Below are 72,089 nucleotides of genomic sequence, written 5' to 3' on the forward strand. Positions count from 1 at the left end.
GTCTCATTAAATGTCGTATATTACGGTAATATACACATTTTCATTAATCCATCCATGATATTTTTTTCAAAATTATATAATAAACACGATGCATAACATATAAATAAGATAAATACACCCCACAGTAGAATAAATAAACAAATGTGAGATGTGAGCAGACGACTTGCACAAGTGGTGATAATAACAATACTGAGTCTCATTAAATGTTGTATATTACGGTAATATACACATTTTCATTAATCCAGCCATGATATTTTTTTCAAAATTATATAATAAACACGATGCATAACATATAAATAAGATAAATACACCCCACAGTAGAATAAATAAACATAAATGTGAGCTGTGGAAGCAGACGACTTCCACAAGTGACGCCATAATAACAATAGTCACGGAGTCTCATTAAATGTCGTATATTACGGTAATATACACATTTTCATTAATCCAGCCATGATATTTTTTTCAAAATTATATAATAAACACGATGCATAACATATAAATAAGATAAATACACCCCACAGTAGAATAAATAAACATAAATGTGAGCTGTGGTAGCAGACGACTTCCACAAGTGGTGATAATAACAATAGTCACGGAGTCTCATTAAATGTCGTATATTACGGTAATATACACATTTTCATTAATCCAGCCATGATATTTTTTTCAAAATTATATAATAAACACGATACATAACATAAAAAGATGATAAATACACCCCACAATAGAATAAATAAACATAAATATAAGATGTGGGAGCCTGGTTTGTTTACATAACTCTGCTTCTGTTACCTCATGTACTCATTCTTTCTCTCTCTCATTTATTCGTTTTATCTCATTTACTTACTCCTGACCCTACATTAAGACTACAAATATTTTAAGGTAAGTAATGAGTGAACTGTATATACATTTTATCGCTCTGGGATGCTTAAATATCATAGAACAGTATGTGTGGGTGGGGTGGCCTGGTAAGATAGCCTGGCTATTACAATACATACCACACTTGATTTCTTACAATAAATACTACTTGTCTCACCCTAGATTAAGACTATAAATATTTTAAGGTAAGTAATGAGTGCACTATGTGTGTATTGTACCTTTTTATTGTTTTTTGATGCCTGGTTCTATTGCTAACTTAATATATGTTAGTGTAAACTTGTTATCTAGTGTTTGTATGCATTTATAAATGGAAAAAAAGGGTGTTCCACTTTACGGCGATTTCCGCTTTACGGCGGTAGCCTGGAACCTAACCCGCCGTATAAGTGGGGCCTTCCTGTATATGAGCAGGCCCAGCTACTTTGGTTGACTGACAACATGAATGTAAATTCAAGAGTGGTACATGAAGCATTATATGGTTCATCTATGCAAGAAGTGAAGTCTAAAGCAGAAGATTCCCGGAGGGATACAGTGAAGAAAGTAAAGAGACAGGTATGGCCCACGGGAGACCCAGACAAAGTGGTATCTTATTGCATTTGCAACTTCAACTGGATCCATTAATTCTACACTACCAATGTTGAGGACTGGAGCTGCTGCAGGTGAGTACTTGCCTGCCAATTTTTGCACTTTTTAGATACCGTACTCATGGTGACATCTGAAGTTAAAATATAAACATGCCAACAAGCATACTTGGTTGCTTTCATCATAGTGGGCATGTGCTCTTGATTATTTGAAATCTAAATAGCAGGCATTAGTACGATTATATAAATACTGACCCCCACATGGCATTTTGATTCTGATGGCTCTAGCACAGTCTGGCAACCACTAGAGTATGCATTTATAAAAATGCTTGCCTGAGGTTCATGGAATAGTGACTAGCAAATTGAAAGAGATGTAACCAATGTAATAGTCACCTTATAGGCTCCTTTATATAGTGCAATTTTTAGTAAATTCATTCAAAAAAATACATCCAAAATTGAAATGTCCATGGAAACGTCTTCACAGTACATGCTATTTAATTTTTGATGGGCTTTTTCAATCACATGGAAAATTGCACTATATGAAGGAGCTTATAAGATAGCTGACTGTAACTCATCATGGAAGGAGGAATTTAGTGGGAGAAGGAAGATGAGTGTAATGTGTAAAAATATTAATCCAATTTGCACATTTAAATTACCTTCTTTACAGTAGGCTTGAGAATGTGATATTCAATAGTCATATCAAGCAGGGGAAAAGTCTTCAAGCCCCTTACGTTGTTATCAATCCTACAGGCATTTTTATATTCTGCAATCATGTTGAGAGGCTTCTGGCAGCTTCCCAGATGTAGATCCAGTCATGCCTACCACACGATATACTGTAAACTCCGGCATCCTTCAATTCCATGTTACTTGTGGGAGTTTTTCTGAGATCCATGTCGGATTTTTGTGGGCTGGAGGAAACAGTGTTAGCATAGTCATGGTGGGCATGATGTACCTGTATTTTGTCCAGGGTAGGAGCCCGGTTGTGTATTATGTCATCCTTCTGCTTACACTGGAATTTATATGGGGAGAGTACTTCACGAGAAGATTACAAAGAGAATATATTTCTCAGCTTGAAATAGCCTCACTATCTAATGTTTCACTGTAAGTGGAAAGCCTAATTAACCCTTTGACTGTTTTGGCCGTATATACTTGTCTTACGAGCCAGTGTTTCAAACGTATATGCTATACTCAATAATCCCCTCAAGGAAGGTTCCTTGATGTTGGTGAGGGGCTCTTGATTTAGGGAATTGGATCTGTGCTCCAGTTCCCCGAATTAAGCCTGAATGCCTTCCACATCCCCCCCCCCCCGCAGGCGCTGTATAATCCTCCAGGTTTAGCGCTTCCCCCTTGATTATAATAATAATAATAATAATATACTCAATAATTCTAGCAGCTTCAAATCAAGCAGGAGAAAGCTGGTAGGCCCACATGTGAGAGAATGGGTCTGTGTGGTCAGTGTGCACTGTATAAAAAAAAATCCTGCAGCACACAGTGCATGATGTTTTTGGATTAAAACGCTGACTTCGAGGTGTATTTTCGTATAATATTTATGGTTGTATTCTCGTTTTCTTGGTCTCATTTGATAGAATGGAAAACATGTTACAGAAATAGAGATGATTTTGAGTAGTTTCACAATGAAAACAACCTTGAAATTGAGCTCAAAGTAGCGGAAATGTTCGATTTTTACCGATGTTCAAGAGTAAACAGATCACACCACATGTCCAATACACGTCAACTGGGGAGTCTAATATTCTTTCACTAGTGCACTGATATTATTTATACCATTTTTACAATAGTGCAGTAGTCTGCATAACAGTAAATCTTCTATTTTTTGTGTGAATAAAAAAATCAAAATAGAAAGCAAGAGTAATATAAGAGGGGCCTGGAGACGTGACTAATGAACAGAGGATACGGAATTGGCTGAAAATAGGGCTCAAAGTCAGCGAAATCGCTGATGCATATATATCGTCGAGATCGCTAACTTCGCGGGAGTGTAATTCCGTAAGTTTTCGATAAAATTTCGTACTTTTAGTGTCATTACCATTGGGAAAAGATTCTCTATCATTTCATAAGAATTTTTTTTTTTCAAAAAATTCTGCGACATAGAATGAGTTTCAGAAATGGGCTTGCGACAGTCAAAGGGTTAATACATAACAGGGCTGCTATCTCAGTAAATCATATCCACTGAGGCCACCACCAACAAAGTTTCCTCCATCCTAAAAAAAAAAAATCCAACACAGATATCACCACCAAGACCATCAGGAACTTCACAAGGACTCCCACAACTAACATATAACCAAAGGATGCTGGAATTTACAGTATACAGTGTGGAAGATGTGACTGGGTCTACATTGGGAAATCTACCAGAAATCTACCAATATGACTGCAGGAACATGAAAATGCCTGTAGAGTTGACAACTTAAACTCCTGCATCTGGCACTGTGACATCCATTTCCTCCTCATGGCATGAAATACAGCAACACTTATTTTACACACTCAACACCTAACTTCCCAGGTGTATTATGTAAGTTGTGATTTTCCATTATGTTTTGTGTACTTAACCCTTTGAGGGTCGACAGGCCCTCTCCGAAACTCGTTCTCAGGGTCGGCCAAATTTAAAAAAAAAAAAAATTATTTTCTCTTATGAAAAGATAGAGAATCTTTTCCCGATCACAAAGACACCAAAAGTTTGAAATTTGATAGAAAACTTACGGAATTATGCTCTCGCAAAGTTAGCGGTCTCGGCGATGTTTACGCATCGGCGATTTTGCCCACTTTGAGCCCCATTTTCGGCCAATTTCACTGTACTAGTCGACAAAAAACATGAATATTTCGATAGAACTCCATTTTTTCTATCGAATGGGTGCAAGAAACCACTCATTTATGAAATTCTACTATCCAGTACAGTGGTCATTATTATTATTATTATAATCAAAAAGAAGCGCTAAGCCACAAGGGCTATACAGAGTACAGTGGTCAGAATTTAGCAATTTTGCCAATTTCACACAAATTTCAAAAGATGCCAATTTCCGAATAGGGTCCAGAATAAACAAGAAAGACATTCCTGGCACTAAAATGACATTTCCTCTAGTCATTAGTCATGTCTCAAGGCCCCTCTTATATTCTTTTGCTTTCCACTTTGAATTTTTATTTTCACAAAAAATATAAGATTTACTGTTATGCAGACTACTGCATTAGTGTAAAAAATGGTATAAAAATTATTGGTGCACTTGTGAAAGAATATTAGACTCACCAGTTGACGTGTATTGCACGCTTGGCACGATTTGTTTACTTTTGAAGTTTGGTAAAAATCGAACATTTCTCCTACTTTGAGCTCAATTTCAAGGCACCTTTCTTTGTAAAACCAGTCAAAATCATCTCAATTTCTGTAATATGTTTTCCATTCTATAAAATGAGACCAAGAAAACTAGAATACAACAATAAATACCATACGAAAATACACTGCAAAGTCGCTGATTTATTCCAAAAAAATGGTCAAAGTTTTTTTTTTCTCATTATGCACTGTGTGCTGCAGGATTTTTTTTAGACTGTGCACACTGACCACATAGACCCATTCTTTCATATGAAGGCCTACCAGCTTTCTCCCACTAGATTTGAGGCCGCTAGAATTTATGAGTACTAGTACGTCAAAAACCCCTACGCGTAAGACGTACTAGTACGACGAAAACCCTCAAAGGGTTAATAATGCCAATTTGTAGGGCATTCAGTGTCTGACCATACTGTTAGCACTTTGTCATTTTTCTGTCAAGTATTCTTGCACCATTAACTTGAAACCTTTATAATACATATACATTATTGTAACCACGAAGGAGTGGTATTAATCAATAACAACACTGCGACTGGCAGAGGATTCAAACCCGTCGTTTTGGCCCACCTCATGGTGAGCGAAAATCACACATGACGCTCTAACCCACGGGACCACACAAACCTACAAGAATGACACACCCAGCAGAGCTAGGTGTTTTACCATCATCCGAGGACATACGGTGGTGTGGGTACCTTTGAGCTAATTTCATTCTACTTCGCATTTGGTGTACTAGGCTCACGAGCAGCATATATATATTATTGTAACCACGAACAAGTGGTATCAATCAATAACAACACTGGGTGCATCATTCTTGTAGGATTGCGTGGTCCCGTGGGTTAGAACGTCATGTGTGATTTTCGCTCACCATGAGGTGGGCCAAAATGACACTGGTTCGAATCCTTGGCTAGTCGCAGTGTTGTTATTGATTAATACCACTCGTTCGTGGTTACAATAATTTTTTTTTTTTTTTTTTTTTTTTTTTTAAACAAGTCGGCCGTCTCCCACCGAGGCAGGGTGACCCAAAAAAGAAAGAAAATCCCCAAAAAGAAAATACTTTCATCATCATTCAACACTTTCACCACACTCGCACATTATCACTGTTTTTGCAGAGGTGCTCAGAATACAACAGTCTAGAAGCATAAACATATAAAGATACACAACATATCCCTCCAAACTGCCAATATCCCAAACCCCTCCTTTAAAGTGCAGGCATTGTACTTCCCATTTCCAGGACTCAAGTCCGACTATATGAAAATAACCGGTTTCCCTGAATCCCTTCACTAAATATTACCCTGCTCACACTCCAACAGATCGTCAGGTCCCAAGTACCATTCGTCTCCATTCACTCCTATCTAACACGCTCACGCACGCTTGCTGGAAGTCCAAGCCCCTTACCCACAAAACCTCCTTTACCCCCTCTCTCCAACCCTTTCGAGGACGACCCCTACCCCGCCTTCCTTCCCCTATAGATTTATATGCTTTCCATGTCATTCTACTGTGATCCATTCTCTCTAAATGACCAAACCACCTCAACAACCCCTCTTCTGCCCTCTGACTAATACTTTTATTAACTCCACACCTTCTCCTAATTTCCACACTCCGAATTTTCTGCATAATATTTACACCACACATTGCCCTTAAACAGGACATCTCCGCTGCCTCCAACCGTCTCCTCGCTGCTGCATTTACCACCCAAGCTTCACACCCATATAAGAGTGTTGGTACTACTATACTTTCATACATTCCCTTCTTTGCCTCCATAGATAACGTTTTTTGACTCCACATATACCTCAACGCACCACTCACCTTTTTTCCCTCATCAATTCTATGATTAACCTCATCCTTCATAAATCCATCCGCCGACACGTCAACTCCCAAGTATCTGAAAACATTCACTTCTTCCATACTCCTCCTCCCCAATTTGATATCCAATTTTTCTTTATCTAAATCATTTGACACCCTCATCACCTTACTCTTTTCTATGTTCACTTTCAACTTTCTACCTTTACACACATTCCCAAACTCATCCACTAACCTTTGCAATTTTTCTTTAGAATCTCCCATAAGCACAGTATCATCAGCAAAAAGTAACTGTGTCAATTCCCATTTTGAATTTGATTCCCCATAATTTAATCCCACCCCTCTCCCAAACACCCTAGCATTTACTTCCTTTACAACCCCATCTATAAATATATTAAACAACCATGGTGACATTACACATCCCTGTCTAAGACCTACTTTTACCGGGAAGTAGTCTCCCTCTCTTCTACACACCCTAACCTGAGCCTCACTATCCTCATAAAAACTCTTTACAGCATTTAATAACTTACCACCTATTCCATATACTTGCAACATCTGCCACATTGCTCCTCTATCCACTCTATCATATGCCTTTTCTAAATCCATAAATGCAATAAAAACTTCCCTATCTTTATCTAAATACTGTTCACATATATGCTTCAATGTAAACACCTGATCTACACATCCCCTACCCACTCTAAAACCTCCTTGCTCATCCGCAATCCTACATTCTGTCTTACCTCTAATTCTTTCAATTATAACCCTACCGTACACTTTTCCTGGTATACTCAGTAAGCTTATTCCTCTATAATTTTTACAGTCTCTTTTGTCCCCTTTCCCTTTATATAAAGGGACTATACATGCTCTCTGCCAATCCCTAGGTACCTTCCCCTCTTTCATACATTTATTAAACAAAAGTACCAACCACTCCAACACTATATCCCCCCCTGCTTTTAACATTTCTGTCATGATCCCATCAGTTCCAGCTGCTTTACCCCCTTTCATTTTACGTAATGCCTCACGTACCTCCCCCACACTTACATTCTGCTCTTCTTCACTCCTAAAAGATGGTATACCTCCCTGACCAGTGCATGAAATTACTGCCTCTGTTTCTTCCTTAACATTTAAAAGTTCCTCAAAATATTCTCGCCATCTACCCAATGATGATCTGATAAGAAATGTCACCATATCAAAAACAATATACTCAGATCACAACATAATTGAGGTTCAGACATGTATGCGTGGAGCCTCAGACCGACAAAATGAGACTAGTCACGAGGGAGCATTCACCAAATTCAACTTCAATAACAAAAACATAAAGTGGGACCAAGTAAACCAAGTCCTAACCGATATAAGCTGGGAAGATATACTAAGCAACACAGACCCAAACTTATGCCTAGAACAGATTAACTCGGTGGCACTCGATGTATGCACAAGGCTTATTCCTCTAAGAAAAAGGAGGAGTAGATGTAAAATAGAAAGAGACAGGCGCTCCCTTTACAGGCGACGGAAAAGAATAACAGAGCGGCTAAAAGAGGTCAATATATCAGAAATGCGCAGGGAGACACTGGTCAGAGAAATAGCAAGCATCGAACTTAAGCTAAAAGAATCCTTTAGGAGTCAGGAATCGCGGGAAGAACTAAAAGCCATAAATGAAATCGAAAGAAACCCAAAGTATTTCTTCTCCTATGCCAAATCAAAATCGAGAACAACGTCCAGTATTGGGCCCCTACTTAAACAAGATGGGTCCTACACAGATGACAGCAAGGAAATGAGTGAGCTACTCAAGTCCCAATATGACTCAGTTTTTAGCAAGCCGCTAACCAGACTGAGAGTCGAAGATCAAAATGAATTTTTTATGAGAGAGCCACAAAATTTGATTAACACAAGCCTATCCGATGTTATCCTGACGCCAAATGACTTCGAACAGGCGATAAATGACATGCCCATGCACTCTGCCCCAGGGCCAGACTCATGGAACTCTGTGTTCATCAAGAACTGCAAGAAGCCCCTATCACGAGCCTTTTCCATCCTATGGAGAGGGAGCATGGACACGGGGGTCGTCCCTCAGTTACTAAAAACAACAGACATAGCCCCACTCCACAAAGGGGGCAGTAAAGCAACAGCAAAGAACTACAGACCAATAGCACTAACATCCCATATCATAAAAATCTTTGAAAGGGTCCTAAGAAGCAAGATCACCACCCATCTAGAAACCCATCAGTTACACAACCCAGGGCAACATGGGTTTAGAACAGGTCGCTCCTGTCTGTCTCAACTACTGGATCACTACGACAAGGTCCTAAATGCACTAGAAGACAAAAAGAACGCAGATGTAATATATACAGACTTTGCAAAAGCCTTCGACAAGTGTGACCATGGCGTAATAGCGCACAAAATGCGCGCTAAAGGAATAACAGGAAAAGTTGGTCGATGGATCTATAATTTCCTCACTAACAGAACACAGAGAGTAGTCGTCAACAGAGTAAAGTCCGAGGCAGCTACGGTGAAAAGCTCTGTTCCACAAGGCACAGTACTAGCTCCCATCTTGTTCCTCATCCTCATATCCGACATAGACAAGGATGTCAGCCACAGCACCGTGTCTTCCTTTGCAGATGACACCCGAATCTGCATGACAGTGTCTTCCATTGCAGACACTGCAAGGCTCCAGGCGGACATCAACCAAATCTTTCAGTGGGCTGCAGAAAACAATATGAAGTTCAACGATGAGAAATTTCAATTACTCAGATATGGTAAACATGAGGAAATTAAATCTTCATCAGAGTACAAAACAAATTCTGGCCACAAAATAGAGCGAAACACCAACGTCAAAGACCTGGGAGTGATTATGTCGGAGGATCTCACCTTCAAGGACCATAACATTGTATCAATCGCATCTGCTAGAAAAATGACAGGATGGATAATGAGAACCTTCAAAACTAGGGAGGCCAAGCCCATGATGACACTCTTCAGGTCACTTGTTCTATCTAGGCTGGAATATTGCTGCACTCTAACAGCACCTTTCAAGGCAGGTGAAATTGCCGACCTAGAAAATGTACAGAGAACTTTCACGGCGCGCATAACGGAGATAAAACACCTCAATTACTGGGAGCGCTTGAGGTTTCTAAACCTGTATTCCCTGGAACGCAGGAGGGAGAGATACATGATTATATACACCTGGAAAATCCTAGAGGGACTAGTACCGACATTGCACACGAAAATCACTCACTACGAAAGCAAAAGACTTGGCAGACGATGCACCATCCCCCCAATGAAAAGCAGGGGTGTCACTAGCACGTTAAGAGACCATACAATAAGTGTCAGGGGACCGAGACTGTTCAACTGCCTCCCAGCACACATAAGGGGGATTACCAACAGACCCCTGGCAGTCTTCAAGCTGGCACTGGACAAGCACCTAAAGGCAGTTCCTGATCAGCCGGGCTGTGGCTCGTACGTTGGTTTGCGTGCAGCCAGCAGCAACAGCCTGGTTGATCAGGCGCTGATCCACCAGGAGGCCTGGTCACAGACCGGGCCGCGGGGGCGTTGACCCCCGAAACACTCTCCAGGTAAACTCCAGGTAATACCTCCATCTCCCCATCTACTAACTCCCCTACTCTGTTTTTAACTGACAAATCCATATTTTCCCTAGGCTTTCTTAACTTGTTTAACTCACTCCAAAATTTTTTCTTATTTTCATTAAAATTTCTTGACAGTGCCTCTCCCACTCTATCATCTGCTCTCCTTTTGCACTCTCTCACCACTCTCTTTACCTTTCTTTTACTCTCCATATACTCTGCTCTTCTTATAACACTTCTGCTTTGTAAAAACCTCTCATAAGCTACCTTTTTCTCTTTTATCACACCCTTTACTTCATCATTCCACCAATCACTCCTCTTTCCTCCTGCCCCCACCCTCCTATAACCACAAACTTCTGCCCCACATTCTAATACTGCATTTTTAAAACTATTCCAACCCTCTTCAACCCCCCCACTACTCATCTTTGCACTAGCCCACCTTTCTGCCAATAGTCGCTTATATCTCACCCGAACTTCCTCCTCCCTTAGTTTATACACTTTCACTTCCCTCTTACTTGTTGTTGCCACCTTCCTCTTTTCCCATCTACCTCTTACTCTAACTGTAGCTACAACTAAATAATGATCCGATATATCAGTTGCCCCTCTATAAACATGTACATCCTGGAGCCTACCCATCAACCTTTTATCCACCAATACATAATCTAATAAACTACTTTCATTACGTGCTACATCATACCTTGTATATTTATTTATCCTCTTTTTCATAAAATATGTATTACTTATTACCAAATTTCTTTCTACACATAGCTCAATTAAAGGCTCCCCATTTACATTTACCCCTGGCACCCCAAATTTACCTACTACTCCCTCCATAACATTTTTACCCACTTTAGCATTAAAATCCCCAACCACCATTACTCTCACACTTGATTCAAAACTCCCCACGCATTCACTCAACATTTCCCAAAATCTCTCTCTCTCCTCTACACTTCTCTCTTCTCCAGGTGCATACACGCTTATTATAACCCACTTTTCACATCCAATCTTTATTTTACTCCACATAATCCTTGAATTAATACATTTATAGTCCCTCTTTTCCTGCCATAGCTTATCCTTCAACATTATTGCTACTCCTTCTTTAGCTCTAACTCTATTTGAAACCCCTGACCTAATCCCATTTATTCCTCTCCACTGAAACTCTCCCACCCCCTTCAGCTTTGTTTCACTTAAAGCCAGGACATCCAGCTTCTTCTCATTCATAACATCCACAATCATCTCTTTCTTATCATCTGCACAACATCCACGCACATTCAGACTTCCCACTTTGACAATTTTCTTCTTCTTATTCTTTTTAGTAATCTTTACAGGAAAAGGGGTTACTAGCCCATTGTTCCCGGCATCTCAGTTGACTTTTACAACACGCATGGCTTACGGAGGAAAGATTCTTATTCCACTTCCCCATGGATATAAAAGGAAAATTAATAAGACCAAGAACTATTAAGATAAAATCAAAGAAAACTCAGATGAGTGTGTATAAATAAATGTGTACATGTATGTGTAGTGTGACCTAAGTGTAAGTAGAAGTAGCAAGACATGCCTGTAATCTTGCATATTTATGAGACAGACAAAAGACATCAGCAATCCTACCATCATGTAAAACAATCACAGGCTTCGTTTTACACTCACTTGGCAGGACGGTAGTACCTCCCTGGGTGGTTGCTGTCTACCAACCTACTACCTACAAATAATAATAATATATATATAACAATAATATATATATATATATATATTACTGCTCTGTTATTTTCATCAGTGCACACTCAAGATACTTGAAGAACCCTCACTGCTCTAGTACTTTGTGTTATTACTTCGTATTATTATCAGGTATTTCAAAGCTATGTATTAGGAGAATGAATTTAGGGTAAAACTTTTAAACATTTATTTTTACTGAAGAAAAATTACATAAAATTGAAGGAACTAGTAGAACTAGTTTTACATGTCGTGCACTGATGCAATGTTTTTTTTTTCCTTGCACATTAGTGCATGCTACATGACAATCTTTTACAATTTTTTTTAAATGGTACAGTACAATATTAGAAATTTAAGGCTGCAACCATTTCAGGGCAACAGAATAATAGTCATTAGTAAGGAATGCCAAGAAATAATTACAGAAAACCCTTTATTGCCTTTGCCAAATACATAAGCATGAACCTTTGCTTGAGAGTGGACAAAGACACCAGCACCAATTCACTTCCTTACATGTATAAAGGTATGTTACTTACAGGAATGGGTGTAAACTTGATCATAATAATTTACACGCACCTACTCTTGCACAAATGTAACAATTTTACCAAATTTATTTATTAACACAAGTATTTGCATCTTTTTAAGTGATCATAGTTGTGGGGGTACAAACATACAAATGCCAAGGTCCATACTGAAACAGACTTAAGGCAAAAAATATTTATTTAAATAGTACCTAAAAAATTTACACAGGTTGAATATACAGTGCTCATTATCAAAGCACATGGCCCTCCTGATAACAAAATAGGAGGACATCCTTTGACTTGGGGGGGGTAAATTGCCCCATGACTCATGGATGGTGCCCTAGAGCCGTGGGAGTGGGCTGATTTCCTTTTAGTCAGTTTAACTCGGCCCACAGGCTCTCAATTGGGTTAAAGTATGGGGAGTTCCTGGCTAATCATCGAAGGAAGGTACCTCTGTCACAAAGCCACTGGACAACAGATTTTGTGGTGTGGTAAGGAACACTGTTTTGCATAAAAACCTTGCACCCCACTGAGTGAAAGATTTGGGCAAATGATAATAGACTGATTCTAGGTACATTATTACAGCTAACATTAGTAGGGGCATTTTTCCAGGCTTCCCTGGATGTGCTTTTTGGTGTGGGCATGTCACAAACACCATTCCCAAGGAACCAATGCAACCAAGTCCTCACTAGACAAACAATCACTGGCTTTTACTATTTCCTTTTTCTGATGGCCTGCTTTATGTAATCCAATGATCTCTGCAATTGTCTCTTGTATCAGCAACATATTCCTGCCCATACTAATTTGTCAACAGCCAAAAATGCCTGACAAACTCTACCCTCAAGGCCACATGGTGCAGGGGGATAATGGATGTAAAACCATCCATCACACAAGCCCAGGATGCAGTCAGCAGCCACAGGGAATCCTGAAACATCCCACTTCGAGTTGCCAGGCCAGTATGAATTGTCTCGCTGACAAATTTGCCAGGATAGATATTACTCTGGACATCAAATTACAATTGGTGCCTTCCACCCAGCCTACTTTAATGATGAGCACTGTAGGAAATGTAATATGGTTAGTTTTTTCTTTTTGCAAGGTTGACATCACAGGTACACTTTTTTTTTTTTACTTTATACTACATTGCATTTGCACTGAATGATCCCCAGGTTTTAGGACTTTACATATAATAATACCACACTTGCAAAAGTATGATACTTGATGGTAATCTTGTTGCATATTTATACTACATAAACAGTAAAGAATGAGCACTAAACCATGAACTGGTTTTTTATTTAAATCTATCTCCTACAGCACCAAAGTTGCCATTGCCACTGTTATGGCATTGTCTACAAAACTAATTCTGAAACTCTACCAAAGTTGTACACACCAAAATACAGTTGAGAATCTAAATTCCAGAATCTTGAAGACCAGGATATGAACAACCAATAAAGATGCGATATCAGTACAAACGTGCAAAATGCTTCATCTATGACACTTGTTATAAATTTTATTACAAAAAGAACATTATTGTCTAAGCTTCCATGAGTGACATAAAGCTAACACACTTAATCACAGGGGCATCTACCTGATCACTGAGAGGTACAATAGTTAAATTTGCAAGACAAAAAACACAATACAAGATTTAAACAGTAAAACCCCCAAATTTTACAATCCTGTCAATTACAAGTGCATAATTCTTACACTTCAAAATATCTTCAAATAAACACAACTCATATTTTAAGTGGCAATGTATTACACAATGTATTTGATTAAATTTTCATAATGACCTTGAAAAATTTAAGTATGGAGAGACTGCACAAAGCTGACAAGTGGAGAAAGAGGCACAAATGTAAAGAGGAACTTTACTGATATGTTTTGCCCATGGAACAGTCTGCTTCAGACTGAAGAAACCTGTTCTACAAATTAAACCTCTCAAAGTTCCTCTCTGTTACTGTCTTTTTTTTTTCTCCAATGGAAGCATGAATATACTTGCAGAGTGATAACTATGCACCTTACTTTACACAAATTTTAAGAAGTAAAGGAAACTTCAAAATGTTCAGTGCATTTGTTCTACTCTGTTTAGTTGGGTATGGAATAAGTTCAGTAAATTAACTATGAAATAATTGTTCGTACAACTGGTCAAATATGAAATGTACTTTACAGAGTACAGTACAGTATTTAGAAAAGCTAAAGACAAACTTACTCTGCATCAATGAAGCCTTCATCCCATTTGAGCTAGAAAAATTGCCATAAGTAGAATTTTTAATAAAACTGTCCCCTAATGGGGTACGTTTATATTAAGATAATGTTTGATAAAAAAAAACATTTCTTCATGATGGTCAGAGGCAAGTCTTCATACATTACTTATTAATTTCTGCCTCCTTTTCCTTACAGCTCAGCCTAAATGATTATGTTATAAAATTACAGTGAACCTTCTCGTTACAGGCTAACAGAGGATGGGGTGTATGATATTGCTCATTGTCTGAAACTTCCAAATTGTGAAGTTAAATTATCAGGATCATCCGGCTGTCTTCTGAACTAGTGAACTTGGTCCACCAAAGCACAAAACAACCAGACACTAAGAATACGGGCATTGCAACCTGTAGTACTACAGTACATATTGTACTGTAATTTTATAGTAGTGTGGGATTTACTGTAATATTACTTAACTTTTGTGGTGGAGAGATGTGTTGTAAACTGCTATGACTTTATTCTGAGTCAGAGGTGTAAAACTCTACTAGTGAAAATAATGTAGATGGCTGAGATGTGCCACTGAGATTCCAGACTCAACCTTCTTTATTAGTACAAGTTTCTGCTTAACACTGAAAAATCAAGTTTCCTTTTGACACCACCACTTACTTTAGGTGCCATTGTTATTTCACTTTACTTAATATGTTAATCAAGTCACACAGCATAAGTGAGCACAAACAATAACCTGGCACCAGCAGCCTACGACTTGAGGGACAGTGAAAAAAGACAGGTCTCAGATATGGCCATTCTGGCCCATACTGCACAACGGAGGAGTTACTGGATTTGGTCTGATGCTTCAGAAGACAGCTAGACACAATCACTTCAGACAAAATCCAGAATTATTGATTATTTTCCATTTTGCTCGATTATTCCAACAGTTGTTGGGCCAATGTTTGTTCACAACTGCCAAGGTTCACAAGAGGTCCATTAACGAGAGGTTTTACTGCACAGGTACAAACACACCATCTTTGGTTCCACATACCCCTACATTTATGCTACTGAATTTGCAATATTTATAGGAGTGCTCAACCTGGGTACCAAAACTGCATTAATCTATAGTAAATTTCAACTATTGAGGCACTGTAAATTAAACAGGATTTTTTAACTAGATATTGTAAGAGCACTAAAAAAAGAAAGGTGCCTTGATGGCATAAAAAAAAAAAAATCTTGGTTTGAGGAATTGGAGCCATCCTCCCATTCCTAAGATTGAATCTGATTGCCTCACATTCCAAAGGCTCTCTATGACCCATAGGGGTTCAGTGTTCTTCATGAATAAAATAAAAGGAAAAAATTAGACATAACAGTAGGTTAGTTTCACAATGTTACTGATATTTGTACTTTTGTGCATTTTTGAGGTTAATACCAGTATTTAATGGCTACTGACATTTCCACCTGACATACAGATTAGATACTATTAAAAGCATCCACTTTTCACATTATATTACCCTCCCTGGGTGGGAAATGGCAGCTGTAATGAAAAAATTTCCACATGTACTGACAAAGGAGGTTTATGTATTTTTTTCAACTTTGTAATGCCTTTGAAACTTGATAATAAGGATGTTATCCCACTTCTTATATAGACTTTGGGGATTTTACTGCATTATTTAAATTCTAGATACAGATTACTGACTGCTTTGTGTTGACGTTAAACTAAGAAAGCCACGAGTTTAAGTTGTCATGCTGAAATATGACATCTATATGTATCATTCCTAAGTTTATTACTAGTCTACACTTTCAAGTTTACTTGCTACATAAACCGAATGTTTGTGTCTGTTTAAAAGAAAGCAAATTTATTATCCTAGTTAAATATCAGTATGAACTGCAATTCAGTTTAAAAATGTTGATTCCAGTGTCAGTGATACTGTGTTCTATTTATGAAAAGTGACTTACAATGTACAAGGTAATTTCTATGCAGTTCAGATGAGAAAAAGACACTATGTTTAATTTTCAAAAGCAATTTTAAATGATGACATTCTACCAGCCAAGTTAATCTCAAAAAATCTTAGGTATTAGGATGAATAATATTAACAGAAAACATTTAAACTATCTACTTTATATGCTTTCATAGAAAATATTATAACTTAGCCATCATGAAATTCATAACTTTTTGTTGCCTGCATTAAATTAAATATTGTAGGGTGCAGAAATTTGTCTTGAAAAATAATCTGAGATTGGCTGGAATAAAATAAGCAAACCAAAAATTTTGGGATAGGCTGAATTAAAAAATATTGTCATAAAATTAAACTACAAATTGTTTATAATATTTCCCTAAGTCAGATAATGAACTACAGTGCCTTAAACCACACACAATAAAAATTAATAAATAGGGCATTGTTCCTGCTGACTACTGTAGTATTAAAATATCAATACCATATAGATTCTCAAAGAATAAAGTAACTTGAGAGCTGCTAGGATAAGAAACTTGGCTAGTCTAAGATTCAAGGTGAAGGATTCCAAGTAATGATATGGGACTACGCTTAAGCTCGTTCAGAATATTTGCCTTGAGAAGGTCTGAGACTTCTTAACAGCTTTCTCATAATGAGGTATTGGGTACAAGATGAGGCAGCACTGGACCAAAAATTACATGAAAAAATCTGAAGGTTAATTTCACTAATGCAATGTATGGCACTTCTTATAAGTCAGAATAGATCAATAAAAAAAAATCAAGATGACCTAGAGAAATACACTACCATTTTCAAGTTCTTGAAACCATACAAAATGTTAATATGAAAGAACATTTGATAATGACTAGTACTAATGTTAGCATTTATAATACAGAATACTGTATTAGGATTACAGCAGAACCCTCGTATCCAAGAATTTGGTTTCTGCAGTTTCAGTTATCTGTGGCCCGAAAATAACCCTTAATTTTGCTTGATAACGGCACAAAGGTAGTGATGTTGGCAGTTCTTCAAAGCTTAAGAGAAGCAATGAAGTGCTTCCCATCAGTGAAAAAGTGGTAATTCTCCACTTGTTGTGCGTAATTTATCAATTAAGCTTTATCATAGATAGGTATGTAAATGAAAAATGACATATATAGGTTTCAGTACTATCTGTGGTGAAGGGTATCTGTGGTAGGTCTTGGAACATATTCCCTGTGGATACGGGGGGACTACTGTACTCCACTTTGATTATAGCAAGTATTATTTTATATGTGCACAAGCTGATGCTTGCCAGAATATTTCATTAATTGAAAATAAAATAGTTTCCACAATTATCCTCTTTTCTTTTGTGAAACCACCACATGGAAAGTCTTGCTCAAACACAACAGCTGATCTATTGTATTGTACTTACCTTTAACACAAAAAAGGCTTCTTTCTGCAGCAGTAGGTCCTATGACTCCATCAGAATACAAATTGGTTCTCAGTCACAATACAGTTAACAAAGTTACAAGATCTGCTTCTGACACTTACAAAGTGATTATGCAGATAACTAGCTGCCATTGGTTAACCATAATAGGATATAATATCACTAGGCTAACCTGGGTCCTGTTAACCCAGAGAGAACTGTTCTCAATGGGCTTGAACTGCTCATTAACTTGTCGCAAAATCTAATGTACAAGAGGAAGAAGGAAAAGGGAGCTGAGACCCACTGGGGTAAGTGCACCACACCCCCTGGGAACCCATATCCCCATCAGAATTATCCTCAAAGAACCAAGCCCTGGAGATGATGTGAGTATGACTAGAAGCAAAATAAACCATTCCCAAAGGCAGAAGGAAGCACACAAGTGTATATGGAAGCACTAACCCAAAAGTTTGAATGTACAATATAAGGGCAACCTGTGTAGTTACCAAATTTAGAGAGAAGGCCAAGAACCCAACTGCTAAAAGCCATCATTATACCACCAAATCATGCATCATGAGATAGAGTATAGAGTGCAAGAACTTCATACTTGACAGGAAAACCCTGGTTCAATCTCCCCACTTTCCCAAGCTCTATTAAATGTTGATGGTTAATTATACTCTACGAGCAGTCAGGAATTCATGATAGAACTGGTCTGGAAAGTCCATACTGTGCATGTCGATCACCTTCAATCTTCAGAAGGACCCTCCTTAAATATTAGCATCACAACTAATGGAGTACCTGTGTCAGCATCTAAGGCACTATGGTTTAGTATTTAGGGAAGCAAAAGGAAATAAACCTAAATGTAGATGTGAAATTGAACAGTCGAAAGCAAAATATTATACAATAGTATTCTTCTAGTAAACATCAGAGGAGACTCCACCACATGCTAGGGTTCACAGAGCAGCTAACTACATAGAGTACGCTACAAGATAAAACATAATCAACCTTCTTATAACAGCCACCAAATCAAATAGGAAAAATTAATAAATGCAATGAATGACCTGCTGTAAAAACGAGCTTAATGTAAATGCACAACCCCTCGACCAGCTTAGCAAGCACATTTGGAAAGTTTTAAATACTTATCCACCCAGAAATAAATCTTATTTGTTTTATTACTAGGCAATGGAGATCTAAGCATTCATCTTGAAAAGATAAACTTCTCTAGCAAAATCTATTGCACAGGATGTAATACAGCAAATTTGGCCTACTTGTAAGTTGCACAATCTTATCTAACATGTAATAATAAGCAATATATATATCAGGTCATACTAGTGTGAACAGTGATTGGATTTCCAATATGGCTGACGAGTACAAATTAGCTGAGTTTTAATCATGCAAAAACCCTCAATACCACCTTCCTTGATCTCTTAAGGTCCAACCAACATATGTATTATTATTAGTGAACTAGCCAGAATGGATGTAAGTGGATGGCTTCTCCACTGGATTGAAGGCTACCTCTCAACAGAAAGTCTTCTATGCCATTTCATGGGTGCAGAAGTGCAACTAGTCATAGACTTAGGAAACCCACAGGGAGGTGTCCTTTGTCCCACGTTATTTAATATTCTAATCAATGTCTTACTAAAAGTTATGCCTAGACAGTCTAATCAGTATATGAGTAGCACCAAAAACATCCCTAACCATGTACTAGATTTGCATCAGGACTGAAAAAACAAGATAATATTTAAAAAACAAGATACTATTTAAAAAATCAAGATACTATTTGAAAAAACAAGATACGATTTAAAAGGTACCTTTCCCTGTAGAGAGGCACAGTCTACAGGTTTCAGTTGTATGACAGGTCATGGCTGCAATTTGTGACCGGTTAGATATTTGAGATTTGAGGTCTTACTGTAGATCTGACTTATTGTAAGCAGACTAAGTTGCCAGTATAAAGAGAGGCTGAGAGCACTGAGGTGTGGCAGTTTTACCCTGGGTATACTGCTGTGAACATTGCAAAAATGATGTACAGAATTCTGTTTATATCACTGACTATGCTGTATTCTTATTAGCTCGTGTCAGAGAGCTTGCAGGACTTGAAAAATTGCAAAATGAAGTAATGTAGATCATCCTAAGATGTCCGTGTACCATCAAGATCCAGCAAAACACTAAACGCTACAGTTCAAAATCATCCAGTGTATAGATGCTAACCATCTACGTAGACAAGTAAAGGGTTATCAAGTACAAGGTCCAAGTGTCATGATGGACTATACACTGCCTCTATACTTATCATGGGCTGCAAGAATTCTTATGGATAACTTTTGCACAGTAAATATTCTCACTGTAGACCCAGAACATTCACACAAATACAACATGTGGGAAAATAATATTGAAGTTTACAGTGCAAGAAGCCTGGCCATAACCTCAATCTGTGAAACAACTAATAATGGAATACAGTAACTATCAAAGGTTCCACTCAATGGCTATTATCAAGCACAGACAATGTTGCCAAAGATGTCAAACCTATAGGGCTATGAGGCATTACACTATGAATGTAGTAAAACCAAGGTAAAAAACTTACTGGATTACTGCTATCCAGTGACACTGGTACACATGTGAACAGCACTGCATGAGGCACGAAAACTTATTAGGTCTAGGAATCCACAGGAAACCATATTACCTGGATAGACAGATCCCAGAATTTCCTAACGGTATTATGTCTTGTGGTGGTTAGCCAATGGCAAATACAGTTAATGGCAGGTAAACAACTAGTTAAGACAGAAAAAGGGCTAAATATATGACAAGAGGCAATGCATATTCTGACTGAGACATGGGATCCCAGATGGCATGAAACAAACTATATATTCATTACAGCACAGCACTGAAATGTATCTAATATCTATTGTTACTTTTAGAAAGAATAAAGCTGTTTATTTATTAATATTGAACCTAGTACGTACTATTTGAAAAAAAATGTGTAAAAGCTTTGCAGCAAATAATTATTTAATTACTTGTTGCTCTTCTATATCAGAGAGATCATCAAGCATGACTGGTCCATACTTCCCTTCTCGGAAAGCTCTGATGAATTTTGCTGCACATTGAATAACATCTGGAATGGTCTGAACACCTGTATGGTCACGAGCCTTCCTCAGCCAGTTGTTTCTGGAGTCGAAAAAAGAAAGATACAGTACTGTACTGAGTACAATAATTTACAGAGGGATGGTATAATATATGCAATATATTAAAGATAATATAAATTATCAAACTTCTCACCTGGCTGCTGCTGTTAGAAGAAGATGTTGAATGTTATCTGTTGGTTCAGATAATCCCAAGTGTTCCACATAGGAATGATTTCCACAAGAATTCAACCTGTAAAGATATTCAGATTTAAATTTTGTGTAATAAAATGTAAATACAGAATACTGAAGATTAAAGACATATATTACCATTCACAGGGAGAAACTTAGGTATGGTAATATAAGAGGACAATAACAGGCCTCAGCACAACTGTTTGGATCTCCTTCAACCTCTTTATGACTTCGAAAAAAAATCTAAGACCAGACAGGTCCATGTAATGCATCATGGTGTAACACTGCCTAACTGAGACTCTCTGACCGCGGGTTCAATCCCGGCCGGGGTATGGTTTGCATAAGTAAACAATGAAGCCAGAGCATCCTGTTCCATCACCAGCTTCCCTACCAGTAAACAAGGTGTGCAGCTGACAAGAAGATGCCTTATTCATTCCAAATTCATTACAGTTTCATGATACTGGCAGTGGAATTCAAGCAAAAAGCATACTATGTAGATTTAACTTAGGATAACCCAATACAGTGGTCCCTCGTTTATCGTATTTAATCCGTTCCTGGAGGTGCTACTATTATCGAAATCTACGATTTTCGAATCAATTTTCCCCATAAGAAATAATGTAAATACAATTAATCCGTTCCTGACACCCAGAAGTATTAAAACAAAAAAATTTTTTACATGAAATATAGATGTAGTACATAAACAATACAATGGGACATGATGAATGAAACATTAACAGCATAACACTTACCTTTATTGGCAATTCTTCTTAGTGTATGGAAGACTGGAGGAGGAGAGAGATTGGATTATTTACAGTTTGGAAGGGGAATCCCCTTCCATCAACACCTCAGGTACCAATTGCTTTTCTGGGGTTACTTCTCTGTTTCTTAATGCCACTAGGACCAGCTTGAGAGTCACTGGAGTCCTGTCTCGTAAAATAACTGTCCAGAGAGCTCTGTTTCTGGCGTCTCTTTAACCACTTTCATATTGTTCAATGATGTTTTTCTTAAATTCAATCGTATTTCTCACCTTCTTTACCAAAGGCTTGACACTAAGAGCTTTCTTTGGAGCCATGGTAGCTTATTTAGTACTTGCAAGCACTAAAATGAATGGAATATTATGAAATTTTTCTAGGAGCAAGTGAGGGGACCGTCGCTCACTGGTAAACAATGCCACACTGGCTGGGAAGGGAGGCTGCCCCGGCTCACAGCGTGCGTACGCATCCCGGACGAACTACTATTCGCGAGTCAGTCTACGATTAGAGAGCCCATTTTTTTACGAAAATATCGCTATGATTTCCGAAATCTACGACTCTCGAGCCCTACGATTATTGAGGGACCACTGTATATGTAGTCAAATAATGTGACTTATTGTTTCCATGAGAATTAAACCTTGAAACAATTGTAATATATTAAGATTTCTCTGTAAATATGTTTTACAGTGGTCTTGAAATCACACAGGTGTTATGGACAGATTGAAATTACATTACCTAAATATGTATTTTTTATTAAATCGATCATTTCCCACCGAGGCAGGGTGACCTGAAAGAGATGAAACATTTTCATCATCATTTGGCAAGACACCATCACTATGTTGTCAAAGGTGCACCTACACTACAGTTAAAAAACTGCAACATATCAACACCTCTCCTTCAGAGCTCAGGCACTGTACTTCCCACCTCCAGGACTCAAGTCCAGCTAATCGGTTTCCCAGAATCCCTTCATGAATGTTATTTTGTTCACGCTCCAACAGCACATAAAGTCACAAAAACTATTTGCCTGCACTCACTCCTATCTAACATGCTCACACATGCTTGCTGGAAGTCCAAGCTCCTCACATACAAAACCTCCTTTACCCCCTCCCTCCAACCTTTCCTAGGATGACCCCTACCCCGCCTTCCTTCCACTACAGATTTTTATGCCCTCCAAGTCATTCTATTTTGTTCCATCCTCTCTAAATATCCAAACCACCTCAACAACCTCTCCTCAACCCTCTGGATAATAGTTTTAAAAACCCCACACCTTCTGCTAATCTCCAAGCTATGGATTCTCTGCATTATATTCACACAATACATTAGGTTAGGATGTGTTAGGGACCTGTGGTAACCGGTTTCTAGCTTTTTTTTTTTCCCCGTGTGAGTTTTTTTTTTAGTGAGGGGGTGCGGGCTACCATCCACCCGTACCTTGGACCTACATTAGCCCTACTGTCTGCTGTCTTGCTCTAAGTTTAGGGTTTAGCTTTATGTTGCGAATAAAGCTGAGCTCTATCTAAGAGTTGGATGGTTGAGAGGAAGCGCGGTCCCATTATATGGTGCCATGGTGGCACGGTTACCAATGGGAGGTGGGAGCCTAATCCTGAGCCCTCTCGGGGTGGGGGTGTGGCATGCAAAGAGTACGTAACCTTTATTTGGCGTGTGTATACACCCTCATTGAAAGGCTATCTCCCCCAACCAGCGAACCAGTACAGTGGACCCCCGCATAACGATGGCATCACATAGCGATTTTTCCGCATACCGATTACTTTTATCGCAAAATTTTTGCCGCGCATACCGATTAAAAACCCGCTCACCGATTTTCGTCCGAGACGCGTCCAATGTGCCCTCAGCCAGCCTCACATGTGCCGCCCGTCCCATTGTTTACCAGCCAGCCTCCGCGGTAACATCCAAGCATACACTCGGAATATTTCGTATTATTACAGTATTTTCGGTGCTGTTTCTGGAAAATAAGTGACCATGGGCCCCAAGAAAGCTTCTAGTGCCAACCCTACACCTCAAAGGGTAAGAATTACTATAGAAATGAAGAAAGAGATAATTGATAAGTATGAAAGTGGAGTGCGTATAGCCGACCTAGTCAAGCTGTACAAGAAACCCCAATCAACCATCGCTACTATTGTGGGCACCAGAAAGACAATCAAGGAAGCTGTTCTTGCCAAAGGTTCAACTGTGTTTTCGAAACAAAGATCGCAAGTGATGGAAGATGTTGAGAGACTCTTATTGGTGTGGATAAATGAAAAACAGCTAGCAGGAGATAGCATCTCTCAAGCGATCATATGTGAAAAGGCTAGGAAGTTGCATGAGGATTTAATTAAAAAAATGCCTGCAACTAGTGATGATGTGAGTGAATTTAAGGCCAGCAAAGGTTGGTTTGAGAGATTTAAGAAGCGTAGTGGCATCCATAGTGTGATAAGGCATGGTGAGGCTGCCAGTTCGGACCACAAAGCGGCTGAAAAATATGTGCAGGAATTCAAGGAGTACATAGAAACTGAAGGACTGAAACCTGAACAAGTGTTTAATTGTGATGAAACAGGCCTGTTCTGGAAGAAAATGCCAAGCAGGACCTACATTACTCAGGAGGAAAAGGCACTCCCAGGACATAAGCCTATGAAAGACAGGCTTACTTTGTTGATGTGTGCCAATGCTACTGGTGATTGCAAAGTGAAGCCTTTATTAGTGTATCACTCTGAAACTCCCAGAGCGTTCAGGCAAAAGAATGTCCTCAAGGATAATTTGTGTGTGCTGTGGAGGGCAAACAGTAAGGCATGGGTCACTAGGGAATTTTTCTATAACTGGTTACACCATGCATTTGCCCCCAATGTGAAAAATTACCTAACTGAAAAGAAATTAGAACTTAAGTGCCTCCTGGTGTTAGACAATGCCCCTGGTCATCCTACAGACGTGGCAGAGCGACTTTATGGGGACATGAGCTTCATTAAGGTGAAGTTTTTGCCTCCTAATACCACGCCTCTCCTGCAGCCCATGGACCAGCAGGTTATTTCCAACTTCAAGAAACTGTACACAAAAGCTCTGTTTGAAAGGTGCTTTGTAATGACCTCAGAAACTCAACTGACTCTAAGAGAGTTTTGGAGAGATCACTTTAATATCCTCAATTGTGTAAACCTTATAGGTAAGGCTTGGGAGGAAGTGACTAAGAGGACCTTGAACTCTGCTTGGAAGAAACTGTGGCCAGAATGTGTAGACAAAAGGGATTTTGAAGGGTTTGAGGCTAACCCTGAGAATCCTGTGCCAGTTGAGGAATCCATTGTGGCATTGGGAAAGTCCTTGGGGTTGGAGGTTAGTGGGGAGGATGTGGAAGAGTTGGTGGAGGAGGACAATGAAGAACTAACCACTGATGAGCTGATAGATCAACTTCAAGAGCAAGAGGCCAGACCTGGGGAAACTGGTTCAGAGGAGGGGAGAGAGAAATTGAAGAAGTTGCCTACTACAAAGATAAAGGAAATCTGTGCTAAGTGGCTTGAAGTGCAAACCTTCATGGATGAAAATCACCCTCACACAGCTATTGCAAGCCGTGCTGGTGATTATTACACTGACAATGTTGTGAAACACTTTAGGCAAGTCATAAAGGAACGAGAGGTACAGGCCACTATGGACAGATATCTTGTGCGAAAGAAGTCCAGTGACTCTGAAGCTGGCCCTAGTGGCATTAAAAAAAGAAGGGAAGTAACCCCAGAAAAGGACTTACTACCTCAAGTCCTAATGGAAGGGGATTCCCCTTCTAAACAGTAAGAAGATAATGCTCTCCCCTCCTCCCATCCCATCAATCATCACCAGATCTTCAATAAAAGTAAGTGTCATGTAATTGTGCATGCCTTTTTCAGTTTGTGTGTATTAAAATTAACATTTCATGTGGTAAAAAAAATTTTTTTTCATACTTTTGGGCGTCTTGCACGGATTAATTTTATTTCCATTATTTCTTATGGGGAAAATTCATTCGCATAACGATTATTTCGCATAACAATTATCCCTCTTGCACGGATTAAAATCGTTAACCGGGGGTCCACTGTACTAGGGTCGAATGATGGGGCCCCATCATTCGATCAGTACCCAGGTTCAAGCCAATGAGAAGATGGTTTTGGCAATCGCAGAGGTGTTGTGGGTACCACCTGCCTGTCTGCCCTTGTCATTCCCATTCTAGAGTTGGTTGAAGCACGGTCTGATCTCTAGTGGCTTCTATTCTGCCTTGCTTACCGTGGAGTGCACTAATACCTATTGTTGTACATAGTGTATATAGTGTACATACTTCTGTTCTTCTAGGTAGTAGGTTGCTAGACAGCAACCGCCCAGGGAGGTACTACCGTCCTGCCAAGTGAATGTAAAACGAAAGCCTGTAATTGTTTTACATGATGGTAGGATTGCTGGTGTCCATTTTTCTGTCTCATGAACATGCAAGGTTTCAGGTACATCTTGCTACTTCTGCTTACACTTAGGTCACACTACACATACATGTACAAGCATATATATACATACATACCCCTCTGGGTTTTCTTCTATTTCTTTTTAGTTCTTGTTCTTGTTTATTTCATCTTATCTCCATGGGGAAGTGGAACAGAATTCTTCCTCCGTAAGCCATGCATGTCGTAAGAGGCGACTATAATGCCGGGAGGGGCTAGTAACCCCTTCTCCTGTATATATTACTAAATGTAAAAGGAGAAACTTTCGTTTTTCCTTTTGGGCCACCCCGCCTCGGTGGGATACGGCCGGTGTGTTGAAAGAAAGAAGAAGACTTCTGTTCTTACTTGGTGAAGGATAATATAATTCAAACGTTTTTTTGCTGTGTTTATTTTGCTCCCTTTACACCCAGGATAACAGGCCTTTGAATTCCTGGGTTGTAATACCCTCAGACACAACATCTCCACTGCCTCCAGCCTTCTCCTTGTTGTAACATTCACCACCCATGCTTCACACCCATAGAAGAGCATTAGTACCACTATACTTTCTTACATTCCCCTCTTTGCTTCCATGGATAATATTCTTTGTCACCACAGACTCCTCAGTGCTCCATTCACCTTTTTTCCCTCATTAATTCTATGATTCACCTAGTCTTTCATAGACCCACCTGCTGACAAATCCACTCCCAAATATCTGAATACATTCACTTCCTCCATACTCCCTCCCTCCAAACTGTTATCCAATCTTTCATTACTTAAATTTTTTGTTATCCTCATTACCTTGTTTTTCCCTATGTTTACTTTTAATTTCCTTCTTTTACATACCCTTCCAAACTTGTCCACCAACCTCTGCAACTTCTCTTCAGAATCCCCTAAGAGCACAGTGTCATCAGCAAAAAGCAACTGTGACAACTCCCACTTTGTGTTACATTCTTTCTCTCTTAATCCCACACTTCTTGCCAATACCCAAGCATTCACTACTCTTACAACCTCATCTATAAATATATTGAACAACCATGGTGACATCATGCAGCCCTGTCTAGGGCCTACTTTTACTGGGAAATAATCTCCCTCTCTCCTACATACTTTAACCTAAGCCTCACTATCCTTGGATTTTTTTTTTAACACATCGGCAGTCTCCTGTTGAGGCAGAGTGACCCAAGAAAAGAAACTTTCACCATCATTCAACAGTTTCACCATCATTCACACACAATCACTGTCTGTGAAGAGGTGCTCAGATACGACAGTTTGGATGTCACTCCAAACAGCAAATATTCCAAATCCCTCTTTTTAAGTGCAGGCATTGTGCTTCCCATCTCCAGGACTCAAGTTTGGCTAACCAGTTTCCCTGAATATTTTCACAAAATATTACCCTGCTTGGAAATATGTACCATAATAATTAACCCAGGATAATCCAATATAATCAAACAATATGATTTATTTATATGTTTTGATGAGTATTTTACAATGAAACAATTGTAATATCATAATTATTCCTTTATCACAGTGATAGCAGACTAAATCAGTAAAAAACTGAATAAACAACAATTCTTTCTTTCAATAAACCAGTCATATCCCACCAAGGCAGGGTGGCCCAAAAAGAAAAATGAAAGTTTGTCTTTTTAAATTTAGTAAGTTATACAGGAGAAGGGGTTACTAGCCCCTTGCTCCTGGCATTTTAGTCGCCTCTTACAACATGCATGGCTTACAGAGGAAGAATTCTGTTCCACTTCCCCATGGAGATAAGAGGAAATAAACAAGAACAAGAACTAGAAAGAAAATAGAAGAAAACCCAGAGGGGTGTGTATATATATGCTTGTACATGTAAGTGTAGTGTGACCTAAGTGTAAGTAGAAGTAGCAAAACAAAAGACACCAGCAATCCTACCATCATGTAAAACAATTACAGGCTTTCGTTTTACACTCACTTGGTAGGACGGTAGTACCTCCCTGGGCGGTTGCTGTTGACCAACCTACTACCTAGGTAAACAACAATTATTTGGACTAATTTATGCTGTGTATTTTAAGTGGAACAATGTCGGGCTAAGAATTTTCCCCATGTTTGAAGTACTAAAACTCCTTGAAACACATCTAATATGAAAAGAAATAGTTTAAATAGTGTTAAACATTTAAAATAATAAAAACTGTAAAACAATCAAAATTTGGCATCAATAAATTGTAAAAAGCAAATATTGCTGGCGCATCTGCACTAGCAATATTTGCCGATGAGTAATCGTTTATTGCCAACTTCACACACAGGCAATTTATTTTCTAGGTATATCACAGTTAAAAGAGATAAAGGGATGAAGAACAAAAATATAAACTAAAAATATGCATGCTTAAACAGTAAAAAAATCGAGAGTGCAAAAAAAAAGACATGTGAAGCTTAATAGTTGATATTTCGTATAAGTAGGATTTTCTACAACCAATACAATTATCATTTATTATTTTACCAGTACAGAAGGTAGTCTGCAATGATGTCTTCGCCAACCAGATGGTCCTTAATGGTGGCAGCCAGTGCTAGCTTCAGGCCAGTCACCATATCTTTAATCTTTGGAAACATCACACCAGGTGTATCGAGTAAGTAAACTTTAGGGTACTCACAAACCTTAAAAGAACAAAAAAATACTAGAATAATAATTCATAAAAATATTCATCGTACATTTTTATGAAAAATACCAGAATAGTAATTCATAAAAATATTTACTTGTATACTTTTCTGCCTGTCTAGCTGTAAAATATGCATATTCCTCTCATCATACAACTTCATACATTTAACAAGTTAATACAGTACTATCTTTTTAATTCTTGCTTCCTCTATATTTACCTGGAGATTGCCTGGAGAGGGTTTTGGGGGTCAACGCCCCCGTGGCCCGGTCTGAGACCAGGCCTCATGGTGGATCAGGGTCTGATTAACCAGGCTGTTACTGCTGGCCACACTCAAGCTGACATACGAACCACAGCCCAGTTGGTCAGGTACTGACTTTAGGTGCCTGTCCAGTGCCTTCTTGAAGACAGCCAGGGGTCTACTGGTAATCCCCCTTATGTATGCTGGGAGGCAACTGAACAGTCTTGGGCCCCAGACACTTATTGTGTTGCCTCTCAGTGTACTCGTGGCACCCCTGCTTTTCATTGGGGGAATGTTGCATCTCCTGCCAAGTCTTTTGCTTTCATATGGAGTGATTTTCGTGTGCAGGTTTGGTGCCAATCCCTCCAGGACCTTCCAAGTGTATATTATCATGCATCTCTCTCACCTGCATTCGAGGGAATACAGATCAAGGACCTTCAACCGTTCCCAGTAGTTTAGGTGCCTTATCGCACTTATGTGTGCCACGAAAGTTCTTTGTACACTCTCCAGGTCTGCAATGTCGCCAGCCTTGAAGGGGGCCGTTAGTGTACAGCAGTATTCCAACCTAGAGAGCACAAGTGATATGAAGAGAATCATCATGGGCTTGGCATCCCTAGTTTTGAAGGTTCTCATTATCCATCCTATCATTTTCCTAGTGGATGAGGTAGTACATTTGCTCTCTTAAGAGTACACTATGGCACAGTACAAGACTTGTTACCTATTTCTTCATCTATCCATTTTCACTGTTCTTTTCTGTTTCGGTCTTCTTCCACTCACTCCTTTGCCAGCTTCATCTATCTTCAAGATTATTAATCCACAATAACCTAAGAAAACCAAGCAGTGTGGCTTTCTTTTTGTGAAGGTCCTTCAGATCTCTTCACTAAGATGAAACCCACAACAGTCAACTAACACCTGAGGCAGTTGGTTTACATAAGTCTTCTCTCACTACATAATTGAAATTGCATCCTTAATGGTTGTGAAGCAGATGCTCTACCACCGAGCTGCAAGTCATGTACCTGCTGAAGACTAGGGTAAAACAAAGATACTTAACGAGGCAAGCCTTTACTAAACAAGATTTTGCTAGGGAGTGAAATGTAAGGAGTTATGAAAACCAGTTGGTAACAGAAGGTAGGAAGTTGATAAATTTACAAAGCACTTTGATAAAAAGGTTATTCAGATCTTTTGACAATATAAAGAATATGGGAGGGCCCCACTCATACAGCAGGTTAGGTTTCAGGATACCACTGTAAAGTGAATCATAGCCTTTTTTCACTTGCTAACATGTTTACACAATCATATATTAAGTGAGCAATATAGCTAGCCTAAAAAATGCATGTACAGTGCACACAGTAACATTGGGTATATTTCCTTACATGCTGCAAGTGTTCATCCAGCAGTAAATAGGTACATGGGTGTTAGCCGACTGGTGTGGGTCACATCCTGACGATGGTAGTATACCTTAGATAGGGCTGGGCTCTGAAATGAGCTGAGGTAGGATAACAGCTTTTAGCCTGTAAAATTGGTTTGTGTGCAAAAAAAAAAAAAACTCATCTCTATCCCCTACAATTACCATTACCAGTCACCAGTATTCCTCTATTAATCTGTTAAAATCAAAGGTTTGCTGTACAGTTATATGCTTCCATTGCAAGCCAAAACTATAATATAAAAATATAACAATTCACAAACAATCTGAAAATAAAACAAATAAATCCTAGGAATACAAACAGCACAATACTATGACTGGAACAATACACGAATAACCCGCACACAGGAGACTGAAACACATGATGACGTTTTGGTCTGACAGACTATTAACTAGTCTCACGGAGACTAGTTAATGGTCTGTCAGAGAAGCATGAAGGTAAAGGAGTCTTTGCTGAATATGTGCACATTCAGTATTATCTTTTCTGTATTTTTTTTTACTCATTCTCTCATTTTCTTATTTGTGTCTTTTTCTTTCACTGCTGCTTTTTTTCTTTTGCCCCTTGTATGTTAATATTTTACTTTCTCTTCTACTGCTTGTTAACAGGACACCGCTGACAACCCACAATGTCTCCACCTAGTATTTGGATATTTCTAAATGTTAAAAGTTTAACCTGCAGATAAGAAACTGCTAAACCCTAATGCATTCTGCTTTATATTATTATCTGCTATATGATCCTTGTGGGTTTAGCACTTATGATTATAATAATTATAATGTATTATTATCTATTTTTTTTTCAACAAGTCGGCAGTCTCCCACTGAGGCAGAGTGACCCAAAAAGAAAGAAAATCCCCAAAAAGAAAATACTTTCATCATTCAACACTTTCACCTCACTCATACATAATCACTGTCTTTGCAGAGGCGCTCAGATACGATAATTCAGAAGTCCCTCCAAACTGTCAATATCCCAAACCCCTCCTTTAACCCGTAAACGGTGCAAACGTATATACAGTGGACCCCCGCATAACGATTACCTCCGAATGCGACCAATTATGTAAGTGTATTTATGTAAGTGCGTTTGTACTTGTATGTTTGGGGGTCTGAAATGGACTAATCTACTTCACAATATTCCTTATGGGAATAAATTCGGTCAGTACTGGCACCTGAACATACTTATGGAATGAAAAAATATCGTTAACCGGGGGTACACTGTATATGTTTTTTTAACATTTGAAAGTATGTAAAGAAAGTAGATCTTCTTTTTGTTTTTTTTACATTTGAAAATGTGTAAAAAAAACTTTGATCTACTTTTTTTTTTGTTATATTTGAAAATATGTAAAAAAACATAGATCTACTTTTGTAGCACTACACATGTGAACGTAGATCTGCTTGGACCGTTTACGGGTTAAAGTGCAGGCATTGCACTTCCCATTTCCAGGACTCAAGTCCAGCTAACTGGTTTCCCCAAATCCCTTCACTAAATATTACCCTGCTCACACTCAAGCACCTCGTCAGGTCCCAAAAACAATATCTTTCCGTTCACTCCTACCTAACACGCTCACACATGCTTGCTGAAAGTCCAAGCGCCTCGCCCACAAAACCTCCTGTACCCCCTCCCTCCAACCTTTTCGAGGACGGCCCCTACCCCACCTTCCTTCCCCTACAGATTTATATGCACTCCAAGTTATTCTACTTTGATCCATTCTTTCTAAATGACCAAACCACCTGAACAACCCCTCTTCAGCCCTCTGACTAATACTTTTAGTAACTCCACACCTCCTCCTAATTTCCACACTCTGAATTCTCTGCATAATATTTACACCACACACTGAAGTTAGACAGGACATCTCCACCCATACAAAAGTGTTAGTACCATATACTTTCCTACATTCCCTTCTTTGCCTCCATGGATAACATCACAGATATCTCAATGCACCACTCACCTTTTTTCCTTCATCAATTCCATAGTTAACCTCAGCCTTCATAAACCCATCTGCTGACAAGTCAACTCCCAAATATCTGAAAACAATCACCTCTTTCATATTCCCTCTCTCCAATGTGATATCTAATTTTTCTTTAACTAAATCATTTGATACCCTCATCACCTTACTCTAATCTATGTTCACTTTCAACTTTCTACCTCTACACACCCTCCCAAACTCGTTAACTAACCTTTGCAACTTTTCTTTAGAACCTCCCATAATCACAGTATCGTCAGCAAAAAGTATTTGATTCCCCATAATTTAATAGCATCCCTCTCTCCAACACCCTAGCATTTACTTCTTTTACAACCCCATCTATAAATATATTAAACAACCATGGTGACATTACACATCCCTGTCTAAGACCTACTTTTACCTGGAAGTAATCTCCCTCTCTCCCACACACACCCAAACCTGAGCCTCACTATCCTCATAAAAACTCTTTACAACATTTAGTAACTTACTACCTATTCCATATACTTGCAACATCTGCCACATTGCATCCCTATCCACTCTATCATATGCCATTTCTAAATCCATAAATGCAATGAAAACTTCCCTACCTTTATCTAAATACTCTTTACATATATGCTTCAATGTAAACACTTAATCTACACATTCCCTACCCACTCTAAAGCCTCCTTGTTCATCTGCAATCCTACTCTCTGTCTTACCTCTAATTCTTTCAATAATAACCCTACTGTACACTTTTCCTGGTATACTCGGTAAACTTATTCCCTTATAATTTTTATAATCTCTTTTGTCCCCCTTCCCTTTATATAAAGGAATTATACATGCTCTCTGCCAATCCCTAGGTACCTTCCCCTCTTTCATATATTTATTAAACAAAAATACCAACCACTCCAACACTATATCCCCCCTTGCTTTTAACATTTCTGTCATGATCCTATCAGTTCCAGCTGCTTTACCCCCTTTCATTCTACATAATGCCTCACACACCTCCCCGACACTCACATCCTGCTCTTCTTCACTCCTAAAAGATGTTATACCTCCCTGGCCAGTGCATGAAATTACTGCCTCCCTTTCTTCAACAACATTTAGAAGTTCCTCAAAATATTCCTGCCATCTACCCAATACCTCCAGCTTCCCATCTACTAACTCCCCTACTCTGTTTTTAACTGACAAATCCATTCGTTCCCTAGGCTTTCTTAACTTGTTCATTTCACTCCAAAATTTTTTCTTGTTTTCATCAAAATTTCTTGACAGTGCCTCTCCCACTCTATCATCTGCTCTCCTTTCATAATAATGTTGGTAGAATTACCGACAATATGTAAAGTAAAATGACACAAGTGCAACTAATGTGATGTTTTACTGTGGCAACGTTTCGCTCTCCAGGAGCTTTGATAAGCCGTTACAGCTTGACAAAGCTCCTGGAGAGCAAAATGTTGCCACAATAAAATGTCACATTAGTTGCAAATGCGTCCTTTTACTTTACATGCTCTCCTTTTGCACTCTCTCACCACTTTTCACCTTTCTTTTACTCTCCATATACTTGGCTCTTCTTATAACACTTCTGCTTTGTAAAAACCTCACATAAGCTACCATTTTCTCCTTTATCACACTCTTTACTTCATCATTCCACCAATCACTCCTCTTTCCTCCTGCACCCATCCTCCTATAGCCACAAACTTCTGCCCCACATTCTAATACTGCATTTTTAAAACTATTCCAACCCTCTTCAACCCCCCCACTACTCATACTTGCACTAACCCACCTTTCTGCCAATAGTTGCTTATATCTCACCCTAACTTCCTCCTCCCTTAGTTTATATACATTCACCTCTCTCTTACTTGCTCTTGCCATTTTCCTTTTGTCCCATCTACCTCTTACTCCAATTCTCTCTTACTTGCTACAGATAAATATTACAGCTTCTCCTCACTTAATGATGGAGTTCCGTTCCTAAGACCACTCCAGTAAACAAATTTGTCGCTAAATGAGGAGCATACTATAATGGTAGTGGGTTTGTGTCAACCATTTCTGATATTGTTTTAATGTCACCTTTGCACCATTTATAACATTTCTGGTATATTTTCAAATGTTTATACAATAGTGCACTGTATATTGTAATAAACAGAATAGAGGAAATCAGGTCTAATATATGTACATTATTTGGGTATGCAAACTGGTCAGAGAGCCCATCATAAGTCCGTGCCGTCAGTAAACGAGTACGTCGTTAAGTGAGGAGAGACTGTATTATATTAAAAAACTGTATAAAATCTATATGGGTTACAGTACTACTCTGCTCTGTTTTGTAGAAAAATAAAATGACTATGAAATAGTTACAAAGATGCATTTACAAAAGGGGCCCCACTTATACAGTGGGTTAGGTTCCCGGCTACTGCCATAAGCGAAAATTGCTGTAAAGCGAATCGTCCTTTTTCACTTTTAAATGAATTTAAATGCCTGATAACATGTTTACACTATTATATAAGTTAGCAATATAACTAGGTATAAAGAACAATAAAGAAGTAAAATGCACATACAGTATGCTCATTACTTACTCTAAAATATTTGTAATCTTAATGTATTCAATTCAATTCAAGTTGTTAGGTAAGACACATATGCAACAGTTAGGTATCTTTATTGTGAAACGTTTCGCCTACACAGTAGGCTTCTTCAGTCAAGTACAGAAAAGTTGATAGAAGCAGAAGATACTTGAAGACGATGTAATCAGTCCATCACCCTTAAAGTTTTGAGGTGGTCAGTCCCTCAGTCTGGAGAAGAGCATTGTTCCATAGTATGAAACAATATGGAGAAGAAGTGACAGGATGGAGCTTTTTATAGCGCCAAGAGGTGAGACGTAGGCCACTAGGAGAGATAAGAACTCAGATGTTGAGAAGGCAGGTCCCTCTCAAATCCAGCCTCTCTCACTAGTGGAAGTTGTCGAAGTTGATTGCAGGTCTGTACCAAGATACCCTTGTGTTGCAGTGTCTGACAGATTGAACATTAAAATGGTATAAAATACCGACAGGTTGTTAGGTAAGACACAATTGCAACAGTTAGGTATCTTTATTGTGAAATGTTTCGCCTACACAGTAGGCTTCTTCAGTCAAGTACAGAAAAGTTGACTGAAGAAGCCTACTGTGTAGGCGAAACGTTTCACAATAAAGATACCTAACTGTTGCATATGTGTCTTACCTAACAACCTGTCGGTATTTTATACCATTTTAATGTTCAATTCAAGTTGGGTTACAATATGGGGTTTACAGGTTTTGGGTATTGTGTGGTTTACATGTTATAAAATACTAATTACAGAGGGAGCCACTAGAGCACCTAGCATGGCTAGGCATTTCGGGCAGACTTAAATTAATTCTTAACATTAAATCCTTACAGATTATGGTATTAAGGCTAAGTGACTACATAATTTGTGAGTTTAGCAATGTGAATGCTTTTGTTTTGGCACAATACAAGGTGTCTATATTGGAGTATCATAGGCAAACTTATGACTAGTTAGGATTTATTATTTTAAGATTAAGATTAGTATTTCTGGGTTTATAGTCAGTGGGTGAGTGAATGTAATTATGAACCACCAGGTGGTTATCATGTAGTTAGTTGACAGGGTGTATCAGGGAGATAAGATGTTTTCTAACTGTAGTTTTGAAAGTGATGAATGTGTCTGCAGTTCTAGAGTTTTCAGGTAGGGTGTTCCAGATTTTAGGTCCTTTGAAATACATTGAATTTTTATAAAGGTTTAGTTGAACACGGGGAATGTCATAGAGATGTTTGTGTCTGGTGTTATGCCTGTGGATCCTGTCACAACTATCAAGAAAGCGTTTTAGGTCAAGGTTAATATTGGAATTTAAGGCCCTGTAGATATAGATTGCACAGTAGCAAGTGTGGATGTTCTGAACAGGGAGTAAGTTTAGATCTATGAAGAGTGCGGGGGGGAGTGTTGCCAGGGATGGGATTTAGTGAGGCGAGGTGAGTATTATTTATTATAGTAAGTCATGTGTGGTAGATGTGGTAGATGTGGTAGCCCGTCTAGTGACCACACGTCACAATTATGCTATTTATTTTGCTATAATTGTATATATTTTCTTTTTTTCACAACTACCCTTAGATGCCATCGTAAATGAGAGAATGAGAAAGACATGGAGACTGTAAACAAACTGAGAGTGAACAGATGGTGGGCTGCCCGATGAACACGGTTCATATACGTTCATCCAATACATCATTTTTTAGAGCGAATGATGCTATGAGTGAAGGGATATGAAAGGAATATTTTTCTACAGTTACCACACAGTAATACTATACTGTACACAGCTTCTCTGGTGTTGGATTTGAGAAAACTTAATTCTTGTCATCACTCCTACAAACCGCCAGGCTACCATATCTCACATTTATGTCAATTTGTTCTACTGTTGGTGTATGTAGCGTGTTTCTTATATAATTTTGAAAAAAATATCATAGATGGATTAATGAAAATGCTATATTAATGTAATATATGACATCTAAAGAGCTCCAGTGATTATTATTATTATTATTATTATTAATTATTATTATGGCATCATCAACACTACTGAGGCACTCTTAGTGATTTTAATGTGTACATGCACATCAGCACAGTTTATAAGTTTATTTAAGTATAGGTACACATAAGTACAATTATATCAGAGCATATATAAAATATAGTAGTAGGTTGGTAGACAGCAACCACCCAGGGAGGTACTACCGTCCTGCCAAGTGAGTGTAAAACGAAGCCTGTGATTGTTTTACATGATGGTAGGATTGCTGATGTCTTTTGTCTGTCTCATAAATATGCAAGATTACAGGCATGTCTTGCTACTTCTACTTACACTTAGGTCACACTACACATACATGTACACATTTATTTATACACACTCATCTGAGTTTTCTTTGATTTTATCTTAATAGTTCTTGGTCTTATTAATTTTCCTTTTATATCCATGGGGAAGTGGAATAAGAATCTTTCCTCCGTAAGCCATGCGTGTTGTAAAAGTCAACTAAAATGCCGGGAGCAATGGGCTAGTAACCCCTTTTCCTGTAAAGATTACTAAAAAGAATAAGAAGAAGAAATTTGTCAAAGTGGGAAGTCTGAATGTGCATGGATGTTGTGCAGATGATAAGAAAGAGATGATTGTGGATGTTATGAATGAGAAGAAGCTGGATGTCCTGGCTTTAAGTGAAACAAAGCTGAAGGGGGTGGGAGAGTTTCAGTGGAGAGGAATAAATGGGATTAGGTCAGGGGTTTCAAATAGAGTTAGAGCTAAAGAAGGAGTAGCAATAATGTTGAAGGATAAGCTATGGCAGGAAAAGAGGGACTATAAATGTATTAATTCAAGGATTATGTGGAGTAAAATAAAGATTGGATGTGAAAAGTGGGTTATAATAAGCGTGTATGCACCTGGAGAAGAGAGAAGTGTAGAGGAGAGAGAGAGATTTTGGGAAATGTTGAGTGAATGCGTGGGGAGTTTTGAATCAAGTGTGAGAGTAATGGTGGTTGGGGATTTCAATGCTAAAGTGGGTAAAAATGTTATGGAAGGAGTAGTAGGTAAATTTGGGGTGCCAGGGGTAAATGTAAATGGGGAGCCTTTAATTGAGCTATGTGTAGAAAGAAATTTGGTAATAAGTAATACATATTTTATGAAAAAGAGGATAAATAAATATACAAGGTATGATGTAGCACGTAATGAAAGTAGTTTATTAGATTATGTATTGGTGGATAAAAGGTTGATGGGTAGGCTCCAGGATGTACATGTTTATAGAGGGGCAACTGATATATCGGATCATTATTTAGTTGTAGCTACAGTTAGAGTAAGAGGTAGATGGGAAAAGAGGAAGCTGGCAACAACAAGTAAGAGGGAGGTGAAAGTGTATAAACTAAGGGAGGAGGAAGTTCGGGTGAGATATAAGCGACTATTGGCAGAAAGGTGGGCTAGTGCAAAGATGAGTAGTGGGGGGGTTGAAGAGGGTTGGAATAGTTTTAAAAATGCAGTATTAGAATGTGGGGCAGAAGTTTGTGGTTATAGGAGGGTGGGGGCAGGAGGAAAGAGGAGTGATTGGTGGAATGATGAAGTAAAGGGTGTGATAAAAGAGAAAAAGGTAGCTTATGAGAGGTTTTTACAAAGCAGAAGTGTTATAAGAAGAGCAGAGTATATGGAGAGTAAAAGAAAGGTAAAGAGAGTGGTGAGAGAGTGCAAAAGGAGAGCAGATGATAGAGTGGGAGAGGCACTGTCAAGAAATTTTAATGAAAATAAGAAAAAATTTTGGAGTGAGTTAAACAAGTTAAGAAAGCCTAGGGAAAATATGGATTTGTCAGTTAAAAACAGAGTAGGGGAGTTAGTAGATGGGGAGATGGAGGTATTGGGTAGATGGCGAGAATATTTTGAGGAACTTTTAAATGTTAAGGAAGAAACAGAGGCAGTAATTTCATGCACTGGTCAGGGAGGTATACCATCTTTTAGGAGTGAAGAAGAGCAGAATGTAAGTGTGGGGGAGGTACGTGAGGCATTACGTAAAATGAAAGGGGGTAAAGCAGCTGGAACTGATGGGATCATGACAGAAATGTTAAAAGCAGGGGGGGATATAGTGTTGGAGTGGTTGGTACTTTTGTTTAATAAATGTCTGAAAGAGGGGAAGGTACCTAGGGATTGGCAGAGAGCATGTATAGTCCCTTTATATAAAGGGAAAGGGGACAAAAGAGACTGTAAAAATTATAGAGGAATAAGCTTACTGAGTATACCAGGAAAAGTGTACGGTAGGGTTATAATTGAAAGAATTAGAGGTAAGACAGAATGTAGGATTGCGGATGAGCAAGGAGGTTTTAGAGTGGGTAGGGGATGTGTAGATCAGGTGTTTACATTGAAGCATATATGTGAACAGTATTTAGATAAAGATAGGGAAGTTTTTATTGCATTTATGGATTGCTGTAAAGAGTTTTTATGAGGATAGTGAGGCTCAGGTTAGGGTGTGTAGAAGAGAGGGAGACTACTTCCCGGTAAAAGTAGGTCTTAGACAGGGATGTGTAATGTCACCATGGTTGTTAATTATATTTATAGATGGGGTTGTAAAGGAAGTAAATGCTAGGGTGTTTGGGAGAGGGGTGGGATTAAATTATGGGGAATCAAATTCAAAATGGGAATTGACACAGTTACTTTTTGCTGATGATACTGTGCTTATGGGAGATTCTAAAGAAAAATTGCAAAGGTTAGTGGATGAGTTTGGGAATGTGTGTAAAGGTAGAAAGTTGAAAGTGAACATAGAAAAGAGTAAGGTGATGAGGGTGTCAAATGATTTAGATAAAGAAAAATTGGATATCAAATTGGGGAGGAGGAGTATGGAAGAAGTGAATGTTTTCAGATACTTGGGAGTTGACGTGTTGGCGGATGGATTTATGAAGGATGAGGTTAATCATAGAATTGATGAGGGAAAAAAGGTGAGTGGTGCGTTGAGGTATATGTGGAGTCAAAAAACGTTATCTATGGAGGCAAAGAAGGGAATGTATGAAAGTATAGTAGTACCAACACTCTTATATGGGTGTGAAGCTTGGGTGGTAAATGCAGCAGCGAGGAGACGGTTGGAGGCAGTGGAGATGTCCTGTTTAAGGGCAATGTGTGGTGTAAATATTATGCAGAAAATTCGGAGTGTGGAAATTAGGAGAAGGTGTGGAGTTAATAAAAGTATTAGTCAGAGGGCAGAAGAGGGGTTGTTGAGGTGGTTTGGTCATTTAGAGAGAATGGATCAAAGTAGAATGACATGGAAAGCATATAAATCTATAGGGGAAGGAAGGCGGGGTAGGGGTCGTCCTCGAAAGGGTTGGAGAGAGGGGGTAAAGGAGGTTTTGTGGGTAAGGGGCTTGGACTTCCAGCAAGCGTGCGTGAGCGTGTTAGATAGGAGTGAATGGAGACGAATGGTACTTGGGACCTGACGATCTGTTGGAGTGTGAGCAGGGTAATATTTAGTGAAGGGATTCAGGGAAACCGGTTATTTTCATATAGTCGGACTTGAGTCCTGGAAATGGGAAGTACAATGCCTGCACTTTAAAGGAGGGGTTTGGGATATTGGCAGTTTGGAGGGGTATGTTGTGTATCTTTATATGTGTATGCTTCTAGACTGTTGTATTCTGAGCACCTCTGCAAAAACAGTGATAATGTGCGAGTGTGGTGAAAGTGTTGAATGATGATGAAAGTATTTTCTTTTTGGGGATTTTCTTTCTTTTTTGGGTCACCCTGCCTCGGTGGGAGACGGCCGATTTGTTGAAAAAAAAAAAAAAATATATAAAATATGCAACAACTTTAAAACACTTGAAACTTTGGAGTTCCCAGACATAATCGACAGACGCGGAGCTCACGAAGGATGTAAACAAAGAGTGGCATGCACACACCATAATAGTGAATCAGGGAGCCACATAAATGAATTTTTGGTTGTAATTTGAAATGTATGTATTAGAGAAGTGCCATAGAGCAGAGCCCTCCTGGGGAACTTACCTTTATTCTCTCTTGTACACTCTTCGTTATACCAGGAAGTCCTCCAACGTGAGCAGCTTTCTTTTTTCTTATGTTCCTGGCTCTCAGAGCATTGATGAGTGATGACTTTCCAACATTTGGTATACCAATAACCATCATCTGATATTCTCTCTCTTCAGAGCGGTGGTAACGTTCAGATTTCTGTACCAGTGAGGAGACCCTAGGAATTATTCTTCTTATACCATAACTTTCAGGCCTCTTGCAGTTAGTGAATAATATGTCCTTCACTCCTTGATTTTTGTAATAGCTTACAATACTATCTTTCTCTCTCAGGTCAGCAAGATCCATTTTATTTAAAATAAGAATGTGAGGTTTGAGAGATGATAGACCTAACTTAGTTTCGAATAAGGGGTTTCTTCCCGATATTGGAATTCTTGCATCATGTACCTCTATTAAACAATCTACACTTTTTAGCTTCCGCTGCATCTGGTTCATTCCTTTTGCCATGTGTCCTGGGAACCAATGAGCAAGATCGTGGTTTTTTATATTAAAATGCTCTCGCATTCGTAATCCATGTCTGACAACGAAGGTAGCCATTTTTTTTAACACTTTGTTGTATCTTTCAATCCAATGTACAGAATCTCAAAATGTTATGTAACTGATATAACTGCTGTGATATAGGCTTTTCAGTACTGTATACACTGGACCTTAACATATTGTCATCACAGGCAAAGATCATTGTAGAAAAATATAATTAAATTCAAAAGCTGAACGTTTTAATCTATAAATAATTCTCCAGATACAGTTCCAGATCAGAAGTCAACACCTGAATTTTTTTTTTCATTCTTGATCTTCACAGACATTTAAGACAGGATCAGTAGCCTCGAATAAATATCCATATGGTCCACTTCTCATTGCCAGATCCTTCGCTGTCTCACCATTGCTATTGGTCAGGAGTGGCTTCACCATGCGATTCATCAACAACAACTGAAGAGTTTGGTGCGCTTGAGGATTAACAGCAGCAACATGGAGAGGTGTTTGTCCACTGTTAGTAACAGCATTAATGTCACTCCCACCTTCGATTAAAATCACAGCGCAATCATAGTGATTCCAACGACAAGCTGAGTGAAGAGCAGTCCAGCCGTCCACAGTCTTTGCAGTCACTGAAGCATCAGCACTCAAAAGTAGCTGTAAATACATTGCATTACTTAAATATTTTAATATCTAATTAATAATACTCTTGACAGGTCAAAAACATTATACAGTGGACCCCCGCATAACGATTACCTCCGAATGCGACCAATTATGTAAGTGTATTTATGTAAGTGCGTTTGTACGTGTATGTTTGGGGGTCTGAAATGGACTAATCTACTTCACAATATTCCTTATGGGAATAAATTCAGTCAGTACTGGCACCTGAACATACTTATGGAGTGAAAAAATATCGTTAACCGGGGGTCCACTGTATCTGTAAGCTACCCATAATCAGTATGAGATCAAGTTTCCCTGGTCATTTATTTTATGTTTTATGAACCTAACTTCCATTATAATATCAATACAGATCTATGATTTTAATTTTTACTTATCCTCCTTTTTCACATAAAGAGAGCAATCCAAATTTACAAGAGTTGCCTTCCTTGTGTTTCAATTTCCAATTATTTTGTATTCATTAAAATTAAGTATACAAAAGATGGTCATGCTTTACACGCAGTATCCATTTGTACAGCCACATTTCAAAATTGGGACTTGCTGTATACAAGAAAGGTGTCCTTTATGAAGGAATTCAAGAAAACTTGTTACCTGAACTTAAGGACTCTGGAGGTGGGAAGTACAATGTCTGCATTCTGATGGGTATGGATTTAAAAATCTTATTTTACCTTAACAATGTCTGGAAAATCACTGTACGCAGCCCGATGCAATGGAGTGTACCCATCACTGTCTGTTGCACCTACAGCTTCTGGATGCTCCTTTAAGATTTCCTCAACAACACTCTGCTTGCCATTTTCACAGGCCCACAAGATTTCACGCTCAGGCGTTGCTACAAAATGTAAATAAAAATCACATGTAATGATAATCATTGCACAGCACTGTACAGTACTAACAACCAGTCATGCTTTTTTCATAATTATGTCATGCCCTCAAGCTAATATCAATAATACTACAACTTTTTTTTAAGGTTTTAAGGAAATACTGAAGCTCAATGATTTTGCTGAGAGAAGTCTCCTTCTTCACTCCATTCCTCTCTGCTTTGTGTTCTTACACACACACGTATTTACAAAACTGAGAAACAAAGACTGGTAAGAGGTACAGAGTGACAAGTGGAAGACATTCTTAACTTTTCATATATTAATAGTGCAATGAAAAGCAACTCATGTAAAATGTGCCAAATACAGTATGTGCTGCTGAAAGCATTCAGTTGTACATTAGTCATCATGCCTCTATGATGATTAGACAAAACTACATAAATCATAACACAGTACTGTGGAAAATACAAGTATCTTCACTCTCACTAAAAATTGAGATGTGCATCAAAAAAATTATTCACAGAATTTATTCTCAAAATTAAGTTAAAACAATTTGCAATGATGTTCTCACAGAAATTCTACAAAAGTACAGTACATACAAATTTATATTAGCTCCAAATAACAGGGTACCTAAGCACTTTACAAAGAAACAATAAAATGTAAACAAAATTGTTCTATATACGTACTAGTCTTGTAAAACTCTTGACAAAGTATGGAAATCAGGTAAACAGTACATGTACACTTGCCTGGTAATTCCTACAATGTAAAAATAGGAGACCTTAATAACTGTACCAAATCTTAAACATGCTTATCATTAAACAATGGAAGAAAAGACATTTAAGTTTTAAAATATGTATTGTTTAAAAAAACAGTTATGAGATGACACCCCAAAATTTATTTATCCTGAGCCTTCATTCATAAGCTGAAAATTAAAGAGCAATACTGTTTTTTTAGTTTTCAAGCTATAATATCATATAAAAATTATTATGCTAAGTTTGGTATAATTTACAATGGGCATACAAATTTCTTCTCCACCATTGTATCATAGCCTTTAGTTAAATGATTATTTTAATGACACCATTTTTTACAAGTAACAAACATATTATTGGCTAAAATGTAATATAAATTTTATACAGAAATGGATGATTACTTAATGCTTTACCTATAGCTCAGTGTTAGAGCATTTGACTCGCATCCGAAAAGAAATGCATTCGATCCTGGGTGGTGCTAAATATTGTTTGCACCCATTGCCAATGGTCACCTAGCAGTAAATAAATACCTAGCAGTTAGCCAACTGTTTAGAGTTCCATCCTAGAGGAAGACTTAAGGACCCCAATGAAAATGAGCCACACTGCTTGGCTTGCTTGGGCCATCCTAGGTTATTAACCTTCCTGGGTTAATACTTATGAGTATGTTAGATAGATATGAGTAGAGGCACATGGTATTTACGACTCTATGTTCTGTTGGAATATGAGCAAGGTAACATTTATGAAGGGAGAGGAAACTGGCAAGACAGATTTGAGTCCTAGAGGTGGGAAGTACAGTGCCTGAATTCTGAAGGCGGAGTAGGAATGTTGCAGTTCAGAACGCCGTCTGAACTGTGATGTCAACACACTTCTGGCAAGACAGTGATTGAAGGAGTGCCAGTGAAAGTATTTTTTTTTTTTCCTTATGTATGTGGGAGGTGGCCAGTGTTACAAAAAAAAAGGCTGAGAAAACAAACATAGCACCTCCGATCCAAATCCCTGAACATCATGAAGACTGCTGTTGTCAAACAAAATGTAGAAATTAATGTTAAAAATTTGGCATTGCAGTATTTACTAGTAATTATTGTTGTAAACAACATCTAGGTCATTATTGTTCTTTTAGGTGAGTTTGTGAAACCCAATAATCTTGTAAATAGTTATGTTGTACTGTACTGCATTAAAATTATCATTATTATTATTATTATTATTATTATATTCATGGGGAAATGAGATATCTGTCAATCATACAGCACACTGAGTGGCATTCTGTGTCTTTCAGTGTTCTGATTACACTGATAAGTATTGTAGCCATTCTTTTTTTTTTTTTTGGTGGGGGGGGGGGGGAACTAGGTCTAGCTTGTAATTTTCATAGTCATATTTTTTGGTTAATGGATATTACTATGCTTTTTGTGAGTCATGGGAAATCCAGTCCTTTTTGTTATTGCTATATGTTTTGTTTCCAGTACAGTGCTTTGTACAGATCTTTTGTTTTACTGAGTTAAGGTAAAACATGTCTAGTGCTATACATTGTGTTACACAGAAGGGCCAGATGAAGAACCTCTCAGCCATGAATATTCAACTAAGTGGTTCATCCAGATACCACATCAATTGAAATACATCAAAACCTTTGCCCCTAAAGCATTTAATATGTTTGGTGAAGGACCCCCCAAATATACCAGAAGGAATAAATATAAAATGGTCAGTCTAGAGAGGCAATATCATGTTGGGCTGCATTTCAAGTAATATAAGATAACTTTAAAAAATGTAGAGGAAATATGTCTCCCACAAAATGCAGAAACAAAACACAGTAAGCAACTACTGGAGTATGAAAATTTAAGAAATTTTACTCGTATAAAAAAAGTCAATTGTGACACACAAGAAGAGCCAATGCTGGCCCAAGTCCACTGACAGCACAAAACAAGAGTGCCTAGACTACAACTGTGCCAAAGATCATGCTAACAACAGGTCAGGGACCTCAACAGAAGTACTGCCACTTGGCATACAAGTCGTTATAAGAGAATGTGCCGTTGGGGTTGGGGACCCCCTACGGAGGCACTGCCACAAGTCATATAGGTCATGAAGGAATGGCACTGTGGGAGCAGTGGCCCTTGGTAAAGGCACCACTGCAGGTTATGATAATGAAGAATTATGAAAGGTTATGGAGGATGCAATGTGGAGGTGATGGCCCACCCAGATGGATGCCCTGCCACAAGTCATGGGTCATAAAAGGTCAAGTAGGTTCATTAAGGTCATATAGGGTCATGAGCTGTATTGCAGTTCATAAAGACACAAACAGTAGGTGAAAAACTTAAATAAAGTTTCCAATTAATTCTTAAGTGTCTCCATCAAGTACAATTTGTCAGTATTCCCATACCATCTGCCATTATGTGAAGGTCATGTAGGGCGATAGTCATGTAGGATGATGGTCATGTAAGGTCATGGTCATGTAGAGACATGCATGTAGAGCCATGCACGTCATGTAGGATCATGAATGTCATGTAGGTTGATGGTCATGTAGGGTGATGATTATGTAATGGGTCATGGTCATGTAGGGTCGTGATAGTCACGTACGGTCATGTAGAGTTATGATTGTCATGAGCATCATGATCATGAGGGAGTCATGAATTTCATGAAGTCATGAATATATGTAAGGTCATGAATGTAATGTAGGGTTATAATGGCTACGTAGGATTCTGATGGTCATGTAGGGGTATGATGGTCATGTAGGGTTATGATGGTCATGTAGGGTTATGATGGTCAAGTAGGGTTATGATGGTCATGTAGGGTTATGATGGTCATGTAGGGTTATGATGGTCATGTAGGGTTATGATGGTCATGTAGGGTTATGATGGTCATGTAGGGTTATGATGGTCATGTAGGGTTATGATGGTCATGTAGGGTTATGATGGTCACAGTGTTACGATGGTCATGTAGGGTTATGATGGTCACGTAGTGTTATGATGGTCATGTAGGGTTATGATGGTCATATAGCATTATGATGGTCATGTAGGGTTATGATGGTCATGTAGGGTTATGATGGTCATGTAGGGTTATGATGGTCATGTAGGGTTATGATGGTCACATAGTGTTATGATGGTCATGTAGGGTTATGATGGTCACGTAGTGTTATGATGGTCATGTAGGGTTATGATGGTCACGTAGTGTTATGATGGTAATGTAGGCTTATGATGGTCATGTAGTGTTATGATGGTAATGTAGGGTTATGATGGTCATGTAGGGTTATGATGGTCACGTAGTGTTATAATGGTAATGTAGGGTTATGGTGGTAATGTAGGGTTATGATGGTCACGTAGTGTTATGATGGTCATGTAGGGTTATGATGGTCATGTAGGGTTATGATGGTAATGTAGGGTTATGGTGGTAATGTAGGGTTATGATGGTCATGTAGGGTTATGATGGTAATGTAGGGTTATGATGGTCACATAGGGTTATGATGGTAATGTAGGGTTATGATGGTCATGTAGGGTTATGATGGTCACACAGGGTTATGATGGTAATGTAGGGTTATGATGGTCATGTAGGGTTATGATGGTAATGTAGGGTTATGGTGGTAATGTAGGGTTATGGTGGTAATGTAGGGTTATGATAGTCATGTAGGGTTATGATGGTAATGTAGGGTTATGCTGGTAATGTAGGGTTATGATGGTAATGTAGGGTTATGGTGGTAATGTAGGGTTATGATGGTCATGTAGGGTTATGATGGTAATGTAGGGTTATGATGGTCATGTAGTGTTATGATGGTAATGTAGGGTTATGGTGGTAATGTAGGGTTATGATGGTAATGTAGGGTTATGATGGTAATGTAGGGTAATGGTGGTAATGTAGGGTTATGATGGTCATGTAGGGTTATGATGGTAATGTAGGGTTATGATGGTCATGTAGGATTATGATTGTAATGTAGGGTTATGATGGTAATGTAGGGTTATGATGGTCATGTAGGGTTATGGTGGTAATGTAGGGTTATGATGGTAATGTAGTGTTATGATGGTAATGTAGGGTTATGATGGTCATGTAGGGTTATGGTGGTAATGTAGGGTTATGATGGTCATGTAGGGTTATGATGGTCATGTAGGGTTATGGTGGTAATGTAGGGTTATGATGGTCATGTAGGGTTATGGTTGTAATGTAGGGTTATGATGGTCACATAGGGTTATGATGGTCATGTAGGGTTATGATGGTCATGTAGGGTTATGATGGTCATGTAGGGTTATGATGGTCATGTAGGGTTATGATGGTCATGTAGGGTTATGGTGGTAATGTAGGGTTATGATGGTAATGTAGTGTTATGATGGGTCATGTAGGGTTATGATGGTCATGTAGGATTATGATGGTCATGTAGGGTTATGATGGTCATGTAGGGTTATGATGGTCATGTAGTGTTATGATGGTCATGTAGGGTTATGGTAGTAATGTAGGGTTATGATGGTCATGTAGGGTTATGTTAGGTAAGACACATATGCAACAGTTAGGTATCTTTATTAGGAAACGTTTCGCCTACACAGTAGGCTTCTTCAGTCAAGTACAGAAAAGTTGATAGAAGCAGAAGATACTTGAAGACGATGTAATCAGTCCATCACCCTTAAAGTTTTGAGGTGGTCAGTCCCTCAGTCTGGAGAAGAGCATTGTTTCAAAGTATGAAACAATAGGGTTATGGTGGTAATGTAGGGTTATGATGGTCACGTAGTGTTATGATGGTCATGTAGGGTTATGGTGGTAATGTAGGGTTATGATGGTCATGTAGGGTTATGATGGCAATGTAGGGTTATGATGGTCATGTAGGGTTATGATGGTCATGTAGGGTTATGATGGGCATGTAGGGTTATGATGGTCATGTAGGGTTATGGTGGTAATGTAGGGTTATGATGGTAATGTAGTGTTATGATGGTTATGTAGGGTTATGATGGTCATGTAGGGTTATGGTGATAATGTAGGGTTATGATGGTCACGTAGTGTTATGATGGTCATGTAGGGTTATGGTGGTAATGTAGGGTTATGATGGTCATGTAGGGTTATGATGGCAATGTAGGGTTATGATGGTCATGTAGGGTTATGATGGTCATGTAGGGTTATGATGGGCATGTAGGGTTATGATGGTCATGTAGGGTTATGGTGGTAATGCAGGGTTATGATGGTAATGTAGTGTTATGATGGTTATGTAGGGTTATGATGGTCATGTAGGGTTATGATGGTTATGTAGGGTTATGATGGTCATGTAGGGTTATGATGGTCATGTAGGGTTATGATGGTCATGTAGGGTTATGATGGTAATGTAGGGTTATGATGGTCATGTAGGGTTATGATGGTCATGTAGGGTTATGATGGTCATGTAGTTTTATGATGGTCATGTAGGGTTATGATGGTCATGTAGGGTTATGATGGTCATGTAGGGTTATGATGGTCATGTAGGGTTATGATGGTCATGTAGTGTTATGATGGTCATGTAGGGTTATGATGGTCATGTAGTGTTATGATGGTCATGTGGGGTTATAATGGTCATGTAGGGTTATGATGGTCATGTAGGGTTATGATGGTAATGTAGTGTTATGATGGTCATGTAGGGTTATGATGGTAATGTAGTGTTATGATGGTCATGTAGGGTTATGATGGTCATGTAGGGTTATGATGGTCATGTAGTGTTATGATGGTCATGTAGGGTTATGATGGTCATGTAGGGTTATGATGGTCATGTAGTGTTATGATGGTCATGTAGGGTTATGATGGTCATGTAGGGTTATGATGGTCATGTAGGGTTATGATGGTCACGTAGTGTTATGATGGTCATGTAGTGTTATGATGGTCATGTAGGGTTATGAAGGTAATGTAGTGTTATGATGGTAATGTAGTGTTATGATGGTCATGTAGGGTTATGATGGTCATGTAGTGTTATGATGGTCATGTAGGGTTATGATGGTAATGTAGGGTTATGAAGGTAATGTAGTGTTATGATGGTAATGTAGTGTTATGATGGTCATGTAGGGTTATGATGGTCATGTCGTGTTATGATGGTCATGTAGGGTTATGATGGTAATGTAGGGTTATGATGGTCATGTAGGGTTATGATGGTAATGTAGTGTTATGATGGTAATGTAGTGTTATGATGGTCATGTAGGGTTATGATGGTCATGTAGTGTTATGATGGTCATGTAGGGTTATGATGGTAATGTAGTGTTATGATGGTCATGTAGGGTTATGATGGTCATGTAGGGTTATGATGGTCATGTAGTGCTATGATGGTCACGTAGTGTTATGATGGTCATGTAGGGTTATGATGGCAATGTAGTGTTATGATGGTCATGTAGGGTTATGATGGTAATGTAGTGTTATGATGGTCATGTAGGGTTATGATGGTCATGTAGGGTTATGATGGTCATGTAGTGCTATGATGGTCACGTAGTGTTATGATGGTCATGTAGGGTTATAACCACCACATAGCGTCATGAAGGTCATGTAGGTCACTCAGGCAGCATGACGCACCGTGGGGGTCGGGGTCAGCCTCCACATCGTTGCTCTCATCGTCCCAGCCAGAGGTCCAAGCTGAGGGTCTCTCCGGCTCCTCCAGCTCCTCCTCCTCGCCTCCCACACTACACGTGGCGGCCTCCTCCTCCTCGCCTCCCACGCTACACGTGGCCTCCTCTTCGTCACTCATCAGCTCAAATATCCCAGTCACCTCTAGACATTATTCTTACCACGAGATAACAAGAGTCCTCACAGCTCAGCCGTCAACATGCCAACCAACAAACATCAAAACAAACATCAGCTGTTCCCTCCAACATTCACTCTCAACGAAATTATTAAACTTAATAATAATAATATTAATAATAATAAATATTTCTTTTCTGTAGTATACATTTAATGTAGTTTACATGTAGTAAAGTATTGTTAGGTAAAAAAGACAGCCGCTAATATGCGGTGCATTTCGGGCAGATTGATCCTAATACTCGATGATTATTTAATATATAATAATAAAAGTTAAAAATTAAACATTAAAAATTAGTACATTATTCGCATTAATAATATTATTTGTTGTATATTTCATATTAATTGATGTGTTTAACCCCAGTGATGTTATTAACGCATTGTCGAAACTGCTGACATATATACATACAAAATAAATATATATTTAATAATAAATGTTATGTATGTAATATACTGATTGGTGTATTGCACAGTAATGAAAATATTGAATACAAACATTGTTAACTTAATATTAGGTAGATTAATGTGTTGATTTTAATCTCATCACCGCGATCTAATTCCCTATTTTATTTTCTTAACAAAAATGGTGTATATCCATTATTAGGCTAACAAGAAGTATACATGTAGTAGTGTTATGGATTTATATCTCGAAATAAAATCCTTAATTTCTGTAAATTCATTTTTAGCACGCTCAGACACACCAATAACCTTATAAGAACCAGTCTACTACTCATTACACAGTTATGTTATATATGAAATGGTTATAATCATATAGCCATAATTTCTAAAGGGTTGGAGGGATAAGCCAGTGGAAAGACTCGGTCAGATGACTAAAAGCTGCAGTTGTGGGTCATCATCTGACTAAGACCCGCGTCAAGAAACACTTGTTCTGTTTCCTGACAAACCTAACCTAACCTAACTTAAACTAACCTAACCTAACTTAAACTAACCTAACCTAACTTAAACTAACCTAACCTAACTTAAACTAACCTAACCTAACTTAAACTAACCTAACCTAACTTAAACTAACCTAACTTAAACTAACCTAACCTAGCCTAAACTAAACTAAACTAACATAACCTGACTAAACCTAACCTAACCTAACCTGACTTAACCTAACCTAACCTAACCTAACCTAACCTAACCTAACCTAACTTAAACTAACCTAACCTAACTTAAACTAACCTAACCTAACCTAGCCTAACCTAACTTAACTTAAACTAACCTAACCTAACAAACTAACCTAAACTAAACTAACCTGACTTAACCTAACCTAGCCTAACTTAAACTAACCTAACCTAACCTAACCTAACTTAAACTAACCTAACCTAACCTAACTTAAACTAACCTAACCTAGCCTAAACTAAACTAACATAACCTGACTTAACCTAACCTAACCTAACCTGACTTAACCTAACCTAACCTAACCTAACCTAACCTAACTTAAACTAACCTAACCTAACTTAAACTAACCTAACCTAACCTAGCCTAACCTAACTTAACTTAAACTAACCTAACCTAACAAACTAACCTAACCTAACCTAAACTAAACTAACCTGACTTAACCTAACCTAGCCTAACTTAAACTAACCTAACCTAACCTAACTTAAACTAACCTAACCTAACCTAACTTAAACTAACCTAACCTAACCTAACCTAGCCTAACCTAACCTAACTTAACTTAAACTAACCTAACCTAACTTAAACTAACCTAACCTAACCTAAACTAAACTAACCTGACTTAACCTAACCTAGCCTAACTTAAACTAACCTAACCTAACCTAAACTAACCTAACCTAACCTAACCTAATTTAACCTAACCTAACCTAACTTAAACTAACCTAACTTAACCTAACCTAACTTAAACTAACCTAACCTAACCTAAACTAACCTAACCTAACCTAATTTAACCTAACCTAACCTAACTTAAACTAACCTAACTTAACCTAACCTAGCTTAAACTAACCTAACCTAAACTAAACTAACCTAAAATAAACTAACCTAACCTAATCTAATCTAAACTAAACTAAACTAACCTAACCTAACTTAACCTAACCTAACTTAAACTAACCTAACCTAACCTAACCTAACCTAACCTAACCTAACCTAAACTAAACTAAACTAACCTACCCTAACTTAACCTAACCTAACTTAAACTAAACTAACCTAACCTAACCTAACCTAAACTAACCTAACCTAACTTAACCTAACTTAAACTAACTTAACCTAACCTAACCTGAACTAAACTAACTCACTGTACAGAACTAAGAACTTGCTTACCAGCTCTTACAATTGATTCATTTATTTAATTCATGAACATATCCTATTCATCAGGTCATGACTCAGGTCTTCACCTCACTTTTCACCTGCCCACACGGAATATATTAAAAAAAAAAAACAGTAGCTCTGAAAACTGGACAATCACAAAACTCATTCTTCACTCACCTCAGAATCCATCAATTCTAAGTATATATCAACTATGTTAGTAAATTGCCTAAGTTACACGATTGATTTCTATTTCAATAGCTATGCTGATAATTAATAAGATATTACAAGAACCCAAGTGGAAATGTGTCACTCTGTCTGACCTTTTTTTTAAGTTATCCTTGGTAATTTATACATATATTACTGCTTAACACCATTTACGAGATATTAAATTATTTGTAATACTAAAAATTAAAAAAAGTACAACTTAGCACAATTCGGAAATGGGCGAATCTACAAACATTATCTCTCAGGTTAGTTTAGGTTAGGTAAGGATTCGAACCTGCACACTCCTCATCAGTACTTTATCGACCTGCACACGTTGATGCAGACTGTGTGCAGGTTCGAGTCCTGCTGTGGACTGAGAGATAATGTTTGTGCTATCTGTTACTATGTATGATAACTGTAATTACCTAAACTTGTGTAAGTGGGCCAAAATAAACTTAACTCCTTACTTTCATTAAGTTTAATTGTGCCGCCTAATCGACTAATTTATTGTAGACCCCTAGTTTATCACTGGTGAATTAGGTAGACAAGCATTAAATAAAGAGAATGGTGAGAATAACTTTGTTTTTCTTTGCAAACAGAAGCTTACGAAACATTGTCAGAAGGGAACTAGCAAACGAGCTTCAAGAAAGTAGAACAACACAGATAGAAACTAGCAGATCCATTACCCATTTTAATGAAATGCTCCAAGTTTAAACATATCTATGGAGAAAATAACAAGGTCAGGAGAGTGCAAGATGTTGTTAATACGAGAGTAAATGAGCTATAGAACATCATACGGCTTTATTCCAGAGCCGACATGTGTACTTTAGTACAGTCTTCTTTTCTTGCTTCAAGGTTAACATGAATAATTTGAGAGCGCCTCCCTACTTATAGTTCAACGCTGGTGAACTATAAGCAGGGGAAGGTTCAAACTATTGGCATGTGCAGGGTTTAAACCCGTCCATAATTGGCTTGCCAGGTATTTACACCCCATCAAAACTCTTTGAAAGGGTTATAGTAAGTAAGTTTATTCAGGTATACACAAATACAGTTACATAGAATTATCATACATAGCAACATATGTGTAGAGAACCTGGGATAACCCAAAAAAGTCAGACAGAGTGACTTATTTCCATTGGGGTCCAATTACCTTATTATTATAATGTAAAGGTTATAATATTTTCTTATTATTCTATAATGAAGATAACATCTTATTATCATACTAAAAAGACTATCTACTACACGAGGGTCATTACTAGGAATAAGGTAAAATTTACACGTATGTTAGCTAAAAAATAGAGAATCATTCCCCTCCCTTTCTGTAGCTATATTCATCAGACACCTTTTGGCACTCTTCTTGAACTGGTTCATGCTATGACTGGTTCTAAGAAGCAAGATCGCCACCCATCTAAATACCCGTCAGGTACACAACCCAGGCAACATGGATTTAGAGCAGGTCACTCCTGTCTGTCCCAACTACTGGACTACTATGACAAGGTCCTGGATGCTCTATAAGACAAACAAAATGCAGATGTAATATACACAGACTTTACAAAGCCTTTGACAAGTGTGACCATGGTGAAATTTCGAAGAAAAAGCGTGATAAAGGAACAACACGAAAAGTTGGTAGGTGGTTCGATAGTTTCCAAACAAACAGAACACAAAGAGTAGTAGTAAACAGAGTAAAGTCTGAGGCGGCTACGATGAACTGTTCCACAAGGCACAGTACTCGCTCCCATCTTGTTCCTCATCCTCATATCTGACACAGACAGGGATGTAAGCCACCTGAATTTGCACGACAGTGTCCTCCATTGAAGACACTGCAAGACTCCAGGCGGACATCAATTAAATCTTTAAATGGGCCGCAGAAAACAATATGAAGTTCAATGAATCTCCGATATAGATAACGTGAGGAAATTAAAACTATATTGGAGTATAAAACAAATTCCAACCACACAATAGAGCGAAAAACTAATGCAAAAGACCTGAGAGTGATCATGTCAGATGATCTCATCTTCAAAAACCATAACATTGTATCAATCGCATCTGCTTGAAAAATGACAGGATGGATAATGAGAACCTTCAAAACTAGGGATGCCAAGCCCATGATGATACTCTTCAGGTCGCTTGTTCTATCTAGGCTGCAATACTGCTGCACAATAACAGCACCTTTCAAGGTAGATGAAACTGCCTTGAATGGTGCTGCGTACAGAGAATCTTCACGGCACACACGACTGCGATAAAACAATTCAATTACTGGGAACGTTTGAAGTTCTTCAACCTGTACCCTCTAGAATGCAAGCGGGAGAGATACGTGATTATATACACTTGGAAAATCCTAGAGGTGTTAGTACCAATCTTGCACACGAAAATCACTCCATATGAAAGCAAAAGACTCGGCAGACGATGCAATATCCCCCCAATGAAAAGCAGGGGTGCCACTAGCACGATAAGAGACAACACAATAAGTGTCTGGGGCCCAAGACTGCTCAACTGCCTCCCAGCATACATAAGGGGGATTACCAATATACCCCTGGCTGTCTTCAAGAAGGCACTGGACAGGCACCTAAAGTCAGTACCTGACCAGCCGGGCTGTGGTTCGTACGTCGGGTTGCGTGCGGCCAGCAGTAACAGCCTGGTTGATCAGACCCTAATCCACCATGATGCCTGGTCACAGACCGGGCCGCTGGGGCGTTGACCCCCGAAACCCTCTCCAGGTATCTCCAGGTAAGACTGCCTTGCCAGGATGCAAACTCCACCAAGACTAGCTTGCCAGGATTCAAATCCCACCAGGACTGGCTTGCCAGGATTCAAATCCCACCAGGACTGGCTTGCCAGGATTCAAACAACACCAGGACTACCTTGCCAGAGGTTTAAACCCCACCAGGACTAGATTGTAGGGAGTAATCTGCGAGTAATTTGCTTAGAAAAGAGAAGAAATCAGGAAACAGGTCGAGGCTTGAACTCAGGGCAAGTGAGTCCTAATATTTACAGGTGAGTGCGTTAACCACTGGGCCAGATGGCTCTAACAAGAATCATCCAAATAGATATATTTAAATACACTATAGTGAGGTTCAACCCCCTGTTCATTCAGTGATTCGTTTGCATTTTTGATGAATGGTTCAGAGAACCGACATGTTGATAAATTAGACACAAGTGTCTAATTTATCTGCATTTGTGTTATTACGATCTCATGAGTTAGAAAACAGAAGGTTGGGGCCCAGGTCCGAGACTTATTACGAGCCTCTAATTTTTAACTGTGGTGTGGGTGTTGGGTGGGTGTGAGTGTGGGTGTAACTGAGGGGTGTGGGTGTGAGCTGCATAATAAAAACTGTTACTACCACTACTGCTACTATTACTGCTACTACTACTACTACTAATAATAATAATAGTAATAATAACAAGCGCATCTTTGAGGCTGGAGAAGCACCAAACTGTTATGACTTTCACGGATCACCTGCAGTGTGATGGTTCTTTGTGTGGGAAAGAACACTTATTTACAGTTCAGGATATTCGTTAACAGATGTCCCGAACTGTACACAGGTGTCCTTTTCCAGTGTTTGTCAGCATCGCTCTTTGCAACTTGATGATCCTTTGTTGATCTGCGTACAGCATACTACTACATAAGGATCAAATTGTGGTTTGTCAGACTAGACTATTCTGACAATGAGACGACAATCTAGTCACTAGATCGTCGTCTCATTAAGCGTTGCACGTCGAATGCTTGAAGATTTTTTATTCATCAGTGAAGAAGACACAGTGCAGAACAAGCTGGTGTTTGGGTCAAAGCACCCGCGGCCCTGTCCTCGACCAGGCCTCCTGGTGGATCAAGGTCTGATCAACCAGGAGGCCTGGTTGATCAGACCTTGATCCACAACGTGCGAACCACACCCCGGCTGATCGGGCACTGACTTTAGGTATCTGTTCAATTACCTCTTGAAGACAACCAAGGGTCTACTGGTAATTCCCAGCATGCATGGTGGGAGGCTGTTGAACAGTCTTGGGCCCCGGACACATTGTGATTTCTTTTAGTATACTCACGGCACCCCTGATTTTGATTAAGAGGGTGTCGCACCATCTGCCGAGTCTTTTGCTTTCGTAGGGAGTGATTTATGTGTACAGATTTGGGACCAGTCCCTCTAGGCTCTTCCAGGTGTAGATTATGAGGTATCTTTCTCGCCTGCGTTCCAGGGAGTAAAGGCCAAGGGACTTCAGACGTTTCCGGTAATTAAGGTGCTTGACTGAATTAATTCGTGCAGTAAAGGTTCTCTGTACATTCTCTAGATCTGCAATTTCATCTGCCTTGAATGGTGCTGTTAGTGTACGGCAGTAATTCAGCCTAGAATGACCAAGTACCTTAAAGAGGATCATCACTGGCACAGCATCCCTTGTTTTGAAGGTTCTAATTATTCATCCTATCATTTTCCTTGCAGATGTGATAATGACAGTTGTGACCCTTGAAGGTGAGATCCTCTGACATTACCATTAAGTCAAATCTTTTGACATTATCACTCCTAAGTCCTTCACATTAGATTTTCGCGTTATTTTGTAGTTAGAATTTGCTGTATACTCCATTCTAACTATTATTTCTCAAGTTTTCCAAAACTGAGTAACTGAAAATTGTCCTCAATGAACATAATTTTGTTTTCTGCAGCCCATTGGAAAAACTTGGATATATCCATTTGGAGATTTACAGTGTCCTCCATGGATGACACTCTCATACAGATTCTAGTATCGCCCGCAAAGAAAGACACGGTGCTATGTCTAGGTCAGACACGAGGATGATGAGCAGGATGGGGGCGAGTACCTTGTGGAACAGAGCTTTTCACTGTGGCAGCCTCCGACTGAGCTCTGTGTACCATAACTCTTTGTGTCCTTTTGGTATTTTTTTTTAGTAGAGCTTTGTGATATGAAGACTTGATAAAGCTCTACACAGAGCGAAACGTTATCTTATTGAAAGCTTCTTCTCCAACTGTTGACAATAGGTTATTTGGATCCAGTTCATCAATGGACTCAGAGGGCATGACAACCTACTAGCCCATATCTATCAAGCCTCCTGATTTTGCCTTCATTCAGACGGCAGCTACATGAGGCACATGACGAGTAGGAAAAAATTGTAATAAACAACTGCAGCATTTAAGAAGTGAGGGGAAAATCGAACTGGAGTGTACCTGGAGAGGGTTTCGGAGGTCAGCGCCCCCGCGGCCCGGTCTGAGACCAGGTCTCATGGTGGATCAGGGTCTGATCAACCAGGCTGTTACTGCTGGCCGCACGGAAGCTGACGTACGAACCACAGCCCGGTTGGTCAGGTACTGACTTTAGGTGCCTGTCCAGTGCCTTCTTGAAGACAGCCAGGAGTCTATTGGTAATCCCCTTATGTATGCTGGGAGGCAACTGAACAGTCTTGGGCCCCGGACACTTATTGTGTTGTCTCTCAGTGTACTCGTGGCACCCCTGCTTTTCATCGGGGGAATGTTGCATCTCCTGCCGAGTCTTTTGCTTTCATATGGAGTGATTTTCGTGTGCAGGTTTGGTACCAATCCCTCCAGGACATTCCAAGTGTATATTATCATGTATCTCTCTCGCCTGCGTTCCAGGGAATACAGATCAAGGACCTTCAACTGTTCCCAGTTATTGGAGCAAAATATTTTTCCTTTACCCCAGTTTGATTCTCCACATTCCTCTGAAAAGACACAAGATATATACAACGAGAGGTGCATTTCTTGGCTTATATACACTGGTGTTGGGGAAGGGCTCTTGAACCAAGGAACTGGAGCTAACCTGTCTTTCTTGTTATTGAACTTGATTACCTCCTATTCCCCAGGCCCTGTATGACCCTTACGGGCATAGCGCTTCCCTGTGAATATAATAATACAAGTACAAAAAAGTTACCTTCATGAAAAAATACTAATTCCTTCAATATAACAAATTAATATGCTAGAAGTTCACATTGTATGTATAAGGAAGAGAGACGAGGAACAAAAAAAAAAAAAACAGAGGAAGAAGGAAAGTGCGTCTCTTATCATATTTTTACGAAGGTAAACAGGAGCAGATAGCCTTGTGACTTCCACCTTTATCAACATTTCCGGGCTCTGCTGAGAAATGCTGACGTCTGCTGTGTCCCAGTGGCGTCTGCTGTCCCAATGGCGTCTTCTGTAGGCCTCTGCCGTCTTCGACGACTTATGTACGTCTTCTACGCTTAACAAACAGCTCTTTTTATATTTTTTCCTGACCTATTTCCGGAACCTGTGTAATGAGTGGACTTTTTTTTTATCCCCAAAACTTATATGTGTTCACTCAGGCTTTCCCACATCTCACGTCTCTGCCATTATTTCCCACTTTTCAGAATACAGTAATTGACGTGACGGAAGCCTAGTTTATCAAGAGTATTAGAGGCCACCGGCCCCAGCAGACGTTAGTAGGACGCAGCAGACGTTAGTAGGACGCAGCAGACGTTAGTGGGACTCAGTACAAGTCAGTGAGATACAGCAAATATCAGCGGGACACAGCAGGCGTCAGTGGGACGCAGTAGGCGTCAGAGGGACGCAGCAGACGTACGTCAGTGGGACGTAGCAGACGTCAGTGGGACGCAGCAGATGCCAATGGGCTGCAGCAGACGTCAGTGGGCCATAGCAGTTGTTAGTTCAGCTGATTGTTTCCGGCTATCGCCATTGTTATGGAGGGTTTACGCAGTTAGCCAGTCATTAGGTAACTGCCCATTACAAGTCATGTGAAACACGACATATTGTGCATCTTGAAGTTGCATCTTCCTATGTTTATATGTCAGTAAGAACCTTTGGGAGAGTTGCTCTCAGTGAACCAGTAAATTCCCCCCTTCCCTCCTCATTGAGAGCCTTAAGAGCTATCGGACACAATGAGAGCCCGTTGGAGAGCTCCCGTTTTCCTTTGGAAAAGGGGATGACCGATCTCCAGGTGATCTGAGTATATAAAAAAAAGTTTACCCTAGGTCAGTACTAGATGGAAGAGAAGTCAGCCAAGAGAGTTTAGGCAGGTCATGTGAACATGACCTTTGACTTTGATTGACTTGGATTAAAAACATTATCCTAATATGCACATAGGTTACTAAGATACTTTGTGTACAACAGAATCCTGACCAGCCGGGCTGTGGCTCGTACGTTGGTTTGCGTGCAGCCAGCAGCAACAGCCTGGTTGATCAGGCTCTGATCCACCAGGAGGCCTGGTCACAGACCGGGCCGCGGGGGCGTTGACCCCCGGAACTCTCTCCAGGTAAACTCCAGGTAAATATCAAGAAGTATAAATAATAGAAGTCCTCAGGTTGCTCTTTAACTCCATATATCCTTGGTTAGGCCTCATTTAGATTATGCTGCACAGATCTGGTTACCGTATTACAGAATGAATATAAACGCTCTGGTAGACGTGCAGAGTTAGTTTAATATAGTTTAATATGTTTATTATGCACACCATACCCATCCTGTGGGTGGTAGTCAAAAGATTACAGAGGTACATAATGGGTCCAGGGACTGGACTCCAAAGTTATGATAGCTGAACTAGTTACAAAGGTAATGAACTCCAGGTAGATCTGGTCACAGTCATGGCAAGTTACAGAGGTAATGAATCAGCCTCACTCCTATACATGGTTACAGTCATGAACAAATTACAAGGTAATGAGCCACTGATATGTCCACACCTGGTCACAATTGTAATGAGTTATAAATACAACTATTAAGTGGGTCATACACCCACACGAGCGCGCGCGAACACACACATACACACGAGGGCGCGCGAACACACATACACGAGGGCGCACACACAGACATGTGCACACGAGCGTACAAATGTATGCATACACACAAGCACGCACACACACACACACACACACACACACACACACACACACACACACACACACACACACACACACACACACTACAAAGGGGACTACACAGGAATGAGGAACTTCCTGAACGGGGTTCAGTGGGACAGAGAACTGGCAGGGAAGCCAGTTAATGAGATGATGGAATATGTAGCAACAAAATGCAAGGAGGCTGAGGAGAGGTTTGTACCCAAGGGTAACAGGAATAATGAAAAAGCCAGGATGAGCCCATGGTTTACCCAAAGGTGCAGGGAGGCAAAAACCAAGTGTGCTAGGGAATGGAAGAAATATAGAAGGCAAAGGACCCAGGAGAATAAGGAGAGCAGTCGTAGAGCCAGAAACGAATATGCACAGATAAGAAGGGAGGCCCAAAGACAATATGAAAACGACATAGCAGAAAAAGCCAAATCTGACCCGAAACTGTTGTACAGCCACATCAGGAGGAAAACAACAGTCAAGGACCAGGTAATCAGGCTAAGGAAGGAAGGAGGAGAGACAACAAGAAATGACCGTGAAGTATGTGAGGAACTCAACAAGAGATTCAAAGAAGTGTTCACAGAGGAGACAGAAGGGGCTCCAGAAAGACGGAGAGGTGGGGTACACCACCATGTGCTGGACACAGTGCACACAACCGAGGAAGAAGTGAAGAGGCTTCTGAGTGAGTTACATACCTCAAAGGCAATGGGGCCAGATAACATCTCCCCATGGGTATTGAGAGAGGCAGCAGAGGCGCTATGTGTACCCCTAACAACAATATTCAATACATCTATCGAAACAGGGAGATTGTCTGAGGCATGGAAGACAGCAAATGTAGTCCCAATCTTTAAAAAAGGAAACAGACATGAAGCATTAAACTACAGACCAGTGTCACTGACATGTATAGTATGCAAAATCATGGAGAAGATTATCAGGAGAAGAGTGGTGGAACACCTAGAAAGGAACGATCTCATCAACAGCAGCCAACATGGTTTCAGGGACGGGAAATCCTGTGTCACAAACCTACTGGAGTTCTATGACATGGTGACAGCAGTAAGACAAGAGAGAGAGGGGTGGGTGGATTGCATTTTCTTGGACTGCAAGAAGGCGTTTGACACAGTTCCACACAAGAGATTGGTGCAAAAACTGGAGGACCAAGCAGGGATAACAGGGAAGGCACTACAATGGATCAGGGAATACTTGTCAGGAAGACAGCAGCGAGTCATGGTACGTGGCGAGGTGTCAGAGTGGGCACCTGTGACCAGCTGGGTCCCACAGGGGTCAGTCCTAGGACCAGTGCTGTTTCTGGTATTTGTGAACGACATGACGGAAAGAATAGACTCTGAGGTGTCCCTGTTTGCAGATGACGTGAAGTTGACGAGAAGAATTCACTCGATCGAAGACCAGGCAGAACTACAAAGGGATCTGGACAGACTGCAGACCTGGTCCAGCAATTGGCTCCTGGAGTTCAATCCCACCAAGTGCAAAGTCATGAAGATTGGGGAAGGGCAAAGAAGACCGCAGACGGAGTACAGTCTAGGGGGGCAAGAGACTACAAACCTCACTCAAGGAAAGAGATATTGGGGTGAGTATAACACCAGGCACATCTCCTGAAGCGCACATCAACCAAATAACTGCTGCAGCATATGGGCGCCTAGCAAACCTCAGAACAGCATTCCGACATCTTAATAAGGAATCATTCAGGACCCTGTACACCGTGTACGTTAGGCCCATATTGGAGTATGCGGCACCAGTTTGGAACCCATACCTAGCCAAGCACGTAAAGAAACTAGAGAAAGTGCAAAGGTTTGCAACAAGACTAGTCCCAGAGCTAAGAGGTATGTCCTACGAGGAAAGGTTAAGGGAAATCAACCTGACGACACTGGAGGACAGGAGAGATAGGGGGGACATGATAACGACATACAAAATACTGAGAGGAATTGACAAGGTGGACAAAGACAGGATGTTCCAGAGATTGGACACAGTAACAAGGGGACACAGTTGGAAGTTGAAGACACAGATGAATCACAGGGATGTTAGGAAGTATTTCTTCAGCCACAGAGTAGTCAGTAAGTGGAATAGTTTGGGAAGCGATGTAGTGGAGGCAGGATCCATACATAGCTTTAAGCAGAGGTATGATAAAGCTCACGGCTCAGAGAGAGTGACCTAGTAGCGATCAGTGAAGAGGCGGGGCCAGGAGCTCGGACTCGACCCTCGCAACCTCAACTAGGTGAATACACACACACACACACACACACACACACACACAGACCTCACTCAGGGAGAAAGACCTTGGGGTGACCATAACACCGAGCACGTCACCGGAGGCACACATCAACCAAATAACTGCTGCAGCATACGGGCGCCTGGCAAACCTGAGAATAGCGTTCCGATACCTAAATAAGAAATCAGACGAGTCACAGGGACGTTAGGAAGTATTTCTTCAGTCATAGAGTCGTCAGGAAGTGGAATAGCCTAGCAAGTGAAGTAGTGGAGGCAGGAACCATACATAGTTTTAAGAAGGGGTATGATAAAGCTCAGGAAGCAGAGAGAGAGAGAGAGAGGACCTAGTAGCAATCAGTGAAGAGGCGGGGCCAGGAGTTGAGTCTCGACCCCTGCAACCACAATTAGGTGAGTACACACACACACACACACACACACACACACACACACACACACACACACACACACACACACATATACACACACACACAATAACAGATGCAATCTTCCCACCAGGATACCAGATCATGAGGAAAGATAGAAGGGGCAGGGGGGGAGGTGGGGTTGCTCTGCTCGTAAAAAACAGATGGAAATTCGAGAAAATGGAAGGAATAGATGAGACGGGAGAAAGAGACTACATAGCAGGTACATTTCAGTCTGGGGAACACAAAGTGGTCATTGCAGTGATGTATAATCCACCACAGAACTGCAGGAGGCCAAGAGAGGAATATGAAGAGAGCAACAGAGCAATGGTGGACACACTTGCTGAGGTGGCAAGAAGAGCTCACTCCAGCAGAGCAAAGTTGCTGGTTATGGGGGATTTCAACCACAGGGAGATTGACTGGGAAAACCTGGAGCCACATGGGGGTCCCGAAACATGGAGAGCCAGGATGTTGGACGTGGTGCTGGAAAACCTCATGCACCAACATGTTAAGGACACTACCAGAGTGAGAGGGGAGGATGAACCAGCAAGATTGGACCTTGTGTTCACCCTGGGCAGCTCAGACATTGAGGACAACAAGTATGAGAGTCCCCTAGGAGCTAGCGACCACGTGGTTCTGTGCTTTGAATACATAGTAGAGCTGCAAGTGGAGAGAATAACAGGAGTAGAATGGGAAAAGCCTGACTACAAAAGAGGGGACTACATAGGGTTGAAGAACTTCCTGCGGGAGGTCCAGTGGGACAGAGAACTGGCAGGAAAGCAAGTAAATGAAATGATGGAATATGTAGCAACAAAATGCAAGGAGGCAGTGGAAAGGTTCATTCCCAAGGGCAACAGTAACAACGGGAAGACCAGAACAAGCCCCTGGTTTACCCGACGGTGTAAGGAGGCAAAAACAAAGTGCAATAGAGAATGGAAAAAGTACAGAAGGCAGAGAACACACGAAAATAGGGAGATCAGTCGCAGAGCCAGGAATGAGTACGCACAGGTAAGGAGGGAGGCCCAGCGACAGTATGAAAATGACATAGCATCGAGAATCAAGACTGACCCGAAACTGTTGTATAGCCACATCAGGAGGAAGACAACAGTCAAAGACCAGGTGATCAGATTAAGGACAGAAGGTGGAGAACTCACAAGAAATGATCAGGAGGTATGTGAGGAGCTGAACAGGAGATTTAAGGAAGTTTTTACAGTAGAGACAGGAAGGGCTGTGGGAAGACAGCACAGAAGGGAACATCAAGAGGGAATATACCAACAAGTGTTGGATGACATACGAACAACTGAGGAGGAGGTGAAGAAGCTCTTAAGTGACCTTGACACCTCAAAGGCGATGGGACCGGACAACATCTCCCCATGGGTCCTTAGAGAAGGAGCAGAGATGCTGTGTGTGCCTCTAACCACAATCTTCAACACATCCCTTGAAACTGGGCAACTACTTGAGAAATGGAAGACAGCTAATGTAGTCCCCATATTTAAGAAAGGAAACAGAAACGAGGCACTAAACTACAGACCTGTGTCTCTGACATGTATTGTGTGCAAAGTCATGGAGAAGATTATCAGGAGGAGAGTGGTCGAACACCTGGAAAGGAACAAGATTATAAATGAAAACCAGCATGGGTTCATGGAAGGCAAATCTTGTATCACAAACCTCCTGGAGTTTTATGACAAGGTAACAGAAGTAAGACACGAGAGAGAGGGTTGGGTAGATTGCGTTTTCCTAGACTGCAGGAAGGCCTTTGACACAGTTCCCCACAAGAGATTAGTGCAGAAGCTGGAGGATCAGGCACACGTAAAAGGAAGGGCACTGCAATGGATAAGGGAATACCTGACAGGGAGGCAGCAACGAGTCATGGTACGTGAAGAGGTATCACAGTGGGCGCCTGTTACGAGCGGGGTCCCACAGGGGTCAGTTCTAGGACCAGTGCTATTTTTGATATATGTGAACGACATGATGGAAGGAATAGACTCTGAAGTGTCCCTGTTCGCAGATGACGTGAAGTTGATGAGAAGAATTAAATCGGACGAGGATGAGGCAGGACTGCAAAGAGACCTGGAGAGGCTGGACATGTGGTCCAGTAACTGGCTTCTCGAATTCAATCCAGCCAAATGCAAAGTCATGAAGATTGGGGAGGGGCAAAGAAGACCGCAGACAGAGTATAGGCTAGGTGCACAAAGACTACAGACCTCACTCAGGGAGAAAGACCTTGGGGTGACCATAACACCGAGCACATCACCGGAGGCACACATCAACCAAATAACCGCTGCAGCATACGGGCGCCTGGCAAACCTGAGAATAGCGTTCCGATACCTTAATAAGGAATCGTTCAAGACACTGTACACTGTGTATGTTAGGCCCATACTGGAGTATGCAGCACCAGTCTGGAACCCACACCTGGTCAAGCACGTCAAGAAGTTAGAGAAAGTACAAAGGTTTGCAACAAGGCTAGTCCCAGAGCTCAAGGGAATGTCGTACGAGGAAAGGTTAAGGGAAATCGGACTGACGACACTGGAGGACAGAAGGGTCAGGGGAGACATGATAACGACATACAAGATACTGCGGGAATAGACAAGGTGGACAGAGATAGGATGTTCCAGAGAGGGGACACAGGGACAAGGGGTCACAACTGGAAGCTGAAGACTCAGACGAGTCACAGGGACGTTAGGAAGTATTTCTTCAGTCATAAAGTTGTCAGCAAGTGGAATAGCCTAGCAAGTGAAGTAGTGGAGGCAGGAACCATACATAGTTTTAAGAAGAGGTATGACAAAGCTCAGGAAGCAGAGAGAGAGAGGATCCAGTAGCGATCAGTGAAGAGGCGGGGCCAGGAGCTGAGTCTCGACCCCTGCAACCACAATTAGGTGAGTACACACACACACACACACACACGTGGTAATGCTTTATTTACAGCTAGCAAAGTCAGGGTATTTCTCCAGAATGGTCTGTAAAATTCCACTGTGGATAAAATACTTTGCCATTTCTTGAACATTTCTGAGTGAATTGTCTCTAAATTCATTAATTTTATCGCACTCCAGTACATAATGACGCAGGGTGTGACAATAGTCCATCTGGCAAAGTTTACATTTCGTTTGGTCTACATCTGGTGGTGGTGGGATCGACACCATGCCTAACCCTTCTAGGGTAGGGTAGGTGCCTGAGCCCGAGCCTTTAGCTCATAAGACTGTCATTCCCATTAGCCCCCTTGGGGCGGGGATGGCAGACCAGAGAGGCCTAGCTTGTGGCTAGGCCTGGGGACAGTTGGTCCCAAAGATGAGGAGGTACTTGTGTCTCCTCCCATGGGAGACTTAGGTCTCAGACACTCCCTAAAGAGGGAGCCAAGGCCGGGCCACCACTTGGAAAAGGCCCGGGCCGGGAGAATACCGGCGAATCTTTAATAATAATAATAATAATAATAATAATAATAATAATAATAATAATAATAATAATAATCTGGTGGTGGTGATTTAACCTGCCAAAGATACTTGTAACCCAGCCGGAGCCGGGCAGTAGTGACATCCAAGAGTCTGCTTATCTTGTTGGATGCACCATAGACATGTGGCTCCTCCTGCATGATGGAATGATGATAGATGGACTGACTTGTGTCAATCTCCCTAAGCCTTAAGTCAATAAAGTTCAATTGAAGTTCTTTTCGTATTATTGTTCTCAAACTGCTAACTGACAACCCAAGATTGTAATCTACTCCCTCTTTGAAAGCATACAGCTTAGCCAATTTATCAGTTCTATCATGCATCTGAAGACCAATGTGAGATGGAATCCACGGCATGTGCACTCTGACTCCACTGTCCACAATCTTACCATACCTGTGTCTGGCTTCTGACACAAGCATGTCACAATTTATACTTAATGAGTTGAGAGCATTTATGGATGACAGAGAATCAGTTACAATTAAATTGTCAACCTTAGATACATGGACACATTTGAGTGCAAGGAGTATGGCAAACAGTTCTGTCTGAAGGGTAGAGGCCCAGTTATTGATGGGTGCTCCAATTTCTTTATGAGAGCCATCACTCTGTATGACAACAGCAACACTACCAGCTGCACCAGTAGACTGGTGAACAGAACATCAACGTAAATAATTTGTGAAAGAGTGTTCTGTGTGACTAAGTTATCAGTACAGCTTAAGGCAAACGTACAAAGGAGGATGACAAAGTTGATCCCATGTATCAGAAATCTTCCCTATGAGGATAGACTGAGGACCCTGAACCTGCACTCTCTAGAAAGGCGTAGAATTAGGGGGGATATGATTGAGGTGTATAAATGGAGAACAGGAATAAATAAAGGGGATGTAAATAGCGTGCTAAAAATATCTAACATAGACAGGACTCGCAGCAATGGCTTTAAATTGGAAAAAAATCAGATTCAGGAAGGATATAGGAAAGCACTGGTTTGGTAATAGAGTTGTGGATAAGTGGAACAGACTCCCGAGTACCGTCATAGACCCTAAGATGTTGTGTAGTTTTAAAAATAGGTTGGATGAACACATGAGTGGGTGTGGGTGGGTGTGATTTGGACCTGACTAGCTTGTGCTACCAGGTCTTATGCCGTGCTCTTTCCTTAAGTGGAAGTGACCTGACTAGGTGGGTCATTGGTCTAAGCCGGGGAGTGACATGGACCTGCCTCTCATGGGTCAGTAGGCCTGTTGCAGTGTTCCTTCTTTCTCATGTTTTTATGTGTAATTGTATTTACGTGTACCTGTTGCTAAATAAATAAATTAGGCACGTAGACAACCACGTTAAAGTTTGCTCATGAATCTGGAAGCTTATAATAATAATAATAATAATAATAATAATAATAATAATAATAATAATAATAATAATAATAATAATAATAATAATAATAATAATCTTTATTTCTACAAGTACATGTAGAAGGTATACATACCAAAGCTGACATCAATGACATACTATTATATAAAAAGCCCGTTGTTATGCTGAACATTTCGTGCATATTAGGTCAATTTGGTCCCAGGATGCGACCCACACCAGTCAACTAACACCCAGGTACCTATTTTGCAACTGGGTGAACATGGACAGCATATTTTAAGGAAATACGTCCCAATGTTTCCACCCGTACTGGGGATCGAACCACGGACCTCAGTGTGTGAGCTGCGTCCGCTACCAATCGAGCTACGGGACGGCCAGAGAGAGGAATGAAACTAAGAAAAAAAAATTTTTTTGAAGATCAGCATTTTTGGTCAAACGTCGTTATGTGAGGAGAGAGGGGGGGGGATTAGTCGGGTAAAAAAAATGGATATATGTATAATACAAGACTGGCAGTCATTAATAGCCTCACTGGCTACAGCAATAGCATTCACTTATCGACTAACGTTATCTCGTTCAAAATATTCTAAAAACTAGTGTACAGTCAAGAAGACATACATGCACACGGGGAGGTATCAGGGTTCGATTCCCAGCCAGGGTAGAAACATTGGGCGTGTTTCTTTACACCTGTTGTCTATGGTCACCCATCAATAAAATGGGTGCCTGGGTGTTAGTTGACCTGTGTGGGTCGCATCCTGGGACACTGACTTAATTTGCCCGAAATGCTCTACATAATAAGCGGCTTTCTATATAGTAGTATGTCAGTGATGTCAGCTATGGTCTGTATACCTTATACATGTACTTAAAGTAAATAAATATATTATTATTGTTATTATTATTATTACTAAAGAAGCAGACAGATACAGAAACTTATTAAAGAAACGAACAGATCCAGGAACGGTGCCTGGAATCGTCCATCACTGGCATCAAAAACTATTAAATAGAGCCAGGGTACTTTCAGTCTACCCAAACCCTTGACACGCGTTTTCATGAGATGTATGCAACCCATAATAATATAACAAAAGGCTGAGTAGCCTACTGCCGCATCGTGAACTTAACATGCTAGACAACAGTTCAGAATTTTATATACATACATACATACATACATATATATATATATATATATATATATATATATATATATATATATATATATATATATATATATATATATATATATATATATATATATAATACAAAGTGACTTATTTCCACTGGGGTTTCCCCTGAGAGAGAGTCTTCCAGGATGCCTCTGTCTCCTCCCTGTTCCAGATCTCTCCGAGCGGCGACGGCGACGCTAAGTGCAGACGAGCCATTGCTGGACGGAGCCATTAAGTAATTTCCAGGTAACAAGTGAAAAGTGGCGTAGACTGGACAATATAAGAGTGAGCAGAGGCCGGCGGCCTGTTTCACTGACCACCCAACTCTCGTCCAGTTCTGATCGTCTAGCTCTCGTCCCCCCGCGTTTTGGTGGGCTTCTGTCCGCTACGGACAGCTGCGCAAATAGAACATTGTATAGATTAGAAACGTGTCCAATCACAAATAACAAAGTTCAGTTGGCAGAACGTCCAGCACACATCCCACAGATCCTGGATTCGATCACCCGAGCAAGGAAACCACGGATGGACAAGCCTCCTCACACGTGTTGCTTTTGTTCACACACCGATAAATTTGAATCTGTGTGTAGTCTACTGTTAATTTAAGTTAGGCCGCCTGAGCGGCTAGTTTATTGTGCACCCCTTGTTCGTTCTCCACACCTTCGTCCGTGCCAGTAGACACGTGTTATAGCACCGCAATGCCAGCGGTCGCTTCTTGCTTCGACCCTGCCAGCACAACTAAACGATTCATTGTATGATTTTCCCTGACAAATAATCCAACATCATCCTGTGAGCGGAAGAGAGAAGAAAAAATTATAGGGCCACATTGTATCTTCATCAGACTTCATTAGGTAAATAATATCACCTTTGAGATATTAGTAATTTCATAAGGTAAATCCGCATTATATAGTAGCTGAGTATGAAGTGATGCAGCACCTGAATATAGTCTCAAGATTACATATATCATATTAACATTAAAGTCATTAGGCCGCATCCAGGGGAATATGTCGAAATTCAAGAAAATAATATTGATGAAGACGGGACACAGCGGGGACTGTTCTTCTCCCGTAACTACAAACAGATAACCACAAAATAGCAATCAAAAACAATTAACCCCACACACGACCTGAAAGCCCTCCCCCCCCAAAAAAAAATTATGGACAGAACTATGTACACTCTGCTGGTGGTGTTGGTTTTCGGCCTCCAAGTGACGATACTAGACTCGGCCTCTGTCCCGAGCTCGTCCTTGAGGAAGAGCGTGACAGTGCAACACGAGGGTGACGTGCTGGACACACCAGAGTGGCTGCAGAAAATCCCCGAGGAGAGCAAGGTGGCCAAGTACCGCAAGAGACGCTTCTTCTCCTTCCCAACTGGATCCTCATTCTTTGTAAGTCGAAGCCTTAACTTGCAACAGTTACTTAATTTTTTTTTAAGTGTTCTATCTATCCATTTGTCTGTCTGCCTATCTATTTGTTCATTTACAAGAGTGTATTACACATTTATTTTTACCAGAGATATGACACATTCAGCTTATACTTCTCAACCTTCACTTCGCAATGAAAAAAATGGTTCAGTTTCTGCGTCCTTAATTTACACACACAGAACTGCCTAGTAGACTTAAAGATTATTATTATTATAATCAAAAGGAAGCGCTAAACAGACTTAAAGAGCAATTCCTTAATCAAATCGACAGATCAGGACCACCATACGAATCGCTGTGGCTGGTTTCGGCATCTCTAATGGTCTGGCAATCGCCAGTACTAGTTTCTTCTACTTGCCCAACGACACCAGGATTAACTTCGGACGTTCCATGGAAGCGATGGAGCAGCGCCTCGATTTCTACCACCAAGCTGAACAGTTTCTTGACAGGTGCGTGTGTGTACCTGTGTTCCTGTGTTGCTTTGCAGCGCGTCTGTGTGCGTGTGTGTGTACCTGTGTTCCTGTGTTGCGTTGCATCGCGTCTGTGTGCGTGCGTTTCTGTGTTACTATGTGTTACTGTGTGTCACTATGTGTTACTGTGTTACTATGTGTTACTGTGTCACTGTGTTACTGTGTGTTACTATGTGTTACTATGTGTTACTGTGTGTCACTGTGTTACTGTGTGTTACTATGTGTTACTGTGTGCGTTTATGAACAAATAACGCTCACATAGAAAGAAACGTCTGACGACGTTTCGGTCCGATCTGGACCATTACTAGTCACTCGTTAATTAGTCCAAGTCGGACCGAAACGTCGTTTCAGATTTCATTCCCTTATGTGCGGGTTATTTGTGTGTTGTTCCATTCACGTTATTGTAAATTTTTGTTATGTGTGTGTCGGTGTGTGCTTCCGTTCTTGCGTGTATATGTTTATATGTGTTTCTTCGTGTACGTGAGTACGTTCCTGCGTGTGTGGGTACGTTCCTGCGTGTGTGGGTACGTTCCTGCGTGAGAGTTTTTTTATTCATGTATATATCTTTTTGTTTGTGGATTGCAACTTGCTTTTGCTAACGGTACAAGATGCTTAATTAAAACTGTTAATTTTTTTTCCTTTCACATTTTCTTTGTTATTGTTTCTGCTTCTTTCACTGTTTCCATCCCCATTTTCGTGGTTCTT

At 39.9% G+C, this 72,089-nt stretch overlaps 2 protein-coding genes across 4 annotated transcripts in view; one reads left to right on the forward strand and one right to left on the reverse strand.

The window, feature by feature from the left end:
• Nucleotides 1–12,042: 12,042 nt before the first annotated feature.
• Nucleotides 12,043–50,651, reverse strand: LOC128689318 (mitochondrial ribosome-associated GTPase 1). Of its 3 annotated transcripts, XM_070085038.1 has the most exons (5): nt 50,372–50,651; nt 42,984–43,144; nt 28,860–29,014; nt 21,191–21,286; nt 12,043–21,079 (listed from the first exon to the last, which is right to left on the reverse strand). In XM_070085038.1, the coding sequence occupies exons 1-5, from the start codon at nt 50,541–50,543 to the stop codon at nt 20,917–20,919; spliced, it is 747 nt and encodes a 248-aa protein (XP_069941139.1). In that variant the 5' UTR covers nt 50,544–50,651; the 3' UTR covers nt 12,043–20,916. The 3 variants fall into 3 exon arrangements, with proteins under 3 accessions (XP_069941139.1, XP_053633443.1, XP_069941143.1); XM_053777468.2 differs by lacking the exons at nt 42,984–43,144; nt 50,372–50,651 and adding an exon at nt 41,128–41,939; XM_070085042.1 differs by lacking the exons at nt 12,043–21,079; nt 21,191–21,286; nt 28,860–29,014 and adding an exon at nt 41,703–42,294 and having other exon boundaries at nt 50,372–50,649.
• Nucleotides 50,652–70,662: 20,011 nt separating this feature from the next.
• LOC128685878 (uncharacterized) overlaps nt 70,663–72,089 on the forward strand; it is a 2,049-nt gene continuing 622 nt past the window's right edge. The window contains exons 1-2 of the mRNA XM_053772561.1: nt 70,663–70,881; nt 71,188–71,363. Coding sequence (XP_053628536.1) covers nt 70,663–70,881; nt 71,188–71,363 — 395 coding nt within the window. The remainder of the gene's footprint in view (nt 70,882–71,187; nt 71,364–72,089) is intronic.

This window comes from Cherax quadricarinatus, chromosome 1 (genome assembly GCF_038502225.1).
Source record: "Cherax quadricarinatus isolate ZL_2023a chromosome 1, ASM3850222v1, whole genome shotgun sequence".
Lineage (NCBI taxonomy): Eukaryota > Metazoa > Arthropoda > Malacostraca > Decapoda > Parastacidae > Cherax > Cherax quadricarinatus.

Bases quoted from the DNA above. Each gene is read 5' to 3' on its own strand.
- LOC128689318 (XM_053777468.2), bottom strand. From the start codon at position 41,703: ATGGCTACCTTCGTTGTCAGACATGGATTACGAATGCGAGAGCATTTT. The intron at 29,015-41,127 runs GTAAGTTCCCCA...TGTTCTTTTAAG, and splicing joins GTGTACAAGAGAGAATAAAG to GTTTGTGAGTACCCTAAAGT. The intron at 21,080-21,190 runs GTGAGAAGTTTG...TTTCGACTCCAG, and splicing joins CTTCTAACAGCAGCAGCCAG to AAACAACTGGCTGAGGAAGG.